This window comes from Nicotiana tomentosiformis, chromosome 6 (genome assembly GCF_000390325.3).
Source record: "Nicotiana tomentosiformis chromosome 6, ASM39032v3, whole genome shotgun sequence".
In the NCBI taxonomy this organism is placed as follows: domain Eukaryota; kingdom Viridiplantae; phylum Streptophyta; class Magnoliopsida; order Solanales; family Solanaceae; genus Nicotiana; species Nicotiana tomentosiformis.
Genome location: NC_090817.1, coordinates 78,606,534 through 78,678,622, shown reverse-complemented (window position 1 = coordinate 78,678,622; position 72,089 = coordinate 78,606,534). Strand labels below are relative to the sequence as shown.

At 38.3% G+C, this 72,089-nt stretch overlaps 1 non-coding gene and 2 pseudogenes across 1 annotated transcript; 1 reads left to right on the top strand and 2 right to left on the bottom strand.

The window, feature by feature from the left end:
• Positions 1-18,545: 18,545 nt before the first annotated feature.
• On the bottom strand, positions 18,546-28,853 carry LOC138894258 (uncharacterized; annotated as a pseudogene).
• Positions 28,854-33,983: 5,130 nt separating this feature from the next.
• On the top strand, positions 33,984-34,099 carry LOC117281379 (U5 spliceosomal RNA). Its single transcript, XR_004512005.1, has one exon. It is a non-coding gene; the product is annotated as a U5 spliceosomal RNA (small nuclear RNA).
• An 11,542-nt stretch (positions 34,100-45,641) lies between these two features.
• On the bottom strand, positions 45,642-46,671 carry LOC104090423 (uncharacterized; annotated as a pseudogene).
• Between the last annotated feature and the right edge of the window lie 25,418 nt (positions 46,672-72,089).

Sequence of the window (72,089 nt, the reverse complement as noted above, 5' to 3'; positions counted from 1 at the left end):
CCTTCCACGAACCGACGATAATAATCTGCTAAACCCAGAAAACTCCTGATCTCAGTTGCCGAAGTGGGACGATGCCAATTCTGAACTGCCTCGATCTTTTTGAGATCAACTTTAATACCCTCGCCCGATAAAATATGCCCTAAAAATGCTACAGACTCTAGCCAAAATTCACATTTGAAGAACTTAGCATATAGCTTTTGTTCCCGCAATGTCTGAGTGGTGCTCCTCCTTACTGCGCGAGTAGATCAAAATGTCATCAATGAAGACACTGACAAACGAATCAATATATGGCCTGAATACCTTATTCATCAAATCCATAAACACAGTCTGGGCGTTAGTTAAACCGAAGGACATCACCAAAAACTCATAATGACCATATCTAGTCCGGAAAGCAGTCTCCGGGACATCAGAATCCCGAATCTTCAACTGATGGTACCCCGACCTCAAGTCGATCTTAGAGAACACCATAACACCCTGCAACTGGTCAAATAGATCATCAATACGCGGCAACGGGTACTTGTTCTTAATAGTGACTTTGTTTAATTGGCGATAATCAATACACATCCGCATTGTTCCATCATTCTTCTTCACAAATAATACCGGTGCACCCCAAGGCGATACACTCGGTCTGACGAACCCTTTGGCTAGTAACTCCTTAAGCTGTTCTTTCAATTCTTTCGGAGCCATGCGATATGGTGGGATAGATATAGGCTGGTTATCTGGAGCCAAGTCAATACAGAAATCAATATCACGATCAGGTGGCATGTCTGGAAGACCTAAAGGAAATATATCGGAGAACTCCCGAACTACATGCACTGAATCAATAATCGGAGTCTTTGTAGTAGTATCCCGAACATAGGCTAGATAAGCTAAACAACCCTTCTCAACCATATATTGAGCCTTCATAAAGGAAATAACCCGATTAGATGCACTAACAGACGAACCCTTCCACTTCAGCCTAGGCAATGCTGGAATAGCCAAGGTAACAGTCTTGGCATGGTAATCTAGGATGGCATGATATGGAGATAACCAGTCCATGCCCAGGATGATTTCAAAGTCGGTCATCTCAAGCAGTAGAAGATCCGCTCTAGTTTTATAACCACAGAATGTAATAATACAGGACTGGTAGATCTGATTCACAACACCGGAATTGCCCACAGGAGTGGACACATAAACAGAAGTACTCAAGGACTCATGAGAAATACCTAGAAATTTAGCAAATAGAGATGAGACATAGGAATATGTAGATCTTGAATCAAATAATACGGAGGAATCCTTGCCAAAGACAGAAATAATACCTGTAATCACGGCCTCTGAGGCCTCTGCATCTGGTCTGGCCGGAAAAGCATAGAACTAAGCTGGAGCGCCAACTGGCTAGCCTCCGCCTGGCTGACCTCCACCTCTAGGACGACCCCTACCCACCTGTCCTCCACCTCTTGGTGGTCGGACGACTGGTGGAGCAACTGGTGCGGTAATCATAGGCTGCTTACCCTACTGCACTGGTCTACCTCGAAGCCTGGGGCAAAATCTCCGCATATGATTGGGATCCCCGCACTAGTAACAACTCTTAGGTGCGATTAGCTGCTGACTAATAATCTGGCCCTAGTGACCTGAGTACTCACTGGAAGAACCCTGAATAGCCGGTGGGCGATAAAAACTCTCTGGTATAGCACTGAAATAAGGTCGCACTGGAGGACCCCGAGGAGGCGGTGGTATTGGATATGGGGGCCTGCTGGGTTGCCCTCTCACGAACTGTCTTCTGCCCCCAGACGGAGCACCTCTAAAATCTCCAGAATACCTAAACGGCTTATCTCTCATAACCTGCTCTCGGCTACGCTGACGCACACCCTCAATACTCCAGGCTATCTCTATGACTAGCTCATATAAAGTACCCATCTCAACCTCTCGAGCCATAGTGGCCTGAATGCCAGTATGTAAACCCGCAACAAACCTCCACACTCTCTCTGCCTCAGTAGAGAGTATCATAAGTGCATGGCGAGATAACTCAGAGAATGTCGCCTCGTAATCGGTCACTGACATCTGACCCTGTTGGAGCTGCTCAAACTGAAACCGCAACTCTTCCCTCTGGGAGGGTGGAATATACCTGTCCAGGAAGATACGGGTGAACCTATCCCAAGTCATGGGAGGAGAATCTGCTGGTCAGCCAAGAAGATAAGACTTCCACCATCTACGAGCTCTGCCCTCTAGCTGAAAAGTAGCAAAGTCTACCACATGAGACTCCAATATCCTCATGTTATGCAGTCTGTCCCTGCACCGAGCAATGAAGTCTTGGGGATCCTCATGTCGCTCACCCCCAAAGACAGGAGGATGTAGTCTAGTCCATCTGTCCAATAGTTTCTGCGGATCGGCAACTGCAACTGTCCTGGGCTTAGGTGTAGCGGCTGCTACTGGCTAGGCTCCACCCATGAGTAGTGCACCCTGGGTCTGATATATAGCAACTGACTGCCCATGAGCCTGTGCGGTCGGAGTCTGTGCTCCCCCGCCCGCATGAGATGTGGCTGGGTCTGCCGGAAATAAACCGGCCTGGGTCATAGTGTCCATGAACCGCAACATACGACCCATGACATCATGGAATCCCGGTGCTGACGTGAAATCCACCAAAGCTGGCTCTACCACAGGCACCTCACCCTGTTCCTCAACAATGGGATTCTCTGCTGGACCCATTTGCGGCATAACTGGAACAGTCCTGGGATGTCCTCGTCCTCTACCACGGGCTTGAGCCCTCCCTCGGCCTCTAACAACTGGGGGAGTAGCTCTTCCCTGGTCTGAAGCCTCGTTAGAGCGCGTTCTCACCATCTGTGAGATAATAAGAGAAAGATGTTTAGTGCTATATCAATTGCACGATGGAATATGAAGAAAGGTAGTTTCCTAACACCCTATAGCCTCTCGAAGATAAGTAGAGACGTTTCCGTACCAATCCGCAAGAATCTATTAGGCCTCCTCATAACTTTTGATACCTACATGAACCAAGTGCTCTGATACCATGTTGTCACGACCCAATTTTACTTATAGGTCGTGATGGCGCCCAACACTACAGCTAGGCAAGCTAACTAGTAATTTAAACACATATTCAATTATTTTAAAATTAACCGAGTAATAAAACTCATCTTGCAGGAATTTAGACAATATGAAAAGATCTAGTAATTTAAAATTCAGGAACAGGATTAAATCCAAAAATAAATTCTTCTAGTGTATGTGCCAAGACCTGGTATCACAAGTGTATGAGCATCTAGTAGATTATACAAAGATTCTAAATACTATCTAAAATAAAATAGATAGAATAAAAATTTCAGGAAGAGGCACTGATTGCTGCAGAATGGCTCAGAAGGGCAGCTCACCACTAAGCCTCTGGATATTATGGGTGCGCGCCGATAGGTCCAACTATAGCATCTGTCTTAGGTCCTGCACAAAAAGTGTAGCAAGTGTAGCATGCGTACGTAAACAACATGTACCCAGTAAGTATCAAGCCTAATCTCGAAGAGGTAAAGACGAGATGACCGACTTTGACACTCACTAAGGGTCAATAATAATAAATAAAATAAAAATAAAAATATTTAAATCAACATGATTCAGAGAGTTAACAATCATTTTATTTAACCAGCAAAAATAAGTAAATTCCTTCAAATGTAACGATATCCAATCTATTAATTAAATTCACAAGCTGCAATTTAAAATATCAAGGTATCGTGTAATTATTATTATTATTAGGTACGATTTCTTCTGAGGTCCTATGACCCGATCCGGAGTGTCATGTACACTGCCGAGGGATGTGCGGCGCGATCCATAGATGTATCTATACTGTCGAGAACGTTCGGCCCGCTCCACAAGAAAGGAGGACATTTTCTTATGTACCTCCGGAATGAGAATATATTTATTATAAGATTAATACGAGAGGAAGCACATTTCTTTTAATAATTAAATAATTTATACAGAAAAATTAAGTATATTAGATTTCCATCTCATTATATTTCCTTAACAATTCACAATATGTTTCAAATAATTTAATTAAATAAAGAATATAATTTACACACGTAATTCATGATTTGAGTCCTAAACTACCCGGACTTTAGCATAAATAGTAGCTACGTACGGACTCTCATCACCTCGTGCATACGTAGCCCCCACATTTAGAAATAATTATTAATTTAAATCATCTATGGGGTAAATTTCCCCTCACAAGATTAGACAAGAGACTTACCTTGTCTCAAAGTCCGCTTTTCAATCAAAAATGTCGCGTAAAAACCTCAATTCGATGCCGAAAAATCTGAAACTATCCAAAAGTTATATAAAATAATTAATACATGTTCAATAATTTGAAATTAGACTATTAAATAAATTACCCTATCAAAAATGATAAAATTCCTAAAATTCACCCCGGGTCCATGTGCCCGGATTCCGAAAACTTTCGCAGGAAAATGTTGCCCATAATATCAAGAACTCAAATATATAATTTCTATCAAATTTCAGAACCATTTTCGTAGTTAAAATCTCATTTTTATAAAAATCTAGATTTTTCATCTAAACCCATAATTTCTAAGATTTACCAGTTATAATCTATATATAATCTATGTATTTAACTCAAAGTGTGTAGGATTAACTTACCTTCAAGTTGCTAGTTGAAATCCCCTCTCAAAAACTCTGAAATCGCTCGAAAATGGAGAAAAATGGGCTAAAAATTGTCCGAGCCCTGATTTTTAAACATTCTTCCAAGCAGTGGTTTCGCACCTGCGGAAAATCCTCGCAGGTGCGAGTTTCACTTGACTGCCCCCCTCTCGCATCTGCGCGCATTGCCTCGCACCTGCACGTTCGCAGGTGCCCAAAAACATCTGCATCTGCGGTCGATTGCCCCCTTCCCTTTCCGCCTCTGCGTACAAAAACTCGCATCTGCGAGGGTCGCACCTGCGGCTGTCCAAGCGCAGGTGCGAACATACCAGAAGCAGAAAACTTCAGTTCTTCCTCCAAATTCCAAAATTAGTCTGATCCTCGTCCGGTTAACACTCGGGGTCCCCGGGGATCGCCCAAACATACCAACAAGTTTGAAATCATAAAACGGACTCACTCGAACTTTCGGAATGTGTAAAACAATATCAAATCTAAGAATCATACCCCAAACCAAATTGATTCAACTTAGAAATTTTAAAATTTTCAAACTTACTCCGAACGCACCAAAATATACTTATACAACTCGGAATGATACCAAATTTTGCGTGCAAGTCTTAAATCACCATACAGAACTATTCCCAAACACACACTTTCAAACGGACCTCGATTACTCCAAAACCTATTCCAAACCAAATTTAAAGAACTTTAAACCTTCAAATAGTTGATTTTCACTATTAAGCGTTAAAAGGCTCCCGGATTATCCAAAATCCGATTCGAACATACGCCCAAGTCCGAAATTATCATACGAACCTATTGGAACCGTCAAATCCCGATTCCGGGGTCGTTTTCTCAAAATATTGACCGAAGTCAAACTTGACCTTTTAAAGCCAAACTAAGGAATCAATTGTTCCGATTTCGACCCGATCACTTCCAAATTATGAACCCACCATCCCCGCAAGTCATAAATTAATAAAAGCACATGCGGGAAGTTTTATTTAGGGAAACAGGATTCTAAAAGTTAAAATAACCGGTTAGGTCATTACAATTGAAGTTTGAAAGATGATGCAACGAGAAGTATTTTCCTTTTTCAAAGTTTATGGTATAAAGAATTACGAAAAATTAGGAAATCTGGTGAAGGAATAATTACTATGCATACAAAAAAAGGGCTAATTATTTAATGCGAAATATCTTATAAGTCAAAATATTATTTACTAAAATAAGAGAGTGAAAAATAATAATAAAAAAGAATACGAAGAATAGAGTAAATACCGTAAATCACAAAGATCTTCGCTTGGGTTAGTGCTAGCATAAGAAGGGAAAATAAATTTCCTTTTGTAAGCCAATTATCTCTTTCTAAGATATTAAAAAATTTCATGGAAAAAGTGCACTAGAAAATTTGGATCAAATGGTTTTATGGGCCTTTTACGGCTTACGTAATTGGCATTACGTAAATCGATCGAATTTAAACGGCTTGTTATTTGAAAAGAAAGAGCATGGAGTATCATTTATTAATCATTATTTTTAATTAACATTTAATAATTATTATTTTTTGTAATAAAACACTCGAGTATACACATAATTGACGCCAACAACAATGGAGAAGATGACAGAGTTAAGTTATTTTATTACTTTTAATTATTTAAAGTTTGTTTAGAACCAGGACCCAAAAAGTTATTGGTCATAATAAGGTATATAATTTTTTTGAATTTTTTTTAACATCTTCACTTTTTCTTCTAAATTTTCTTAAATTAAATTGATAATAAAAATTTACAATCACTCAAATAATCTCTAATTTAAAATTATAAATTCAAATATAGTTTAATTAAATATTTAAATTGTATCATTTAGGAACTAATAAATGATTAAATTACTATGATAACAATGTATGTCAAATAAAGTATACTTAAAAACCTTCTAAATGGCACAAGGATAATATTACCACTAAAAATTAGGAGAGAAACATTAAATAGTTGTATATTTAAACACGAACTGCTCATATAGTCGTTGGGCGCGGGCGCGGGCTTTGCCCGAGCATAACCGCACTAGTATAATCAATATAGGATAAGGAACACTTACCCCAATATTTTTCCATAAAAATCGCCCAAGAATCGCCTTACCCGAGCTCAAAATCGTGAATAATGAAAAATGAGACAAAATCCCATTTCCAGAACTTAAGTTCTGCTGTCCTGGGATTTCTTCTTCGCGAACGCGAGCCTGGTCTCGCGAACGCGAAGACCAATTTCACCCCAGGCCGTTTTTTTCCTTCACAAACGCGAGGCCTCGATCGCGAACGCGAAGCTTTTCCCTCGACCCTTTGCGAACGCGAGGCCTCGATCGCGAACGCGAAGCTTTGTCCTCGACCCTTCGCGAACGCGTGTCCCCGGTTGCGAACCCGAAGCACCAAACAGGCCAGCCCAATTTTCCTCTTTGCGAACGCGAGACACCCCTCGCGAACGTGATGAAGGAAACAAGATACAGGCATCAGAAAATTCCAGCAGCCGTTTAAGTCCAAAATTTAACCCGTTAACCATCCGAAACTCACCCGAGGCCCCAGGACCTCAACGAAATACACCAACAAGTCCTAAAACATCATACGAACTTAGTCGAAACTTCAAATCACATCAAACGACGCTAAAACCACGAATCATACCACAGTTCGAGCTTAAGGAACTTAAGTATTCTCAACTTCTATATTCGATGCCAAAACCTATCAAATCAAGTCCGATTGACCTCAAATTTTGCACACAAGTCATAAATGACATAACAGACCTATTCAAATTTTTAAAATCGGATTCCGACCCCGATATTAAAAAGTCAACTCCCCGGTTAAACTTCCAAACTTAAATTTCTCTTTTAGCCATTTCAAGCATAATGTTAACTACGAACCTCCAAATAATTTTTCGGACATGCTCCTAAATTCAAAGTCACCATACAGAGCTATTAGAATCATCAGAATACTGATCCGGGTCAGTTTGTTCAAAATATTGACCGACGTAAACTAAATGAATTTTTGAAGCTCCATTTCACATTTTAATCCATTTTTCACATAAAAACTTTTCAAAAAATATACGGGCAGTGCACGCAAGTCGAGAATAGCTGAATGGTGCTATTTGAGGGTTTAGAATACCGAAATAATTATTAAATTTAAAGATGACCTTTCGGGTCATCACATTAAGACTTCAAAATAAACTAAAATTATTATTAAATCTTTCCTTATTTGAACTATGTAAAAAGTCCTAATATGTAGGACTTTAAAATTCATTAAGATTTGACCTTATATAAATTTATACTTCCTTATGTTAATATAACTATAACACCTTCTATATTAATATTTTAATACTTAATACTTGAAATCAACTTTTATATAAAAGAATTTATTAGTTTTGAAATTTAGGGACAACTAAATTATGTACGAAATTAAAAAGAAATATCCCTGAAATTTTAGGTGAATAAAGAAATGTTTGAAAAATATGTCCACAATTTTAGCTAAATAAAGAAGTCAACTAATGATAGGATTTGAATGCAAATGATTCTCGGATTCTATTATCTTTTTTTTTTTATATAGAAATTCCAGGAATGTATTATTTATCTTTTTTTATTATGAAAATTGTTGGGATTTTAAGCTTGTGTAGCTTAAAGAGGATGAATGAGAAATGGAGGGAAAATAAAATATTTGAGTTTCCCTCCTTGGCAAAGGGACAATGTCCCATATTGGAGGAAGAAAAGACTTTTAATAGGTATATATATAATTACTCTTCTTCTAGCTCTTAAAGAGTTAAGAAGAAGGCAAGCCTCGCGCCACCGTCGTCGCTCGCTCGGCTCGGCTTCGACTTCGGTCAAAGATTGATTGATTAATCTTTTTGGGCAAAGTTCCTTTCAATTAATTAATTAATTAATTAAATAATTAACAAAAAATTCAATCCAGAATAACCCATGACCCGCGACCCGGTCCGGTCAGGCCCGTTTTCTTTCCCGGATTATTTTAAATTCGTTTTCCCGCAATATTTCAAACAACCTGTTCCAACAGCCATGGCTGTTTCTGAAAGGTTGCAAATCTTTTCAGAAACAATGCCAGCAACTCTATAAATATACTTTGAATTTCAGAATCTTTTCTTACGAAATTTTCTGATCTTCTTCTTCTCTTGCACAAAATTTTCAGTGTATTTTACAGCCTTCGAGTGGCTCGTTGTTCACCGGCGTTTTTGGTACCAACACTCCGGTGAGTTAAATCGTTCTATCCTGGGAGGATATATTCCAGCACCTCGGGTACTTGAGGGGAATAATTTCCTTAAGGACACACTGTGTATTCAGTGGGCTCGATTTATTCCTATACCATCTTTTCAGAATTTATTTTGTTAAACAAGTATTACTAACTTTCTGTTTTGTTTATATATTTCAGAAAGTTTAATGGTTTAATTATTTATTACAGCAATACAAATTTATAACAATCTTAAGGAAATTATTTTATTATATTGTGTATTTTATTTGTGGAGATTAAAACCTGTGTGGTTTTCTACTCCTTCTGAATTTTACTATTCTGATTTGAAGATATAAAAACTTCATTAGAATATTGAAATTCAGAAAACGATTTGAAGAACATAAAAACTTCATCATTTTCTGTAAAACAGTATATAAAAACTTCAATTTTATTTATTATACATATTGTTTGTTATTAATAATAGTATTGTTTACTGTTCTGGTTATGCCATTAATTGAACTCTTCTGTTGTTTACAATGAGAAATGGCAATTGATAACGAAAATTCTTCTGTGACTGTTGCGGCAACGGCGATAGCCTCGTCAAGCCGGACTGCTGTTCCACCGGCAGAGAAACCAGGAAAATTTTTCTGAGCCAACTTCAAAGGATGGCAGCAAAAGGGTGTTCTTCTAGCTTACCACACTTGGTATGCAGAAATCCACTGGTGAAGAACCTCTAGTTCCTGCTGCGGACATACCGGACAACGAGAAATTCATGATTGTTGAGGCATGGAAGCAGGCAGATTTTCTTTGCAAAGGCTATATCTTAAGCGCTTTAGAGGATGACTTGTACAATGTGTACAGTGCGATGAATACTTTGAAAGAATTATGGGACGCACTTGAGAAGAAGTACAAGACTGAAGATGCATGCTTGAAGAAGTTCGTGGTTGCCAAGTTTTTAGACTATAAAATAATAGACAACAAAACTGTTGGAACCCAAGTTCAGGAGCTTTAACTTATTTTTCATGACCTTATTGCTGAAGGTATGGTCATGAATGAAGCATTTCAAGTGGCTGCAATGATTGAAAAATTGCCTCCTTCGTGGAGAGATTTCAAGAACTATCTTAAGCACAAGCGTAAAGAAATGAAGTTGGAAGATCTTGTGATTCGTCTCAAGATTGAGGAAGACAACAAAACAACCGAGAAGAAGTCTCGTGGAAATTCAACGATCATGGGAGCTAATATCGTTGATGAGACTGCTCCAATAAGTAAGAAGAGAAAGAGATCTTCTGGACAGACTAAGGAGCAGAACAAAAAGAAATTTAAGGGCAGCTGCTACAATTGTGGAAAAATCGGTCACAAAGCCCCTGATTGTCGTCTCCCGAAAAAGGATAAGAAGAAGGGACATGCCAACATAGTGGAGAAGAATAATGACATTGATGATATGTGTGCAATGCTTTCGGAATGCAACCTAGTTGGAAATCCGAACGAGTGGTGGATTGACTCTGGAGCCACTCGACATGTTTGTGCTGTCAAGGAAGCATTTGCGACTTACTCTACTGCTGGTCCCGAAGAAGAGCTTTCCATGAGAAATACTGCAACAACCAAAATTGAAGGTTATGGGAAGATATTCCTGAAGATGACTTCCGGCAAGATGTTAACGCTCAACAACGTTCTTTATGCTCCTACTATTAGGAAGAATTTAGTTTCTACTTCTTTACTTGTTAAGAATGGATTCAAATGTGTATTTGTTTCTGATAAAGTTATTGTAAGCAAGAATGAAATGTATGTTGGAAAGGGCTACCTCACAGAGGGACTCTTCAAACTAAATGTAATGGTTGTTGACAATATGAATAAAATTTCAGCTTCTTCTTATTTATTGGAGTCAAATGATTTATGGCATATTCGTTTAGGACATGTCAATTACAAAACCTTGCGGAAGTTAATTAATTTAGAAGTATTGTTTAAATTCGAGTGTAATAAATCAAAATATCAAATATGTGTTGAGTCTAAGTTTGTAAAACATCCTTATAAGTCTATTGAAAGGAATTCAAATCCTTTAGACTTAGTTCATACTGACATTTGTGATATGAAGTCGACACCATCTCGAGGTGGAAAAAAGTATTTTATTACTTTTATTGACGATTGGACTCGATATTGTTATGTTTATTTGCTTAATAGTAACGATGAAGCAATTGAAGCATTTAAGAAATACAAGAATGAAGAGGAGAATCAATTGAATAAAAAGATTAAAATTAATAGAAGTGATAGGGGTGGAGAATATGAATCTCCGTTTGCAGAAATATGTTCGAAATATGGAATTATCCATCAAACTACTGCACCTTACACACCTCAATCCAATGGAATTGCGGAAAGAAAAAATCGGGCATTAAAGAAAATAATGAATTCTTTATTAATAAGTTGCGGATTACCGCAGAGTTTATGGGGCGAAGCTATCCTTACAGCTAACCGAATACTCAACAGAGTACCCCACATCAAAACGCAATCTATTCCATATGAAAAATGGAAAGGAAGAAAACCCAACTTGAAATATTTCAAAGTGTGAGGGTGTCTAGCAAAGGTACAAGTTCCTTTACCTAAAAGGGTTAAAATCGGACCAAAAACTGTTGATTGCGTTTTCATTGGATATGCTACAAACAGTAAAGCATGTCGGTTTTTAGTTCATAAATCCGATAATCCCGAAATTCACGTTAATACGGTAATGGAATCAGATAATGCTGAATTCTTTGAAAGCATCTATCCGTATAAAGCTGAATGTGAGTCGTTAAGTGAAAGACCTAAACGACCTCGGGAAGAACCAAAGGAAAATACTCCAAGTATAGAAGATCCAAGGCGTAGCAAACGTCAAAGAACATCTACTTCCTTTGGACCAGATTTTGTGACATTCTTGCTTGAAAATGAGCCTCAAACTTTTAAAGCAGCTATGTCATCTTCTGATTCAGCGTTTTGGAAAGAGGCAGTCAATAGTGAGATTCAATCAATTTTGGATAACCATACATGGGAATTGGTAGATCTTCCTCCGGGAAATAAGCCTTTAGGTTCGAAATGGATCTTTAAACGGAAAGTGAAAGCTGATGGCACTATTGACAAATATAAGGCAAGACTTGTTGTCAAAGGTTATAGACAAAAGGAAGGCCTTGATTACTTTGACACTTACTTGCCAGTAACGAGGATAACATCTATTAGGGTGTTAGTGGCATTAGCGGCCGTGTATGGTCTTGAAATCCATCAAATGGATGTTAAAACAACTTTCTTAAATGGAGAATTAGAGGAAGATATTTACATGGAACAACCTGAGGGTTTTGTGGTTCCTGGTAAAGAAACGAAAGTGTTCAAACTTGTTAAGTCGCTTTATGGACTTAAACAAGCACCCAAACAATGACATACCAAATTTGACCAAACAATGTTGGCAAGTGGGTTTAAAATTAACGACTGCGACAAATGTGTTTACATTAAAAATACTACAGGTCATGAAGTCATTGTTTGTTTATATGTTGATGACATGTTGATAATGAGCAAAACCATGGTAGATATAAATGCTACTAAGCGCATGTTGGCTAGCAAATTCGATATGAAAGACTTAGGAGTTGCTGATGTGATCTTAGGAATCAGAATTCACAAGACTCCACAAGGTATAGCATTATCACAGTCTCACTACATTGAAAAAGTACTTGACAAGTTCAAGTATTTGGATTTCAAAATTGCCAAGACTCCAATTGACGTGAGTTATGCACTTCAAAAGAATGAAGGTGAAAGTAACTCACAACTGGACTGTGCAAGAGTATTGGGAAGTTTGATGTATATCATGAATTGTACGCGACCAGATATAGCATGTGCTATTAGTAAACTGAGTCGGTTTACAAGTAATCCCAATCACATATATTGAATGGCAATGAAACGAGTTTTGGGGTATCTCAAACATACCCAAAATTACGCTTTGCATTATAACAAATATCTCTCCGTGATCGAGGGATATAGTGATGCAAATTGGATCACTGGATCATCTGAAGTTAAATCCACGAGTGGATATGTTTTCATAATTGGGGGTGGAGCAGTGTCTTGGAAATCATCCAAACAAACGTGCATCGCCCGTTCTACAATGGAATCTAAATTCATAGCTTTAGATAAGGCCAGTGAAGAAGCTGAATGGATTCGGAATTTTTTGGAAGATATTCCATTTTGGCCCAAACCTTTGGCACCTATTTGTATACATTGTGATAGTCAATCGGCAATAGGCAGGGCAGGGAGCGTTATGTATAACGGAAAATCTCGTCATATACGACGGAGACACAATACCGTTAGATAACTACTCTCTAGTGGTGTTATCACAATTGACTACGTAAAGTCAAGAGATAACGTATCAGATCTACTTACAAAAGGCCTATCTAGAGAAGCAGTTGAAAGATCATCAAAGGGAATGGGGTTAAAGTCTAGGACAAGTCATCATGGCAGTAACTCTACCTAGCAAACTGGAGATCCTACGAGCTAGGTTCAAAGAGATCAAACAAAGTTATGAATGACGGTTCAACATTGTCAAATAACTCAACCCATTCTCGTGATGAAGACAATGTTCAGAACTCGAGGAAAAGCATTAAGGCTTTTTGATGAGTCAACAAAGCTTAAAGGTTTTTTTAATGATTTGCTAAGTCTGGCAGGATATGACCAGATAGTGTGTCTATAGGATTACACGTTTAGATATCACCTATGTGAGTGTGAAGTGTAAGCCGCTTCAAGGGGAATGAAAGTAAAGTCCCATTCTCTAAGCACTCATGAAACCAGGCGGAGTTCATGGCTAAAACGAACACAATCGTGAGAACCATAGATGGTTAAGAATTGATTGTGTGACTTATGTTGTCTAGGTATACAACAAAGCTCGACGGTTCAAAGATATCAAATCTATCGATTGACTGAGTATATCCGATATAAGTTCACTACGAAAAGTTCAAAGGAAAACCTACTTATCCAGATGCAATTAATTCTTGCATGTAAAACATACACGCGTCCATGCATTCCTTTATTTTATAGTCATTCCCCATTCATGTGGAGGATTGTTGGGATTTTAAGCTTGTGTAGCTTAAAGAGGGTGAATGAGAAATGGAGGGAAAATAAAATATTTGAGTTTTTCTCCTTGGCAAAGGGACATTGTCCCATATTGGAGGAAGAAAAGGATTTTGATGGGTATATATTTAATTGCTCTTCTTCTAGCTCTTAAAGAGTTAAGAAGAAGGCAAGCCTCGCGCCGTCGTCGTCGTCGCTCGCTCGGCTTCGGTTTCGGATTCGGATTTGGTCAAAGATCGATTGATTGATTAGTCTTTTTGGACAAAATTTCTTTTAATTATTTATTTAATTAATTAAATAATAAACGAAAAATTCAATCCGGAATAATTCATGACGCGCGACCCGATCCGGTCAGGCCCGTTTTCTTTTCCGGATTATTTTAAATCCGTTTTTTCGCAATATTTCAAACAACCTGTTCCAACAGCCATGTCTGTTTCTGAAAGGTTGCAAACCTTTTCAGAAACAATGCCAGCAACTCTATAAATATACTTTGAATCCCAGAATCTTTCCTTACGAAATTTTTTGATCTTCTTCTTCTTCTGCACAAAAATATTCCAGTATTTTTTTACAGCCTTCGAGTGGCTCGCTATTCACCGGCGTTTTTGGTACCAACATTCCGGTGAGTTAAATCGTTCTATCCTGGGAGGATATATTCCAGCACCTCGGGTTCTTTAGGGGAATAATTTCCTTAAGGACACATTGTGTATTCAGTGGGCTCGATTTATTCCTATACTGTTTTTTCAGAATTTATTTTGTTAAACAAGTATTACTAACTTTCTGTTTTATTTATATATTTCAGAAAGTTTAATTGTTTATTACAGTAATACAGATTTATAACAAAAAATCTATTAGAAAATTAAAGTATCTTTTATCTTTAGCTATTACATGATATTGTTGCTTTTTTACACCTAATTGCATGATTTTAAAGCACAACCTAAATTTTTGTTTTGATCAATATTTTCATAGTTACATAAAAAGTTTCTTTCCAATAATTTGATTAATTAATATTCTCACGGATGAGCGGTTTAACATCACTTTTCTAACACTACTTAATCGCAATAATTTAAATTTAATATAAAAATATGCATGCAAATTGTGTACATATTAATTTTTTAACTGATTTAACAAAATAACTCTTTGAATCAACCAATTTGTTAAAGAATATAAAGAATCAAATTCAATTTTTTTACAACTTCATCATATAAGTAATTGCAAAACTTTTGGTGTGCATAAATATATTTCTATAAGAAGAGCATTGAATGTTAAAGGAATAAAACAATAGAGCAACATTAATTACAATATAGTATTGAGAGTTGGTTACACGTGCAAAACGCGTACCCTAACACTAGTATATTTAAAATAATAGAATTGATTTGGTTTGGTAAATAAAAAAATCAAACCAACTCGATCTATGTACACAGTACACCTCTATTTGTAGTATTACTACTCTATCTGTTTTAATTTATGTTAGGTATAGAGTTTAAAAATAAAAATAAAATTTTGTATTATGCCATCTTAAACCTATTATAATATTTATGTGCCTATAAAAGTTTCACAAAACCTAGAAGGAATTAATAGCACAAAAGAAGTGAATCTTGATGACTTCTTTTTTTCTTCGTCATCATTGGGGGGGGGGGGGGGATTAGCACTATAAGTATGTTGACATATACATATACACACAACCCATGTCTTCTCCGCTACGGGCCCAACCCAATGGGTGACAAGCTGATATTAGCATCATAACAATACTACATTTTTGCTTTAAGTAGAATAGCCAGCCACTTTATGTAACTATAAATACTCAGGACTCTTCTAGAAAGAGGTTACAGATTCATTTTCAACAAAGATCAGATATTTTCTCTCGTCTCTCTCTCTCCCCTTAGTAGATTAGGGCATTTACACCATGAAAATCCTTGTTAGCTCCTCAGGAGATTCCCATATACTGCATACTTACTTTGGAACTACGAGGAATTTATTCGGGAGATCCCCCTGTACTGCATATTTACTTTGGGACTACGAGAACGGTTCCTCGGGAGATCCTCCCTGTACTGCATCTTTACATTTGGGACTATGAGGCGGTACCTCGGGAGTGCCCCTGCTGTGTACCTCTATTTATTGTGCTGATATTTTCTGAAACTTCTTATTGTTTAAATTCTCAATCATTTCAAAATATTATTATATCCTCTGCCTTACTTTTCTTTTAAACCAATAGGGCCCTGACCTAACCTCGTCACTACTCTACCGAGGTTAGGCTTGGCTATTATTGGGTACCGTTGTGGCGTACTTATACTACACTCTGCACATTATTATGTGTAGATCCAGGTTCTTCCCACCAGACCAGATACCAGTGAGCCGGACCGTACGTGGAGATTTCTAGATATATCTGCCAGCGTCTGCAGACCTCGGTGTCCCCTTCTATCCTTATTATATTGTATTTCTTATCTTCTTTAGACTCTGATATATAGAGACACTTAGTATTTGCTCTTAGAAGCTTGTGACTTATTTTCACCGGATTTTGGGAATCGTAATTATTGAATGACATTTTTCTAATATTTATATATCATGTGTTGAGATGGGAGTTCAGTTTATTACTCATTGATTCCGCAATTTTTAGGCTTACCTAGTCTTAAAGACTAGGTGTCATCACGATACCCTACGGAGGGGAAAAATACGGTCGTGACACGAGGCTTCAACGATTATTCATTTCATCTAAAACATCTACTGATATGAGATGGCATGAGGAAGGTCGCACTAAAGACGGGGTAATGCGGCATCCTGTTGATAGTATTGCTCGGAGAAAATTTGATGAATCTCATCAAGATTTTTCTCAAGATCCTCGAAATGTTAGACTCGGATAGGCTGCAGATGGATTCAATCTATTCAAGTCTATGTCTATCTCACATAGCACATAGCCAGTTATCTTGGTTCCATATAACTTTCCACCATGCATGACGCAATCATACATGATATTATCAATGATTATTGATGGAACTCATGCACCGGACAATGGTATTGATGTCTATCTACAACCGTTAATTGATAAGTTAAAATAATTGTGTGTTGGTGTTGACACTTATGATGCATCAAAGAATCATATGTTTCAAATGTGTGCTTCATTGCTTTGGACAATCAGTGATTTTCCAGTGCTAGGTAACTTATCTGGGTATGGTGTGAAAACTAGATATGCTTGTCCATGTTATCTGACTAAGACCAAATTTCTGAGATTGAAATATGGGCGAAAATATTGCTTCAAGTCGCACAGGCGTTGGTTAACCCATGGGCACAAGTTTCGAAAAGATAAAGTTTCGCTTGATGGTTTTAAGGAGTTAGAGGCAGCACCTAAATATTTATCAAGTATTGAAGTTCTTAAGCAATTGAAAGGTATTAAAAGTAAATTCGGAAAACATCCATCGACCAAATCCAAGAAAAGAAAATGGATGAATTATGATCATGTTCACGATGCCATGTTGCAATATTTATGGAAGAAAAATATTTTGAGTTAGACTACTGGAAAGACAATATGATTCGTCATAATCTTGATACAATGCATATTGAAAAGAATGTATTTGACAATATATTCTGGACATTAAAAAATGTTGACGAAAAAGGAAAAGACAATCTAAATTCCCGTTTGAATTTACAAGAGATGGGGATTCGAAAGGCTTTGCACCCTAAAAAAAAGAGCTAATGGAAAATACTATCTACCTCTGACATGTTTCACTATGAGCAATGCACAAAAAGACACGCTCTTACAAGTTTTAAGAGATGTGAAAGTACCCGATGGAAATGCTTCAAATATATCATGTTTTGTTGATCTTAAGCAACGCACTGTGCATGGATTGGAGAGTCGTGTCTGCCATATTTTAATGCAACAACTCCTTCCTATTGCTTTGTGAGGTCTCCTTCCAATGAATGTCCTTAAGCGAATGATCGAATTAAGTAATATTTTTAGGGGCATTTGTTCAACAGTTATGAACATAGGTTAATTAGAAAAGCTCCAAGATCGAGTTGCAATAATAACTCTTAGTCATTTGGAGAGAATATTTCCTCCATCTTTTTTTAATATCATGGAACATCTAGTCATCCATTTAGCTGAAGAAGCAAAGATTGGTGGACCTCCACAATACCGTTCAATGTGGACATTTGAAAGGTACCATCTCTAGAGTATAAGATAGTGTGAGAGGACATGTTGAGCAATTTATACCCTTTCTTGCCACAAGGTAGCCAAGAAAAGTGTAAGAAATTGGTCTAGACTGAAACTTATCCATACCAGGCTTAGGAGAGGTGGCAAAGCAAAGGCAACCAAAGGATCTAAGGTGATCATAATGAGCGGAATAACCATGCAATTTCTCATAAGGTGAGATGTTGTTAAGAACAGTAGAAGGAAACTTATTAATGAGGTATGTGGCTATAAGAACACAATCGCCTCAAAATAAGGTAGGTAAGTTAGATTGGAATAACAAAGCTCTGAAGGTTTCTAAGAGATGTCTGTATTTTTTTCACAACACCATTTTGTTGTGGAGTATGAGGAATAGTTGTCTGATGTAGGATGCCTTGAGAAGTAAAGAAGGATCTGGATTCAAGACTGGAACCTAGTTCAAATGTATTATCAGGATCTGAAAGTCTTGACTGAGGAGTGAAAATGAGTCTACACCATAGAGGTGAAGGCCTTAAGGATAGATAAGGCATTACTCTTGCTAGAAAGGAGGTGAGTCCAAGTGACCCTAGTATAGTCATCAACTAAAGTGAGGAAGTATCTAAAGCCATTGTAGGTGACAGTATTGTAAGGTCCCCAGATATCAATGTGGACCAGCTGAAAAGGGACAGAGGAATGTGTAGTGCTATCAGAAAATTACAACATTTGCTGTCTAGCCATAGGGAAAATAGGGCATAAAAATATTATTTAAGGGGAATCTTTGAGGAAATAAATGGAATGGATTTCATTCTATTGAAAGGCATATGACCAATTCTCTGATGCCAAAACAAATATGTCTTATTAATATCAACGGATGGATTACATGGGGGACTAATGGGAAGGGGATTGTTGACAAAATTAAATGCAGGACAAACAGTAGGAACATAAGTTGAAACATTACATGAAACATTAAATAGAAGAGAAGAAACTAGAGGACTATCATCAAGATGAAGGAAATACAATCTATTGTCAACCTTACCAATTCCTAGTGGCCTCTTCAGAGAAGGGCCATGTAAGAAACAATGGAAAGTAGTGAGAACTACAATACAATGAAGTTGTAAAAGAAGCTGATAGATTAAAATTAAGTTGAACTAAAATGATAGAACAAGAAGAATATTATGTAAGACAATATCATACCTAAGGTGTAAAGACCCAATGAAAACAATTTTTACAAAAAATTTTCACCATTAACATGGTACCAGAGCAGGATACGAACTCCTCTCGTCGTTTATCTTCATCCGATTATACCTGTCAAGCTGGTCTCTTACAGTTTTGGGTTTTCTTAAAAACCCTAGCTTCAATTTGGGGGTTTTCTTCAGGAGGCAAAATGTAGTCTCAACTGTGATCTTCGGTGGTTTCGTGACAGTCTGCTAGTGGTGTTCATTTGCCTTCAATTGGTAGTCAACTTTCTCCCCGACATTTTGGTCTGATTTGAAGGCATTATCTTTTTCGGGTAGTAAAAAAGGGCGTTACTTTCTTCTCTAATTTTTAATTGTGTACTTTGATTTTGTGGTAATTTTTACTGTGGTTGAGAATATTTAGGTGTACAATGGGTGATGAACATGTGAATTCATCTACTGAGTCTGAAGATTTCACTATATTCACTCTAGATCCCTCACATCCTCTCTATGTTCATCCTTCAGACAACCCTGACACTCGCCTAATATCTCCTTCTTTTGATGGTACTAGATTTGTTGCCTGGCGTAAAAGCATGTTAGCTTCCCTTTCTACCAAAAATAAACTGACACTAATTAATGGTCGTCAATCCAAACCTTCTAATAGTTCACCTTATTATCCATAATGGTAAAGGTGTAATGATATGGTGGTCGCTTGGATGACATTGCTACAAGTGTTCTAGGTTATGACACTGCTAAAGAAATTTGATTGGACATAAATGAGAGGTTTGATCAGTCCAATGGTTCTAAGTTCATTCAAATTCAAAGGGAAATTGGACTATTTCCCAGGGTACCTTAGACATAGCCTCTTATTTCACCAAGTTCCGTAGTCTTTGGGATGAGCTTGAGACTGCTTGTAGGACATGTACGTCCTACATGTTCAAGTGGTACTCTACCCAAATTCCTTGATGAAATGAAACTATTCTGATTTTTGGCTGGTATGAATGAGCCCTACAACACCATCAAGAGCAACATCCTTATGATTTCACCACTTCCATCAGTTAGTAAAGCATATTTCGTGTTATAACATGATGAGAGACAAAGGGAAACCTCTCAAGATCCAGGATTTTCTAATGATTTTGTTTCCTTCTGTGCCTCCTCTACTCCCTCAACCTATCCAATGATGCTTCTATCAAGTTGTCTGTTGACATGGGTGCCCATTGACTGATCCCAACACATATAGGAGAATTGTTGGCAAGCTCAACTTTCCCCAACATACAAGATCTGATATCTCCTTCTCAGTCCAGACTCTGAGCCAAGTCATTGAGGCTCCTCAAGTCCCACATATGCTTGCTTCCCTTCATGTTTTGAGGTACCTCTCCAATACACCTAGTTTGGGGATTCTTCCATCCCCTTCTGCTTGGCAAGAGGCCATATAGAAACCTTTTAAGCTTACAAACTAAGGGAGAACAAGAAGAAATAACAGGAGAAACCTACAGACCAAGTGGAACTTTCATGTAGATTTTCTCATGGAGATCACCATGAAGGAAGGCATTATTAACATCAAGTTGATAAATTGTCAGATACTTTTTGACTGCAAGAGAGAGAAAGCATTTGATAGTGGTAAACTTGACAACTGGGGAGAATATATCATTGTAGTTAATGTCCTCTTTTTGAGTGTTACCCCTAATGATCAGCCTTACCTTGTACCTTTCAACAGAACCATCAGACCTCTGTTTAATTTTGTACACCCACTTGCAAGGGATGGGCTTCTTGTTAGGGGGAAGAGGGACAATCTCCCAAGTGTTATTAGCCTCTAGTGCTTGGAATTCCTTTAGAATGGCCTCTTACCAAGCAGGATTAGAAACAACATGTTGATAGTGCTGAGGCTCATTTAGGTACAAGGCAGTAATAGAGATTTTAGAATCAACGGAAGCAGGGGCAGAGCAGACATAGTCTGCTAAATGATGAGGAGGGTGTGGCACCCTAAGGGGATTTCTAAGAGGAGGAACAAATGGAGGATGAGAAACAAATGATCTATTTAAAATAGTACTTTATTGAATTGAATAAATTAAATAAATAATTATTCCATAAATAATAAAACACAATACTATGTCTAAACTATATGGTTAATAGTATATCCCAACAATCTCCCACTTAGACACATAACCATGCGTCCACAACTCTAATACCCATTCCTTCTACATGCTTGTCAAAAATCTTCTGTGGCAAGCTCTTTGTAAACGGGTCTGCCAAATTGTCTTCTGGCGCAATCTTCAACACTCTTGCATCACCTCTCTGAGTTATTTCCCGAATTAAGTGATATTTATGCTCAATATGCTTACTCCTTTTATGGCTTCTTGGTTCCTTCGAGTTTGCAACTGCACCACTATTGTCACAATAAAGTACAATCGGTGCTTGAACCGAAGGAACTACATTAAGCTCTTTTAGAAAGTTTTCGAGCCAAACAACCTCTTTAACTGCCTTAGATGCAACCACATATTCGGCTTCCATGGTGGAATCAGCAACACATGATTGCTTGATACTCCTCCAACTTATGGCTCCACCTCCTAAGGTAAAAACATATCCTGAGGTAGATTTTCTAGAATCTCTATCTGACTGAAAATCTGAATCAGTATAGCCAATTGATACAAGATCACCTGAGTGATAAACCAATATATAATCTCTAGTCCTTTTCAAGTACTTGATTATATGTTTAACGACAGTCCAGTGTTCTCGTCCGGGTTAGACTGAAATCTACTAACCATACCATCAACAAAGCAGATATCAGGTCTAGTACATAACATAACATACATGAGACTCCCTACAGCAGAAGCATAAGGGACCGCCTTTATTTTTTCTATCTCATCAGTCATTTTTGGGGACTGATCTTTTGACAGAGAGATTCCATGTCTAAAAGGGAGAAAGCCTTTCTTGGAATCTTGCATGCTAAACCTGGTGAGAATAGTATCAATATAAAGTGCTTGGGATAAGCCTAATATCCTTCGCTTGCGATCTCGCATAAGCTTGATCCCAAGGATATGTGTCGCTTGTCCTTTAGTTATGTAGTAGACAATTTAGTGTATGGAGTCTTAGCTCATGCACAGAAGATTAAATTGTCAGTTCTCATAATTAATAAACTATCTTCACAATCGAAGATATTATTGGGCAAAATATCTTGACAATTGTAGCACAAGATTATAGTATAATTTGTCTTGATTATGGGAGTGGTTTTACTCCGATTTCTTGTGCTAGTATACTTGGTGTATATTGAACGGACCAAGTAGAGAAAAGATATTTTTGTACTGAATATATATAAAATATTTTCTCTAATTTATTGAATGAGCTTATACTCCTAATCTTGATATAATTATTATGATCAATGTGATTTGTTTATTGTTTTGATTTATCAAAAGGTACAACTCTATTCAGAGTTAGTGTATGCCTAATAGATTGGACAATAACGAATAGCATTTGTGAAATAATAATTAGTTGATAGAATCCATAACTCAGTTATGAGTTTGATAATACCCCTTTATGTAAGCTTATAAGTTTTCATGTGAAAACCCGACCGGTTGATTTTGTATCTGTCACATGAAATAGTTTAAGCGGAATTATAAAGGATTTAGTTAGTTGATTAAGTTAAATTATCAGTAATTTAATTTAATTAACTGGTATTTGGGATCTTAACATGGGAGTTAAAATAAGTGTTAGTGAATTTTCAAAATTCATATTGAGGAGTTCAATTGCAGTTTTTAGTGTAATAAACTGTAATTAATTATAGTGGGAATTAATTCATGCAAACTTTTGAATTAATACTATAATTAGTAATCTCTTATTATTTATGTGGTCCCTGCTATGCCTAGTAAAAATCTGGATTGACTTGGGTAAAAAGTGACTTGGGAGAAAAGTCATTCGGTAGAGTTAGAGTAGGATTCTACTTGCACAAGCAGAATCCTATACGTTTTTGGAGCCCTAATTTTGGCTGAAAAACGTGTCTACTAAAGGAAAATATTTTTCACTCAATAACTCACTTTTTAGAGTTGTATTGTTCTTGCCCACTCGAAGCAATTTCGTTCAAGGTCTTACTAGGATCATAGCAGAAGACTGCAGCCCTGGATTCTTGCTTTGTGGAGGACCTGTGCAACGATTTCAAGAGGTTAGTGGTTTCTAATCTCGTAATTGTATCATTGTCTAGTTTACATGTATTTGATGTCAGGATTGTATGCTTGCTTCCGCTGCGCATGTTCTAACAACAAGTACACTAATTTATATTCAGAAATTTGAGATCCTTTTTAGGAAAGTCCGTTTCACTTTTATTCATAATCTATTTGGAGTCTGATATCTAGCTCCACTTCCCAATTCTATGGGGTCATCAGTACTAAACTGTGAAACCTTCAATTGGTACTTCAACTAAGCAAGTCCTCGTACTCTTCTTCTTTCCTTCATTTTCTTCATGCCAATCTTTCTCCTACTTGCTTTCCTTTACTTCCATTTTGTCGTTAGAAGAAATAGTCAACGTTTGGTTGATGATGAAGAGTGAAGAGGCCAAATTAGACTGTATAGGGGAAAATATTACATGACTCGTGGCCGCTTAAAGGTAGAAAACGTGGAATGGAGATGGACATGGCCGCCGAACATAGCTATTCCACTTGTCACCGGAAGGAATAACGATCATAAAAAGAGTATTAAATGCTTTGCGCCCGGTAACGTTTAATACAAAATATTTTGCAGCATTAAGGATGATGGCCCGTTATAAAAAATTTGGCATTTATGCCTAACGTTGCATCTTCATCAACGGCCCTCATAATTGACATTAAAGAAGTGCATGATCCTAGGACCTCCTTTCCTAGGCATAGTTATAAATACTGAGCTTTGTATCATTGTAAGGACACAAATTTTCTGGCTAACTTACACTACATTCTATACAGTATTTTAATATAATTTTATTCTCGCTTTTGATCTCATTATTGTTATGCCCGGAAATCCTGTTCCCACACTCATCAGCTCTGTCATTCCATCTACATTCTAAGGCTAAGTATTTTATATTTCATCGGTTATTTCATTATCTTTTGAATAAAATTAATTCACTTATCTAGAAACCACGAATAAATTCAATTGTACCGTTTTATGGGTAAACAGTTTGGCGCCCATCATGGGGCCTAGACAGCCGTGCGATTAAATTGATCCTTGTCTTTTTTACTAACGTGTATTGATTACTTTGTCCTAGCAAAAAATCACCAAAAATGGAGGATAACAATGTTAACGACACGTGCAGCATTGAAATGCAAGGGGAACAACCTCATTTTGAGGATTCAATCAGTGACACTCGCAATGAGGGGAACGATGCAACACCGGTACATGACAGACGGTACCCTCGATAGGTTCGAGAGGCAACTCCTGACGATGCTGATGAGGAGCATGTAGCGAATGCAGTAAGGGTCCTACAAAAGCAACATGCAATCATTCTAGACTATATCACGCGACAGGATCAGGTTATGACAGAACTAAAGCAGGCACTATCGGATGCCTCAAATAATGCAAACAAGCGAGATCCAGTTTCTCATCATGATCTCGCAAACCAGACGATGCAAAGAGTTGATAATGATACTCCTAGGGGCGAAGTTGGCTCTGACGGGGCCGGGGGGAGTAGATCCGACCTCAACAACGAGAACGATCCGTTTAAGGATGAACTTTTGCGGTTCATGAAGGAAGTAAACGCCCGCATGGATCAAATCCTGGGCGCACCACCAGTACTAAAAGGCCCAAACTCGAAAAAGTATATTCAATTACCCTATAAATCGAGCGCAGCCCCATGATTAATCCCGAAGCGGTTCAAAATGCTTGAAGTGCCAAAGTATGATGGATCTTGAGATCCACAGGAGCACATTACCACCTACAAAACAGTAGTGAAAGGAAATGATTTGTCTCCTCAAGAAATTGAGTCCGTGTTGCTGAAAAAATTTGGTGAGACTCTCACGAGGGGAGCTTTAACGTGGTATTCATTATTTCCCGAGCATTCCATAGATTCCTTTGAGATGCTCGCGGATTCGTTCATCAAAGCTCATGCTGGTGCCAGAAAGGTACAAACCCGAAATGCCGACATATTCAGGATCGCGCAGGGAGAATCCAAATTATTACGAGAGTTCGTTACCTGGTTCTAGAAGGAAAGGATGTTACTACCGGCAGTCCCAGATGAATGGGCAGCTGAAGCGTTCATCAAAGGTTTAAATCCAAGTCTTTCATATCAAAACGCGAGGATAACCATTCCTTTACTGAATTCAACATGCTCACATTATTTCCTATGAGCAAAATATCATCCATGTACAAAACCAAAAATATAACTTTATCTCCATCCCACTTCTTATAGACACAAGACTCATTTTTACATTGATCAAAACCGGAGGTTTTAATCGATGTGTCAAAACAAGTATTCCATGCTCTAGAAGCTTGTTTCTATCCATAAATGAATTTCTTTAATTTACACAACATGTACTCATTGCCACATTTTATGAAACCAAATGGTTGTGCCATATAGATTCACTCATCAAGACTTCCATATCTCATAATTGTAATGAGCAGCAATGGATAAGAGAATCCTAATGGATTTAATCATGGCTACTTGCGAAAAAGTTTTCTCATAATCGATCCCTTCTTTTTGAGTAAACCCTTTTGCAACAAGCCTAACTTTAAAAGTTTACACTTTTCCATCCACTCCTCTCTTTTTCTTATAGATCCATCTACAACCAATGGATTTGACTCTAGTAGGTGGTTCTACAAGATCCAAGACTAGATTGGAGTGCATGGACTCCATTTCAAATTTCATAGCAGCAACCCATTTATCAGCATCTGTATCCTGTAGTGCTTCGTCGTAATTAAAAGGTTCTGTATTAGGCTCTTCAGAGATGCTATCATAAGATTCTCCCAAGAAAGCAGACCAGAGAGGTTTTTAATAATTCTTTGACTACGACTAGTCACTACAGGTGCAGTCTGATTTTGTTGTTGAATCACAACATCATTTTCTAGAACTGAAGCCTCAATGTTATCCTCCACACTTTGCGGTGCTAGGATATCATTAACTTCTTCCTGGAGTGCAGGCTGCAGAACAATTTCAGTTGCTCAACAATCTGAGGTTGCTCAACATTACTCCCACTACTTTGGGGTAGTGAGATGTCAGACAATTGCTCTTGTACATTCTACTGCCTATTGACATTTCTCCCACTATAATAATGCAGTGGTATGTCAACACTGGCTTCCGGGATACGTTCCAGAGATGAGTCATTAGTTACTCCATTACTTAATTCCTGTAAAAATAGTTTACTTCTAGAAATATGGTTCATTAAATAGTCCTCTTCTAAAAATCTGGTATTTGTCGTAACAATTACCTTCTTTTATTTGCGAAAATAGAATAAACTGCCTTTAGTTCCTTTTGGATATCCAATAAAAATGCATACTTCTGTCCTTGATTCCAATTTATCCGCTTTTCCTTTCAGCATATGTGCTGGACAACCCCAAACCCGAATGTGTCGTAAACTTGGCTTGCGCCCAGTCCACAATTATGCTGGAGTTGAAGGTACTGACTTTGAAGGAACCAAATTTAGAATGTAATTTGCTGTTTCTAAAGCATATCCCCAAAAGAAAGAAGGCAAATCGGAATAACTTAACATTGATCTAACCATTTCCATAAGGTATATATTTCTTCTTTTTGCCACACCATTTTGTTGTGGTATTCCTGGAGCAGATAATTGAGATATAATTCCACAATCTGATAAGTATTTAATGAATTTCGCAGAAAGGTATTCACCACCACGATCAGATCGCAATGTTTTGATATATTTATCATGTTGTTTCTCCGTTTCCGTCTTAAATTCTTTGAATTTGTCAAAGCATTCAGACTTACGGCACAACAAATAAATATATTCATATTTTGATTAATCATCTGTGAAAGTCACAAAATAGTCAAAACCACCTCTTACTTGTATATTCATAGGGCCACACAAATCAGAGCGAATTAATTCTAACTTATCGCTGGCTCTATTTCCTTTTGAGGGAAAATGTCTCTTGATCATTTTACCTTCTAAACAAGATTCACATGTTGGCAGTGCCTCCACTTTCAATGAACTCAAAGGTCCATCAGAGACCAATCTCGAAATCCTATTTAGATTTATATGACCTAGACATAAGTGCCATAAATAAGTTTGGCTCAATTCAAAAATACGTTTTTCTTTATGTGGAAGATTAATGTTATTTAATTCTTTTGGTTATTGTAGTACATGAGGAGATATATCAAGAATAAAAAGGTCATGTACTCTAGCAGCAGTGTAGATAAAACGTTTATTAAACTTAATAACAACAAAGTTATTAGCAAAATAAACATTATAACCAGCATCCATTATTTTCGAAAACCGAAATCAAATTCCTTCTAATAGAAGGTACATAGAGAACATCTTTCAAAACTAAAACTCTATCACTACTAAATGAAACTCTAATGTTGCCTAATGCTAAAGCTGGTGCTGGCTCACCATTGGCTTGGAAAATGCAAATTTCATTCTCACTTAACCGTCGCATTTCCTAAAACCCCTGCAAAGTAGTGCAGATATGATTAGTGGCTCCTGAATCTACACACCAAAACATGATAGAGACAGCCGTTAAACAAGTTTCAACGATATTTAAATTTGAATTACCTTGCTTATTCAACTTTTTCAGATAGGCAGGGCATTGCTTTTTGTGATGCCCAGATTTCTTGCAATGATAGCACTTTCCTTTAGGTTTTTTCACACCAGCCGCACCTCCAGGTGCCAAAATCTTTTGAGTCTTCTTCTTTTTCTTACCGCCTTTCGACTTCGAAACCGAAGCTTTCTCAACATTCAGTGCCACAACTGGAGCTTGCTGTTTGATGATAGATTCTGCCGCTTGCAGCTCATTCAACAATTTTGCTTGTGACAAATCCATTTTGTTCATATTATAGTTCAAGCGAAATTGTTAAAAACTGTCAGGCAGATTCTGCAGGACCATCTCAACTTGAGATTCCTTATCAATCACTGCTCCAAGGACCTCCAGTTCATTCAGAAGACCCATCATCGTCAGAATATGGTCCCTGACCGATGATCCTTCAGCTATCTTGGTGTTCAAAAGGGCTTTCATGGCTGTTTGCTTAGCCGCACTATTTTGCTCACCGAACATTTCTTTGATACTTTCGAGCATGTCATAAGAAGACCTCATAGACTGATGCTGATGTTGCAAAACATTTGCCATAAAGGCAAGAATGTAACATCGCGCTATCTCATCATCCTTGACCCATTTGTCATAGGCTTTAACCTGATCATCAGTAGCATCTTCATCAGGTTTTTTTGGGCACTCCTCAGTGATTACAAATTTGTAACCTTCAGCAGTTAGGACAATATCAAGGTTCCTTTTTCAGTCAACATAATTCGGTTCTTCTAACTTGTTTTGGTTCAAAATTGAGGTAAGTGGGTTGAATGAAGACATGGTTAATCTGAGAGATATTCACATTAAATTGATCATTAGTTATGTATTTAGAATAATTAAATACAAAACAACACATTACACATATAACCATGCTCATTGAACAGTTAGATTCGTTAGGAAAACTTAACTATTCATGCAAAATATATGAGTTATGTAAGATATTTACCCCATAAATTAAAACAGGACTAACCCAGATGGAGAGTAAACTGTTAATTTAAGATAGGTAAATATCACTTTTATAAACTCCAGTTTTCATTGAATCAACATGTAACTCAGTTGGAGAGTTAATACAAGTAATCAAATAACTAGAGGCAAAACTACAGTAATCATCTATAATGAACTTATCCGATGTGGAAAAAGACCTATGTCAACATATAAATTTATTATATTACTGTAAAACATGATTGAAAACCATGGGAATTGAACCCTACCATCATTTTTTTCTTAAAAAACATTTATTAATTTTTTTTTCTTTTCAGAAAAATAGAAAAATGGACAAAACCCCATTTAAACGACCCCGGACCCATCGAAACCCATCTCGCTGGGTCGTTTTCGATGAACCTACCAAATTTGAGGTCAATCGAAGTTTGACAGAATTTTAGAATTCCAAATTCATGACCTATTCGTAGAATTCTGTTTTTGGCATTTTTTAGGATTTTGATTATTTTGACTCGTTAAATCACATAATATACCTATTTATGTTAATTCATAATTTCAGAACTCAAAACAATAATATTATTACAGTGTTATATAAAAAAAACTACTTTCGAATAAAATTGTAAAAAACAGAATATTTTTCACCCGTTCAAAACGTCACTCTTCAAAATTCCGTATGTTAATCCATAATTTCAGAACTAATAGCATTCAAAACAGTCACGTATTTGTTAAAATAACACTGTGATTATGGACAAAAACGTAACTAAAACAGATTGTCAATATAGCACCACTGTTTATGTATATATTAATCTATAATAACAGAATTAATAGTACTCTAAAAACAGTTACGTTTTTATTAAAACAACACTCTTAATTAACAAAAACGTAATAAAAGAGATTGTCATTAAATATAACACCTTTGTTTATGCATATGTATATTAATTCATAATTTCAGAATTAAAATACTAATAAAACCAGTCACGTTTTTGACATAGAATAATCATACCAAATATGTATCATTAAACAACACGTTTAATATTACTTTATTCATGCTGTATTACATTATCTAGTTAGATGTAAGACGTCATCTGATACAAATTGTTAGAACATGCGCAGCGGAAGCAAGCATACAATCCAGGCATCAAATACATGTAAACTAGACAATGATACAATTACGAGATTAGAAACCACTAACCTCTTGAAATCGTTGCACAGGTCCTCCACAAAGCAAGAATCCAGGGCTGCAGTCTTCTGCTATGGTCCTAGTAAGACCTTGAACGAAATTGCTTCGAGTGGGCAAGAACAATACAACTCTAAAAAGTGAGTTATTGGGTGAAAACTATCTTCCTTTAGTAGACACATTTTTCAGCCAAAATTAGGGCTCCAAAAACATGTAGGATTCTGCTTATGCAAGTAGAATCCTACTATAACTCTACCAGATAACTTTTCTCCCAAGTCACTTTTTACCCAAGTCAGTCCAGGTTTTTACTAGGCATAACAAGGACCACATAAATAATAAGAGGCTACTAATTATAGTATTAATTCAAAATTTTGCATGAATTAATTCTCACTATAATTAATTACAGTTTATTCCACTAAAAAACTGCAATTGAACTCCTCAATATGAATTTCAAAAATTCACTAACACTTATTTTAACTCCCCATGTTAAGATCCTAAATACCAGTTAATTAAATTAAATCACTGACAATTTAACTTAATCAACTAATTAAATCCTTTATAATTCTGTCTAAATTATTGTATGTGACAGATACAAAATCTACCGGCCGAGTTTTCACATGAAAACTTATTAGCTTACATAAAGGGGTATCACCAAACACATAACCGAGTCATGGATTCTATCAATTAATTATTATTTCACAAATGCTATTCGTTATTGTCCAATCTATTAGGCATACACTAACTCTGAATAAAGTTGAACCTTTTGATAAATCAAAACAATAAACAAATCACATTGATTATAATAATTATATCAAGATTAGGAGTATAAGCTCATTCAATAAATTAGAGAAAATATTTTATATATATTCAGTACAAAAACATCTTTTCTCTACTTGGTCCGTTCAATATATACCAAGTATACTAGCACAAGAAGTCAGAGTAAAATCACTACCATAATCAAGACAAATTATACTATAATCTTGTGCTACAATCGTCAAGATATTTTGCCTAATAATATCTTCGATTGTGAACATAGTTTATTAATTATGAGAACTGATAATTTAATCTTGTGTGAATGAGTTAAGACTCCATACACTAAATTGTGTACTACATAACTAAAGGACACACATGTAACAAATGATCTATTTAAAATAATACTTTATTGAATTGAATAAATTAAATAAATAATTATTTTATAAATAATAAAACACAATACTATATCTAAACCGCATGGTTAATAGTATATCCCAACACTTGTGACCAAATGCTGATCCAACTATAACTTCGTGAATTCGGCGGAACCCAATATTTCAGGGTCAAAGTTCCTAAATATGTGTAAAAGAAGTGAAGATAGACGTAGATGTACATTTTAAAACATATATACTCAATTAATATACTTCAATATTCAAAATCCATCAACTTGTCACAGAAAGAAATCAACTGCGTCACGCAAGGAAAACGATGGCTATGCCTATTTCTTTCCATTTTCAGGAATTAAGCCAAAGTCAGGTAATTTATAAGTAGTCAACTTGTTTCCTTTGTTTTGTGTAACTCCTATGTAAACTCTTGGCTCTAGTAAAGAGAAAGAATCCCTCCCTACCCTACTCTACCCTACCCTACCTTTATCTCTTTTTACCGGAACACAATTGGTCTTTGCTCAAGTTCTAGTGCAAACGCAACTATAGACGATTGGAAGATTTATTTATTATTTGTATATATACTAAGTAAGTAATATCTACCCAATCAGGTCACATACATAACGATTACATATAAATTAATATGATAAGAAATTGAGAACTTGATAAAAATATTAATAGCCTATTGTCACATGTTACAACTACATCGAAAATGTAAAATAATTACTCTATACTATCAATTTGTTTATAATTTAAATCATTCTAAATATCAAGCTGGTTGACTACTGATTTTTGCCCCGGATCAAATTCATGAATCCTAGCCTTGTGCCACATAGGATGGTTTCCTATTTTCATGTTGCTACCAACTGTTCGTTCATAAGCATCGCGACATTAATCTAATGATAATTATTGCTGATATTTAGTGGCATTTGGAAGTGAACAACATGCAAAAATAAATTGGGGGAAAATGTTTATGACTTTTTATTATTTCCAAGTGTACATTTTCAAGTTCATTTATTCTCGAATGCCTGCATTTATTTTTCAAACAGGAAAAAAATAACTTGCTGCCAATTCATGGTTGAAAAATTAACCTTGAAAAAAAAATGATATAATTAAGTAGAAATAATAAAAATAGGTCCAACCGCAAGACCTGCGGCGCATGAAGTATTTTAGGTTCCTAGGTAAAAGTAATTAGAATTAGTCCTTGTGTGGCAACCTTCAGTTTTTTTTTTTTAATTTTTATTTTTGTAGTTTTCCTCCACTTTGATCCCCTTTGTTAGAGCTTATGCTCCTTTGGTGACTCGGACCCACAATCCTGAGGTTGTAGGTAGGAGGTACTGACCATCGGAGCAACCACTCTTGTCTCCTTCAACTTATAGATTACTTTAATTTCATTTAATTTGTAAAAGGTGATGAAAATTGAAATCCTTGAGAGTATACTGTAATATTATTGTCAAACATGTTGGAAGTCTCTAAAAGTACAGAGTATCGTATAATGAAGCTCTTTTAAAACAACAAAATAGAGTCATACATATTAATAGGAAAAATAGAGTATAGTTTTAAATGGAATAATTAACGAGCAATCTCAAGGTTTTTTGATCATTAGAGGTGTTTGTCGGTCGATACGGTACGGTATTTAGATATTTCGGTTTGGTATTTTCGGTATTCGGTTTCGTAAAATACTATACCAATATCGTACCTAATTAAATCGGTATGATTCGGTTTTTGTTCTTTCGGTTTCAGTTTATTCGGTTCGGTAACTTCAGTTTATTCGGTTTGAATACTAACTAGTGCATAGAGTCATAGATGGTAATATTCTTAATTAAAGTACTCAAAAGTACAAACCTTAAAACGTTTGTTGACATAAGTTTTGTCCAAAACTAGCATATATCAACCTAGAGATACACATCTTAGAGAAATGTCTTGTTGATTGCTTAGAGTTAATTGATTAACTTAGAGAATAAAAGAAAGTAAAATTTTAAATTTCTTATACTTATGTTATAATTAATAAAATATGTATTGTGTAATATAATATATATTTCGGTATGATATCGATATTTCGATATTTTATTTTAAAATACCAAATACCATATTGAATACCAAATTTTTTGATTTCGATACAATAATTCGGTATTTACCAAATTATGCACAGCTCTACTCTAATGAGCATGAGAAGGGTTCATGGCCAAAATATCATTGCCCTCAGAACATTGGGAATAGCAGCTGTGCTTCTAAAAGACCTGGGCTTTCGCAAGGCCCTAACAGAAGCCCATATCAGCAGGGTCCATGAATTGAGAAAAAATGACACTGTATAGTCGCTGTAAAAATAACAGCCAAAAAATGTATAAATTTTTTTTTATATATATATATATATATATATACACACACATTATGTATGTTATATGCAAAAATTATACAAATTTTATATATTTTTTTGGCTACCAGATGTAAATAGTTTCTGGTGCAGGCTAAAAGTGATAATACCTCATGAATTAACCCAAATAGTTGTTTACTTAATCGCTTAAACTAAAAATAGCTAGTGGAGATATAATATATGTATAATTTATGTATTATATATATATATATATATATATATATATATATATATATATATATATATAATTGTGTATAATCAATGTATATGATTAGAAAAAATAAACAATGAATATGACCAGCTATTTGTGTAAAAATCTCATTGTTAAGGTTAATTGTGAAACGTGAGGAATCATTAGAATCCCACACGGAAGGGCAGGTGAAGCTGAGAGCGGCTGGAACGAATATAATGAGGTCGTTAACATTGCAGCAAATCTCACGCAGCCACGCGATGAGCACAAAGAGAACTAATCTTTCGCCTTTTACTAAAGAATACCGTGTGCGAGTTGCAAATAGTGGCATATGCCATTTTTTGGAGGGTTCCTCTTATTTGAGGTTCCCCAACAATGCAAGTTATAATTCTCTTGTTGCAACTTTTGAAACATGCACAGTATAGTAGCATTAGTTTTAATTTCTTTGGCAACACTGTCAATCTAAATTAGTACAGCATATTTTATGCATGATGTTTTAGATTTTAACAACAAAATTAAACATGCCAAACGATTTTGTGAGCCAGTTTTTAATTTGGTTCAATTTGTTTCTTTGAACATTGATCAAGATTAAAGATAACCGAAACCATGTCTTTTTCGTTCTTCTTTTGGAGTTTAATTCCTCCGCCAAAATGAAAACTCAGATACACGACAATTTTTTTAAGTTATACAGCATTCTCTTCAAATAATATGTGCGTCGTATAAAAGTTGAGAGCTGGCTGAAGATTCTCTAAAGATAAGATGCTTGAGTATCGATATTACTCTATAAATACAATACAAGTTGAAAGCCGAGAACATAACAAAAAAAATCTCAAACCAGACAAAAATAAGATATTGCAATGGATCATATAAAGCTGAACGTACAAATAAGAATCAACGCCAGCGGAAAATGAAACAAAGGAAAACCAGTAAAATTAAGGGCAAATTAAATAGTAAACTGAAACACCGAATCCCATTATATCTAATGACTATTTCTCCGCTTTTACATGGCTCAGGAAAACACTTGTGAGAATGGTGTATACGGTAAAAACCGGCTAGTCCTTCGTACGAACTGGTTTAAATGGTAATACATTGGATCGGAGAAGCATCTTCATAGTATCATGTTGAGGTTCGAAGTCAGGTCACCACGCTTTGAGCCCGAAGGACCGATCAATGTCGAGCTCGATGTTATTATCACGCTCGAATCCAAGTCAAACTATGATGCAAAGAAAAGTTATCGAGCTTATGATTCAGAGACCGACCAACACTGACCCCGAATCAATACAAGGATCCGAGTCAGAATCGAGCTCGAGTCAAGATCGAGAGCTCGAGTCAAGACCGAAAACTCGAGTCAATATCGAGCTCATAGACAAGAGCCGTTGCAATCCCACTAGAGGAGAGAATCCTGGCAGGAATTATGAAAAAACTAATTTATCATGGGTTATTCACTATGTATTTTTAATTATATCTAAAAGTAGAATCCTCCACTATAAAGAGGATGGCTACATTTCTGTAAATGGACAATTTCTTTGTTTACATTGTAACTCAAGCACCATATACTCCTATATCGAAGAGTTATTCTTTTAAACTTCATACGATTCATCTTGCTTAGTCCTAAAAATCATCTTCTTTCCAACCTTGTTTATTTTGCATTCTTTGCAATCCGTATTTGATATTTCTATTTATCCTTACGATTTGTATTAAGCTATACCACATATCTTTAGAACTACGTACAAATTCAACTCTATCCATTTTTCGGGTAAACATTTTGGCGCCCACCGTGGGGCTAAGGATAACAGTGGTTATTTGATACGAATCTACAAAAACACACCGTTTTGCGCTTGTTTCCGGAAGTATCTTGGATTTGGGATTAACAATGACTAACTATCAATCAAATGGCCTTACCTATCGACAACGAAGCTGGTCTTCAAGATGAGAACAACAACTTGACACCCAGTACCGAAAGACCGCTTGTCAACGCCGTTGGAGCTTGAATCGAAGTGTCGATAGACATTAATTCGCATGTGGCCATTGAGGCGAACCTACATTATGAACCTGAAAATAGTATTCATGGTGGTACTCGATCTGCAGCTCGAGATACCCATAACGTCGAGGAAAACGGCGTCAGCTTGCGTATGATTTTCGAAATGTTGCAAGCTCAACAGGCAGCAATAGCTCAGTTGCAGAGTCAAACCCAGATACCGAGTAGGCCGGAGCCCAGTCAACTCCGAGAAATCGCCCATACAACGGAACCAGCTATAGTGAAATCAAATGAGCAGGAGTCGGGGACTAACCCCAAAATTGCTAAGATGTTCGAAGAACTGACCAAACGAATAGAATCGGGAGAAAGGAGGATCGAAGCAAACGACAAAAAAGTGAAAACATACAACTCCAGGGTTGATCAGATCCGGGGGGCACCACCAATATTGAAGGGCTTAGATTCCAAAAAATTCATACAAAAGCCTTTCCCCCCAAGCGCGACTCCTAAACCGATCCCAAAGAAGTTTCGCATGCCCGAGATTCCTAAATATAACAGAACTACCGACCCCAACGAACATGTCACCTCATACACATGTGCCATCAAAGGGAACGATCTAGAGGACGATGAGATTGAATCCGTATTATTGAAGAAATTCGGTGAAACCATGTCAAAGGGAGCAATGATATGGTATCATAATTTGCCATCTAATTCTATCGATTCTTTTGCTATGCTTGCGGATTCCTTCGTAAAAGCACACGCCGAGGCCATAAAAGTCGAAACCAGGAAGTCGGACCTGTTCAACGTAAGACAAAAGGATAACGAGATGCTAAGGGAGTTCGTGTCTCGTTTTCAAATGGAACGAATGGATCTAACTCCAGTCACAAACGATTGTGTTGTTCAGGCTTTCAGTTAAGGTTTGAACGAACGAAGTTCGACGGCGGTTGAAGCATAACCTGATCGAGTACCCAGCTATCACTTGGGCCGACGTGCACAATCGGTACCAATCAAAAATTAGAGTCGAAGATGATCAGTTGGCGTCTAAACCTGCTGCTCGAAGGGATATCAATCGAGAACAAGGTCCGATCAGGGATCGATACCGACCATATAACGGAAACCACAGAATCAATGAATCGAGACGTAACCCCGGACAAAGCAACAAAAGAAGCGATCAAGGTCAAGGGTCTCGGGGGTTGATGAACAAAAGTGGGTTCGAGAGGCCTACCGGATCTAAGGAAGCGCCTCGGTTATCAGAGTATAACTTCAGCATTGATGCATCCGCCATCGTGTCGACTATCTGACACATCAAAGACACTAAATGGCCTCGACCCATGCAGACCGATCCTGCCCAGAGGAATCCCAATCAAATGTGCAAATATCATGGCACCCATGGCCACAGAACGGAAGATTGCAGGCAACTAAGAGAGGAGGTAGCCCGGTTATTCAATAAAGAGCACCTTCGAGAATTTTTAAGCGACAGGGCGAAGAACCATTTCAAAAACAGGGATTTCGGCAAACAAAACGAATAAGAAGAACCACAGCACGTCATCCACATGATCATAGGCGGCGTCGAAACCCCTCAAAGGCTGGTGCTTAAACACACTAAGACATCGATTATGAGAGAAAAGTGATCTCAAACTCAGGATTACGCACCCATAGGAACTTTGTCCTTTAATGATGAAGATGCAGAAGGAGTCATACAACCTCATAGCGATGCACTGGTAATATCCGTACTTATGAATAAAACTAAAGTTAAGAGTGTGTTAATTGATCCATGTAGCTCGGCCAACATCATTAGATCAAAGGTTGTAGAACAGCTCGGTCTACAGGACCAGGTCATGCCCGCAACCCTGGTTCTAAACGGATTCAATATGGCATGTGAAACCACCAAAGACGAGATAATTCTGCCGATAAACGTGGCCGGGACCATCAAGAAAACGAAGTTCCACATAATCGAAGGTGACATGTGGTACAACGCCCTTTTTGGAAGGCCATGGATTCATAACATAAGAGCTGTACCTTTGACCCTACACCAGGTTCTTAAATTTCCAACATCAAGGGGAGTCAAAACAGTGCACGAAGAACAACCGGCCACAAGAGAAATATTTGCCGTCAAGGAAGCGAATCCGATATCCTCGCTTTCGCCAATAAAGGGAACGGACTCAAAAGGGGAACAAGATGCCAGATAGCAATTACGGACATCAACTTTAACCCAACCAGAAAATTAGAAAATCGATGAAGATGATGATCAAACGATCCCTCGATCCTTCATGCTTTCCGATGATTCCAATGCTACCCAATCAACGATTGAAGAGTTAGAGCAAGTCATACTAATCGAGCATTTTCCCGAACAAAAGGTTTACCTGGGAATGAGACTAACCCCTGAACTCAGGAAAAGGCTTATTCAATTTCTTATCGATAACGTAGATTGTTTTGCTTGGTCCCATTTAGATATAACAGGGATCCCACCGGATATAACGAAGCATCGGCTAAGCCTGGACCCTAGGTTCAAACCGATAAAGCAAAAGAGAAGACCCCAATCCGAGGTAAAGCACGCATTCATAAAGGATGAGGTAACTAAAATTCTTAGAATAGGGTCCATTCGGGAGGTGAATTATCCCGAATGGTTAGCCAATGTAGTTGTAGTCCCTAAAAAGGGAACAAACTTAGAATGTTTGTATATTACAAGGATTTAAACAAGGCATGCCCCAAAGATTCTTTTCCACTGCCTAACATCGATCGCATGATCGATGCCATGGCCGGCCACGAAATTCTTACTTTTCTCGATGCCTATTTCGGGCATAATCAAATCCAAATGAACCCGAAAGACCAGGAAAAGACTTCATTTGTCACCAAGTATGGAACATATCGTTATAATGTGATGCCCTTCGGGCTAAAAAATGCATGAGCTATTTACCAACGCCTAGTAAATAAATTGTTCGAGGAACAAATAGGTAAATCAATAGAAGTTTATATTGATGACATGCTAGTTAAGTCCCTGCGCGCAGAGGACCATTTGGCTCATTTGCAGGAAACATTCAAGATTTTAAGGAAATACAACATGAAGCTCAACCCCGAGAAATGTGCTTTCGGAGTCGGTTCGGGCAAGTTCCTCGGCTTCATGGTATCAAATCGGGGGATCGCGATTAACCCCGATAAAATCAAGGCCATCGAAGACATCACCATCGTGGACAGTGTAAAAGCCGTGCAGAGGCTAACGAGACGAATTGCTGCCTTAGGCCAATTCATTTCAAGGTCATCAGATCGAAGTCACAAATTTTTCTCTCTACTCAAAAAGAAGAACGATTTCTCTTGGACCCCGGAATACCAACAGGCATTGGAGGAATTAAAGCGATATCTATCGAGCCCACCACTGCTTCATACTCCAAAAACAAACGAAAAACTTTGTACTTGGCAGTATCGAAAATCGCGGTAAGTGGTGTCCTAGTTCGAGAAGAGCAAGGTACGCAATTTTCTGTTTATTATGTAAGTCGAACCTTAGGAGATGCAGAAACTAGATATCCACACTTAGAAAAATTGGCACTTGCACTGATAAGCGCCTCTAGAAAGTTAAGACCGTACTTTTAATGTCACCCCATATGCGTATTGACCACTTACCCACTTCGTAATATTTTGCACAAGCCCGAACTATCAGGCCGATTGGCCAAATGGGCCGTCGAACTCAGTGGGTACGATATCGAATATCAACCCCGTACGGCCATCAAGTCTCAAATTTTAGTAGACTTCGTGACCGATTTCACGCCGACCCTCGTACCCGAAATTGAAAAAGAATTCTTATTGAAATCGGGTACATCATCGGGGGTATAGACCCTTTTTACGGACGGGGCTTCGAACGTGAAGGGGTCCGGGCTAGGCATCGTTTTAAAGCCGCCCACGGGTAACACCATTAGGCAATCTATCAAAACTACTAGGTTGACTAACAACGAGGCCGAGTACGAGGCCATGATTGCAGGTCTCGAGCTAGCTAAAAGCTTGGGAGCAGAAGTCATTGAAGCCAAATGTGACTCTTTACTGGTGGTAAATCAAGTAAACAAAACCTTCGAAGTTGGAGAGGATAGAATGCAAAGGTATTTGGACAAACTGCAGGTCACTTTGCACCATTTCAAAGAATGGACTTTACAGCATATTCCACGAGAACAGAACAGTGAGGCCGATGCACTTGCAAATTTGGGATCATCAGTCGAGGAATGCGAGATAAGCTCGGGGACTGTCGTTCAACTCTCGAGATCCGTGATCGAAGAAGGTCATACCGAGATAAATTCTACAAGCTTAACCTGGGATTGGAGAAATAAATATATTGAATACTTAAAGAATGGAAAGCTCCCATCGGACCCTAAAAATTCGAGGGCCCTACGAACCAAAGCTGCTCGATTTACATTGACTGCAGATGGAACATTATACTGAAGGATATTCTACAGACCATTGGCAGTATGCTTAGGTCCAGGAGACACCGACTACGTCCTACGTGAGGTGCACGAGGGCACTTGTGGAAATCACTCCGGTGCCGATTCATTAGTCCGAAAAATAATCAGGGCATGATATTATTGGATCGATATGGACAAAGATGCAAAGGAGTTTGTTCGAAAATGTGACAAATATCAAAGGTTTGCACCAATGATCCATCAGCCCGGAGAGCGACTTCACTCAGTCCTATCCCCATGGCCATTCATGAAATGGAGAATGGATATCGTCGGCCCTCTGTCATCGGCCCCAGGTAAAGCTAAATTTATTTTATTTATGACTGACTATTTCTCTAAATGGGTTGAAGCACATGCGTTCGTGAAATTAAGAGAGAAAGAGGTTATAGACTTTATGTGGGATCATATCGTATGTCGATACGGGATACCCGCTGAAATAGTGTGTGACAATGGGAAACAGTTTGTCTGCAGCAAAGTGACGAAATTCCTCAAAAACCACAAAATAAAAAGGATATTATCAACACCGTATCACCCTAGTGGGAACGGACAGGCCGAATCAACGAACAAAACTATCATTCAAAACCTAAAGAAAAGGCTGAACGACGCTAAGGGAAAGTGGAGAGAAATCCTACCTGAAGTTTTTTGGGCATATCGAACAACATCAAAATCTAGTACGGGGGCAACCCCGTTCTCCTTATTATATGGCTCTGAAGCCTTGATTTTAGTCGAAGTCGGGGAACCCAGTGCCAGGTTTTGATGTACAACAGAAAAGTCAAATAACGAGGCTATGAACATTAGCCTCAAATTATCGGATGAGAAACGAGAAGCTGCTCTCGTCCAATTGGCCGCCTAAAAGCAGCGAATCAAAAGATACTATAATCAAAGAACCAAGCTTTGCCATTTTAAACTCAGGGACTTAGTGCTAAGGAAAGTCACCCTCAGTACCCGAAATCCAAACGAAGGAAACCTAGGACCGAACTGGGAAGGACCGTATCAGGTTCTCGAAAACATCGGAAAAGGATCATACCAGCTCGGTATTATAAACGGCAAACAACTATCAAACAATTGGAATGTGTCGCACCTGAAACAAGAATACTGCTAAGGTACGACCCTCCCATATTCGTTTATATTTCGAAACTAACCCCTGCAGGAGTCCGATCAGGAGCTAGGATGGATCCTTCAATACGAAACCCTAGGTATGAAAGCACGCGTTGCACTCTTTTTCCCTTAGACCGGTTTTATCCCAAATGGGTTTTTCGGCAAGATTTCTAATGAGGCTACCATTGATCGTGCTAACTTAGAAATAATTCGACAGTATCCGAAGCCTCTTTACATTCGACTTCGAATACTGGGAGGGCATTAGCCCCTCAAATATATCAAGTTCTATGCAAGAAAGTTACTTCATAATAACAGGGTTCCGATAGGAAATATTGTAAGAGCCAAATGGTCAAAACGAACCATGCTCATGTAGTTGGCCCGAGCCCTGACACAAAATATGGACACATGTATAATGCCTTGCAAAGAAAACTTTTTTCTTTACCGATATCTTATATCCAAGAAAGATTCCTCTATTTCGAGATTTATTATGCAAACAGGCTTAAAGTAAATCAACTAGTTCGAGCAACACTCATTTAACTATAAAGCCCAAGGGCTACACCAACTTCGAGTTTGAAATCATTCACTCGACTATTAAGCCTACGAGCTATCTTACTTCGAGTTCGAAATCACTCACTCGACCATTAAGCCTACGGGCTATATTACTTCGAGTTCGAAATTACTCACTCGACTATTAAGCCTACGGGTTACATTACTTCGAGTTCGAAATCACTTACTCGACTATTAAGCCTACGGGCTACATTACTTCGAGTTTGAAATCGCTCACTCGACTACTAAGCCTACGGGCTACATTACTTCGAGTTCGAAATCACTAAGCCTACGGGCTACATTATTTCGAGTTCGAAAATGCTTACTCGGATATAAAGGCTACGAAGTCCGAATTCGATCAAATTGCTTAAAGCCTTTTTTGCAGGTATATTTTGTCATCCAAATTAAAAAATATTCAAGATGGTTACATATTTGTGTGCTATAGGGGGCAGAATGATGCATGGGATGGGCGTGGTGGTGTTGTATGTTACACAAGAAGTACATTTCTGCTAGAAAACATTTCAATCTTGATAAATGTATAGGTATTCACGTATAAATTCATATCATAAAATTTATGACTCGTTAATTCATGAGTAATATCTTACATCAAGTTAATTGTATTAGACTCTAGCCAGATAGAGCTTAAATGTGTAGAAATCAACATATTAACTCGTATGAAGCGCAATGATGATAGATCATTGGACGAGAAGTCTACATGTGCAGTTGTAAGATTTCTTATGCATTAAATCCTTCAAATTCTATGGGTTTATTATTCTTAAAATCAGTAAAGTTATTAAAGGTTTCATATTTCTCTTTCAATTTTCCTGTACTACTTTTTGTTCTTCTTTTGCCAGTGCTAGCTTACTTACCAACAACCAACCTTTTGAAGTATTAATGAATAGCAACAAATATTTTTGACAAGTTTATGATGTTAGTTTCTAGATAGAAAATATAAGGATGATTGTTGCAACTTTGAAATTAGTTAAGGGATGTTTTTTGTTTACTATAATAATAGAAAGATATACCTTAGGTTTGGTCATAGTTTAAAGGATTTTTTTGCCGAAAACTCTCCCCTTACATGTCCAACTGAATAAAATGATCTTTTTACTGTGCTACTACTAGTTTCTGAGGGACTAACATCAGTAATTTGCCTCTGCTGCTGTATAATCTCTTGAATTACTAAGTAAAGTTGTCCTTCACCGAATCCATTGAAATGATTTTCTTATAAGCTGATTTGAAAATTCATCATCTTCTTCCTCATGTTAATGCACTCATTTCCCATACTTGTAACATGGAACTGTACAAATTATATCAAAAAGATGAAATTAACAATACTCACACTGTTACCAACAGAACATGTATACCTATGGCAGACAAGTATTGTTTATATGAAATTGTAGCATCTTGAATTCTTGTCAGACATTAGCTTTTTATTATTTTCTACAATGTTACATCTAAGTTGTATTCTAATACAACAAGTTTCATTTGACACATTAGCTAACTCTTTTATCTTCTTTTTGTCATCCTTTGTTCTTTCTTAGACAAAATATTTTGATTGTATTCCAATACTATAACTTGATGTAGGGAGCTTCGACTTAAGAACGATTTGTCTTATTAAAAATTACACTTCAATATCTTCAACCATGATGAATTTGGTACCCTACTTCGCATATTAGCCTTATTTTTCACATTGTTTTGATAATTCACAATATATTTAGATGTGTAGACTCACGATGTTTTATACATTACATTCCATCTTTTGACACATTTTTTTTCCAGGTCATTTGTTTGAAAATTTCGCATGTGGAAGATTTCCATATGATGAAGAGTTGCCGAAAATATTTGAAGATATTATTTGATAGGATTAGTTATATCAGTTCAATCAATATAAGTTTATTTTAAAAGTTGTGATTTTAATATTATGGATTAATACTACTTTTGTTTAGATTCAATGTTATATACTTTATTTTATGAATTAATACTAATATGTTTTCTAGCATTTGACTACCTTTGTTTCCACCAAGAGGCATTGTTTTACTATTAGCGACATTTAGTTCAATTTACTTGCCATTAAAATAGACTCTAAAGGGTCAAAACAAGATATTTACATGAAAGATAAAGTAGTCATTCTAATTGCCACAAAAATTAGCCGTTAAAACTACTGACTTATAGAGGCAATTTAACTAAATTTATCGGCTATAAAAATGGACGTTAAAAGAGCATAATTAGTTTGTTATGGATTGAATTTACCAGCCAAAATTATTGCCACAAACAATTGTCGGTAAAACTAATGATCTTTAGTGACAATAAATTATGCCCTTTACCAGCTTTTGTGAGAATGACCGCCAAAGGCTTTGCCGACCCCTGCATTGCCGGCTAAATGCCATTTGCCGATAAAGGATATAACGGCTATTGTTATTGCCGCTAAAGGCATTTTCAGTGCCGTTAAAGCTACTTTTTGTAGTAGCGGGTGTGGTTATTTCCATCATATCAGATAGAGGCCCTTAGTTTACTTCGAATTTCTGGAGGGCAGTATAGAGTGAGTTGGGTACCCGAGTAGAGCTCAACACATCTTTTCATCCGCAGACCGACGGGCAGTCGGAGCGAACAGTTCAGATCTTGGAGGGTATGCTCAAAGCATGTGTCATTGCCTTCGGAGGTCAGTAGGATAGATTCTTGCCCTTGGCCGAGTTTGCTTACAACAACAGCTATCAGTCCAACATCGAGATCGCTCTATTTGAGGCTTTATATGGTCGACAATGTCGTTCGCCCATCAGATGGTTTGATCCCGGCGAGGCTAAGTTATACGGCACCGATTTAGTGAAAGATTCCTTGAAAAAAGTAAAGTTGATTCAGGAGCGATTTCGCACAGCACAGTCCAGACAGAAGAGTTACACGGATCAGAAGGCGTGTGATTTATCATTTATGTTGGGCGAGAAGGTTCTCTTGAAAGTTTCGCCGATGAAGGGAATCATGAGGTTCGGGAAGAAGGGCAAGCTGAGCCCAAGGTTTATTGGCCCATTTGAGGTGTTGAGGTGAGTTTGGGAGGTTTCTTATGAGCTTGCTTTGCCTTCCAATTTATTGGGAGTTCATCCGGTCTTGCATGTGTCTATGCTTCAGAGGTATCATGCCGACATGTCGAACGTGCTAGATTACATCACGGTTCAGCTAGATGAGAGTTTGGGTTATGAAGAGGAGCCGGTTACTATTGTTGACAGTCAGGTTCACTATTTGAGGTCCAAGAAGATTGCTGCGGCCTGCGGTGAAGGTCCAGTGGAGGGGTCAACTAGTTGAGGAAGCGACTTGGGAGGCAGAGGAGGACATGAGGAGCAGATATCCGCACCTTATCAGCACTGCAGGTATGATTCTAGACCCTTTTGAGGACGAATGTTTGTTTAAGATGTGGAGAATGTAATGACCCGATCGGTCGTTTTACTTTCTAGATCCCCGTTCCCCTAACTAAGACTCCCCGTATATGCTTTTACTGTTTTATGACCTGCGGGGATGGTTGGTTTAGGTTTGGAAGGGTTTGGGTTGAAATCGGAACACTTAGTTCCGTAATAGTAGCCTATAATGGTAAATTTGACTTGAGTCAATGTTTTGAGTAAATGACCTCGGAACCGGAATTTGACGGTCCCAATAGAGTTGTATGATGATTTTGAACTTGGGCGTGTGTTCGGATGACCCGAGAGCGTTTCGGCGCTTAATATTGGAAGTTGGCGCATTGAAAGTTTTTCGAGTTCTAGATGTTATTTCAGTGTTTCGATCGTGCGAGCGAGTCCGTATGATATTTTTAGACTTGAGTATCGATATTACTCTATAAATACAATACAAGTTGAAAGCCGAGAACATAACAAAAAAAATCTCAAACCAGACAAAAATAAGATATTGCAATGGATCATATAAAGCTGAACGTACAAATAAGAATCAACGCCAGCGGAAAATGAAACAAAGGAAAACCAGTAAAATTAAGGGCAAATTAAATAGTAAACTGAAACACCGAATCCCATTATATCTAATGACTATTTCTCCGCTTTTACATGGCTCAGGAAAACACTTGTGAGAACGGTTTTAGATTCGAAAGATGCTTTCAGCAACTTCAGCGCCTGCAAAGTGATGGAGTAGGAGTTTATTAAGTAAGAACAAATTTCATCAAACAAAAAATGGCATAACGAAGAAAGAAGCAATATTTAATTTAATTGAGTACCTCTTCCACTCCTATATTTACTACTTTTTCCTGCAGCACACCTGCGTCCTTGACATTAAGCTTGTCAAAACTGGTAATACTAGATATGGCGGAAGTTGGCTTAACCACCAAGTCATCCATCACCATGAAGGTCACCGCCTCCTTCACAAGCCCCCCTTTGGCGGCCGCAGCTCCCTTCACTATGGGTGGAGCAACATACTTCAAATATGCTGACATATGGGTCCCACAATTTGGACAGATTGCATTAGGGTCATCGGTTGCGTAGGAGGAGCTGCAACTGTAACTACGTTTATATAAAGTTTTTTGTGTCGGAACGTCGTCACTAAGCAATAGAAGAGGAATTGAAGAGATCCCAACAGGGGAGTTGGGTTTTAAAAGGATGTTCTTGCCTTCCTTAGACTGAATGTAGGTGTCATTCAGATTTTCTATGCTGCCGTAGAGGTTAGGCAAACATCCGTTCATCCCTTTTTCCTTAAGAAGCCTGACAACACTGCCCACAGGCAATGAGAGGATGTGAAAGAGGAAATCAACGCAATCCTTTTCAGCCTCGGCAAATACAACTTTCGGGCCTTGGTGTCAATCAAAAGCTTCAAGCTCAATTTGGTTTCAGAAGTAGTAGTCATTTTGGTTGGCTGCTAATTGCCGAATTCTTAAATAATTTTCTAACGCACCCAGGAATTTCTCTCATGTGTTTTGGACGTAGAAGACCTATGCTTAAATAGTTGCAATTTGCTTATCATCATATTTCTGACACAGAAGTCTAACAGTTATCAATTGCATGTAGACAAGACGGTACGCTGCATCTAAACAGTCATATATACCTCAAAACGTACGACAGTTACTTGCGGAATTGCAATAGAGTTCTTATAATTGCCCCCAACAAATAAAAAGTTAATCGTTTTCTTTGTGTCTTATGGTTCTAGCATGGATCCATAATTAATGTACTACTTAAAGATATATTAATCACTTTAGGCACTAATAATAGGGACATAGAAAATTAACATGGATAGGTGCATACATAATTGCTTATTAGGTAGCTAGTACTATTAATTAACTTTTGAAAAACAGTATGTACAATACTACATGTTGCAAACTTGCAATCTTGATTGGATTTTAATTTCGGGTGCCACATGCAGTTCTAGGGTACTTCTAGGCTCAATACCAAAATAGTGTTTTGGCAAGCTTAGAAACAATACTCCAATCCATCAACATTAGGGATTTATCATTTATGGTGGGCGAGAAGGTTCTCTTGAAAGTCTCGCCGATGAAGGGAATCATGAGGTTCGGGAAGAAGGGCAAGTTGAGCCCAAGGTTCATAGGCCCATTTGAGGCGTTGAGACGAGTTGGGGAGGTTGATTATGAGCTTGATTTGCCTCCCAGTCTATCTGGAGTTCATCCAGTTTTCCACGTGTCTATGCTCCGAAGGTATCATGCAGACATGTCGCATGTGTTAGATTTCAGCACAGTTCAGCTAGATGAGAGCCTGGTTTATAAGGAGGAGCCAGTTGCAATTGTTGACAGGCAGGTTCGCCAACTGTGGACCAAGAAGATTTATGCGGTAAAAGTTTAGTGGAGGGGTCAATCAGTCGAGGAGGCGACTTGGGAGGACGAGGAGGACATGCAGAGCAGATATCCACACTTATTTAGCACTCCAGGTATGATTCTAGACCCATTCGAGGACGAACGTTTGCTTAAGAGATGAAGAATGTAATGACCCGGCGGTTCATTTCGCTTTCTGGATCCCCGTTCCCCTAAATAAGACTCCCCGTATATTCTTTTACTGTTTTACGACTTGCGGGGATGGTTAGTTCGGTTTGGAAGACTTCAGGTTGAAATCAGAACACTTAGTTCCTTGTTATTAGCTTTAAAGGGTTAAGTTTGACTTGGGTCAACATTTCTAGTAAACGACCTCGGAATCGTGATTTGATGATTCCAATAGGTTCGTATGATGATTTTTGACTTGGACGTACGTTCGGATCGGGTTTTGGATGACCGGGAGTATTTCGGTCCCTAGAGTTGAAAGTTGGGTTATTGAAGGTTTTACAGTTCTTTTAATTTAGTTTGGAGTAGATCTTGGTGCTATCGAGGTCCGTTCGGGATTCCGAGCCTGGAAATAGTTCTTTATGGTGATTTAAGACTTGCACGCAAAATTTGGTGTCATTCCTAATAGTTTAAGTATGATTCGGTGCGCTCAGAGTAAGTTAGAAACTATTGAAGTTTATAAGTTGATTCTATTGGTTTTGGGTCGCGATGCTTAGTTTTAATATTGTTTTCCGCATTCCGAGAGTGCGAGCGAGTCAGTTTTATGTTTACAAACTTATTGGCATGTTTGGACGGGGCCTCGGGCTCCCCGGTTGCCATTCGGACGATGCGCAAAAGTTGTTTGGCCTTGGATGAACAGCTGAAGCATCAAGCTTGTGGTGCAATCACACCTACGGAGGCCCATCCGCAGGTGCGAGCTAGCAGCTGTAGAAGCGGCCCAGTGTGAGCAGCCCAGAAATCGCAGATGCGGGACATGGTGCGCACCTGCGAACGCACACGTGTAATGGAAACAACCGCAGAAGCGGCCAAAGCCACAGGTGCGACACGCGTGTCGTAGCAGCGGTCCCGCAGAAGAGGGCATGTGGTCCGTAGATGCGGAAGGGGCCAACTAAGGGAGAGCCATATCTGCGAGGCTTTCTACGCAGAAGCGGAGCCGCATATGCGGTCATGGAGCTGTAAAAGCGGAAGTCCTCAAGGCAGTGAGGTTCATTTAATACAGGACTTGGCCATTTTTGACTCATTTATTTCACTTATTGGGCGATTTTGGAGCTTCTTAGAGAGGGAATTTCACCTAGCTATTGGAGGTAAGTGATTTCTATACTATGTAAGTTAAATATATCGATTACGGATAGATTTTAACATGTAAAATTATGAAAATTATAGGTTTAGATGAAAAACCTAGGTTTTGATAAACAATGGGATTTAACCATGAAAATGGTTATGGAATTTGGTAAAAATTATATATTTGAGTTCATGAGGTTATGGGTAACAATTATCTTCGAACATTTCCGAAATCTGGGTACGTGGGCCCAGGGGAGAATTTTTGGAATCTTCCAATAGGGGTTTGGTAATTACTCTAATAGTTAGAATACAAACTTTCGAACATGTATTGATTAATTTATATAACATTTGACTAGTTTCGGATTGTGCGGCACCGAGTGAAGGCTTTAGAGTGAATTTGAGGCCGGAAAGTGAGATTTGAGATAAGGTAAGTCTCTTGCCAAACCTTGTAAGAGGGAATTTACCTCATATGTGATTTAAATTAATATTTTCCTCTAATTGTGGGGGCTACGTACGCACGAGGTGACGAGAGTCCGTGCGTAGCTACTAATTATGCTTATGTCCGGATAATTTAGGACCCAAATCATGAAATACTTGTAATGTTTACACCCTACTTGTTAATTAAAGTTCCTAAATTATATTAGAACTTGATAAAGGAATTGTAAAAGACCGAATTTCACTTACTTGAGTTTTGGCGGGTTACTTGACCGTTAATAGAAATTGTGCTTCTTTGTGTATTAGCCTTGTAATAACTTTTAAATCGGATGTTCATAAAGTATCCTCTCTTCTTGTGGAACGGGCTGAACTCCTCGGCAGTGGATAGAAGCATCTATGGTTCGTGCCGTACGACCCTCGGCAGTGTACGCATTATTCTGGATCGGGCCATACGACCTCGGCATAATCGTGCGTGATAATACTCGGAGCTTAATTATATTTGATATTATTTTATGGCCCGAGAGGTTAAAATTTTTTGTGTGACAGAAATTGACTTGGGATTTACCATTTGTGAAAGAATTATTTATTTCTTGCTGGTTATTGAGAGATTATTATTATTTACATAAACCATTCTCATTTAGAATTTCTGTATTTTTATTGTTAGCCCATAGTAAGTGTCGATGTCGACCCCTCGTCACTACTTTTTCGAGGTTAGACTAGATATTTACTGAGTGCATGTTGTTTATGTACTCACACTACACTTCTGCACTAATCGTGCAGGATCTGAGGCAGGTGCATCTAGCGGTCATATCGACGCGCACCCCCGTTATCCCGAGGCCTAGTGGTGAGTTGCTTCCTGAGCCGTTCTGCATCACCTAGAGTCTCTCTTTTGTATCTATTTTTCTGTCTACTTTATTTCAGACAGTAATTGGAGTGTTGTATATTCTACTAGTTGCTTATACACTTGTGACACCAGGTCTTGACACACACACTAGTAGACTTTATGATTTTGGAGTACTTATATCACTATATTTGCCACTCAATTGTCTTCGTTTTATTTATTAAATTTTCTACTCCTTAATTAGATATCACTATGGAGTGCAATCGTAGATATATAATTGCCTCTGTTTTATTTATAATATACTGCTACTTTCTGCTGTAAATGATGATAGGCAGGAGGTATGCTTAAAAATTAGGATAGTCTTGTTTAATTGTATTCGGCTCTGTTATGTTTAACTAGATCTCTGAGCCATATGTTTTTTATTTTAATGAATTCTTGTTCTTTAAGTTATACAGTTGCAATGGTTGTTATGGTGTTGTAGTTACATGTCTTCTTTCTTCACAGTTACTAAAAACGACTCATCATTTTAGGTACAGACTATATAATCATAGTGTCGTGAACCTAAATTACTAATAGATGATTGGAACCCACGACTCAGAAAGACAATTACTATGCTTCAGTTCCATATAGAAGAAAACAAACATGTGGAAAATTTATGTTAGAGAATACTTGCACCTGATTGAGCATTCACTTGTTCAACGGTTCAAAGATTTGTGCATGATCCCAAGCATCCAAGTACGCTCTATTTATGATAATAATACCTCTTTTATATCGTGTCTCAATATTGGACTAAAACATGCTGATAAATACATATTCAGGATTGACATTAGATGTTTAGTTGTTAAAACTTAAATCCAATCTTTAAGTGCATTCTTTTATAGTGTGAAAATTTGTATTTACTTTGCAAATGACCATTTTTATACTCCTATTAATTAAGCATGTTAATGATATTTTCTGCAGGTATATTTTATCATCCAAATTAAAAACTACTCAAGATGGTTATATATTTGTGTGCTATTGGGGGCAGAATGATGCATGGGATGGGCGTGGTGGCGTTGTATGTTACACAAGAAGTACATTTCTGCTAGAAAATATTTCAATCTTGATAAATGTATAGGTATTCACGTGTAAATCCATATCATAAAATTTACGACTCGTTAATTCACGAGTAATATCTTACATCAAGTTAATTGTATTAGACTCTAGCCAAATAGAGCTTAAATGTGTAGAAATCAACATATTAACTCGTATGAAGCGCAATGATGATAGATCATTGGACGAGAAGTCTACATGTGCAGTTGTAAGATTTCTTATGCATTAAATCCTTCAAATTCTATGGGTTTATTATTCGTAAAATCAGTAAAGTTATTAAAGGTTTCATATTTCTCTTTCAATTTTCCTGTACTACTTTTTGTTCTTCTTTTTGCCACTGCCAGCTTACTGCTTGACCAACATACAACCTTTTGAAGTATTAATGAATAGCAACAAATATTTTTGACAAGTTTATGATGTTAGTTTCTAGATAGAAAATATAAGGATGATTGTTGCAACTTTGAAATTAGTTAAGGGATGTTTTTTGTTTACTATAATAATAGAAGGATATACCTTAGGTTTGGTCATAGTTTAAAGGAATTTTAGCTGAAAACTCTCCCCTTACATGTCCAACTGAATAAAATGATCTTTTTACTGTGCTACTGCTAGTTTCTGAGGGACTAACATCGGTAATTTCTGCTGCTATATAATCTCTTGAATTACTAAGTAAAGTTGTCCTTCACCGAATCCCTTGAAATGATTTTCTTATAAGCTGATTTGCAAATTCATCATCTTCTTCCTCATGTTAATGCACTCATTTCCCATACTTGTAACATGGAACTATACAAATTATATCAAAAAGATGAAATTAACAATACTCACACTGTTACCAACAGAATATGTATACCTATGGCAGACAAGTATTGTTTATATGAAATTGTAGCATCTTGAATTCTTGTCAGACATTAGCTTTTTATTATTTTCTACAATGTTACATCTAAGTTGTATTCTAATACAACAAGTTTCATTTGCCACATTAGCTAACTCTTTTATCTTCTTTTTGTCATCCTTTATTCTTTCTTAGACAAAATATTTTGGTTGTATTCCAATACTATAACTTGATGTAGGGAGCTTCAACTTAAGAACGATTTGTCTTATTAAAAATTATACTTCAATATCTTCAACCATGATGAATTTGGTACCCTAGTTCGCATATAGCCTCATTTTTCACATTGTTTTGATAATTCACAATATGTTTAGATGTGTAGACTCACGATGTTTTATACATTACATTCCATCTTTTGACACATTTTTTTCCGGGTCATTTGTTTGAAAATTTCGCATGTGGAAGATTTCAATATGATGAAGAGTTGCCGAAAATATTTGAAGATATTATTTGATAGGATTAGTTATATCAGTTCAATCAATATAAGTTTATTTTAAAAGTTGTAATATTAATATTTTGGATTAGTACTTCTTTTGTTTAGATTCATTGTTATATACTTTATTTTATGAATTAATACTAATATGTTTTCTAGCACTAGACTACCTTTGTTTCCACCAAGAGGCATTGTTTTACTATTAGCGACATTTAGTTCAATTTACTTGCCATTAAAATAGACTCTAAAGGGTCAAAATAAGATATTTACAGGAAGGATAAAGTAGTCATTCTAATTGCCACAAAAATTAGCCGTTAAAACTACTGACTTATAGAGGCAATTTAACTAAATTTATCGGCTATAAAAATGGACGTTAAAAGAGCATAATTAGTTTGTTATGGATTGAATTTACCAGCCAAAATTATTGCCACAAACAATTGTCGGTAAAACTAATGATCTTTAGCGGCAATAAATTATGCCCTTTACCAGCTTTTGTAAGAATGACCGCCAAAGACTTTTCCGACCCCCGCATTGCCGGCTAAATGCCATTTGCCGATAAAGGATATAACGGCTATTGTTATTGCCGCTAAAGGCATTTTTAGTGCCGTTAAAGCCCCTTTTTGTAGTAGTGGGTGTGCTTTTTTTCATCATATCAGATAGAGGCCCTTAGTTTACTTCGAATTTCTGGAGGGCAGTATAGAGTGAGTTGGGTACCCGAGTAGAGCTCAACACATCTTTTCATCCACAGACCGACGGGCAGTCGGAGCGGACAGTTCAGATTCTGGAGGATATGCTAAGAGCATGTGTCATTGCCTTCGGAGGTCAGTGGGATAGATTCTTGCCCTTGGACGAGTTTGCTTACAACAACAACTATCAGTCCAACATCAATATCGCTCCATTTGAGGCTTTATATGGTCGACGATGTCGTTCGCCCATCGGATGGTTTGAGCACGGCGAGGCAAATTTATATGGTACCGATTTAGTGAAAGATTCCTTGGGAAAGGTAAAGTTGATTAAGGAGCGATTTCACACAGCACAGTCTAGACAGTAGAGTTACGCGGATCAGAAGGCGCATGATTTATCATTTATGGTAGGCAAGAAGGTTCTCTTGAAAGTTTCGCCGATGAAGGAAATCATGAGGTTCGGGAAGAAGGGCAAGCTGAGCCCAAGGTTTATTGGCCCATTTGAGGTGTTGAGGTGAGTTGGAAAAGTTGCTTATGAGCTTGCTTTGCCTTCTATTTTATTGGGAGTTCATCCGGTTTTCCATGTGTCTATGCTTCGGAGGTATCATACCGACAGGTCGCACGTGCAAGATTACAGCACGGTTCAGCTAGATGAGAGTTTGGGTTATGAAGAGGAGCCGGCTACCATTGTTGACAGTCAGGTTCACTAGTTGCGGTCCAAGAAGATTCCTGCGGCCTGCGAAGAAGGTCCAATGGATAGATCAACCAGTCGAGGAAACGACTTGGGAGGCCGAGGAGGACATGAGGAGTAGATATCTGCATCTTATCAGCATTGCAGGTATGATTCTAGACCCGTTCGAGGACGAACGTTTGTTTAAGATGTGGAGAATGTAATGACCCGATCGGTCGTTTTACTTTTTAGATCCCCGTTCCCCTAACTAAGACTCCCCGTATGTGCTTTTACTGTTTTATGACCTGCGGGGATGGTTGATTTAGGTTTGGAAGGGTTCGGGTTGAAATCGGAACACTTAGTTCCTTAATAGTAGCCTATAATGGTCAATTTGACTTGAGTCAATGTTTTGAGTAAATGATCTCAGAACCGGGATTTGACGGTCCCAATAGGGTTGTATGATGATTTTGAACTTGGGCGTGTGTTCGGATGACCCGAGAGCATTTCAGCGCTTAATATTGGAAGTTGGTGCATTGAAGGTTTTTCAAGTTCTAGATGTTATTTCGGTTTTTTGATCATGCAAGCGAGTCCGTATGATATTTTTAGACTTGTGTGGATGTTTGGTGTAGAGCCCCGAGGGCTTGAGTGAGTTTAGACACATTCGGAGGAGTGGAAGAACTTCAGTTTTTTTGGTTTTTTTGTTGGTGCCTCAGGTATCACAAATGCGAGATTCTGTTCGCATTTGCAATCCTCACATATGCGACGTGGGCTTCGCAATTGCGATGAAGCCTGGGCGAGGCAGGACTCGCATGTGCGAGCTTTTCCTTCGCTTTAGCCCCACTTCGCATTTGCGAAGCTCTTGGTCACAAATGCGACCTTGGCAGAAATGATCAGACTTCACAATTTTGATGCTTTTGTCGCAATTGCGACCATCGCATTTGCAAACAATATGTCGTAAATGCGACATCTGCGACTGGTGCAAGGGCTTTTATTACGGGACGTAGACCTTTTCCCTCACATTTTCATTTAGTCTTGGGAGATTTTGAGAGCACTTTGGAGGGGGGTTCTCATCAACATCCTAAGGTAAGTAACTCCCACCCATTTTCAAGGTAATTATGCGGATTTTAGGTAGATTAAACATGGAAAAATTGTGAAAACTTGTGAGATTTGAGAAAAACCTAAATTTATGATAAAAATGGGATTTGACCATGAAATTAGTTATGGAATTAAGTAAAAATTATATATTTGAGTTCGTGAGGCTATGGGTAATATTTATCTTTAAATATTTTCGAAATCCGGACACGTGGGCCCCAGGACGAATTTTAAGAATCTTCTAATTTGGGTTGGGTTATGACTCTAGAAGCTAAATTATGAACTTTTGAGTATATATTGATTAAGTTATATAACATTTGACTAGTTTCGGATTGTTCGGAATCGACTTGGGGCTTTTAGAGCGGATTAGTGGACCAGAAGTGAGCTTGGGAACAAGGTAAGTCTCTTGTCTAACCTTGTAAGAGGGAATTCATCCGCTTAGGCGTATTATTGTTATGTGTTACTTGTGTGGAGAGTTACGTACGTACGAGATAACGAGAGTCCGTGCGTAGCTATATTCCATGATATGTCCGGGTAGACTTACATTCACATCATGCTTTTAATTGTACTGTTGTAATTATCATACGTATTAATTGTTTTGATTAGAGCTTAGATTAGGAAACTAAATTTGCAATTATCGACTTAGCCTTCTTATTTCGGAGAATTTGGAGAATACTTAATAAACTATAATGACCCGACCGATCGTTTTGAGCTCTAGTACGTCGTTCGGTGGTTTGAGGCCGTGGTAGCTTTAGTTCATGTTTTATGACTTGTACGTGTGGTTGGAAATGAGTTTCGGAAGGAAAATTCTGAATTCGGAAGCTTTAAGTTGGACGAGTTGACTAAGGTTTGACTTTTAATTAAACTACCTCATAATCAGGATTTGAATATTCCAATAGGTTCGTATGACGATTTCGGACTTGGACGCATGTTCGGGTTGAGTATCGGCTGATCCGGAAGCATTTCAGCTCTAATTATGGGAAGTTGGTATTTTGGAAAGTTTAAGAATTCCTTAAGTTTGGTTTGAAGTGGACTTTGGTGTTATCGATGTCCGTTTGGGGTTCTGAGCCTTTGAATAGGTTCGTATCGTGATTTGTGACTTGAGCGTAAAGTTTAGTGTCATTCGGGAATGTTTAAGTACGAATCGGACGCGTTGTCGAAGTTTGAATATTTGAAAGTTTAAAGAAAGGTTTCAATCGTCGATTCGTAATTTTGATGTTGTTTTGTGTGATTTGAGGCCTCGAGCAGGTTCATGTTATATTTTGGGACTAGTTGGTGTGATTGGATGGGATCCCGAGGGCCTCGGGTGTGTTTCGAGATTAGTTCGTACCATTTCTCTATATTGTGCAGCTGCTGGTGTCACGCCTCAAAACCGAGGAGCGTGACCGGTGCTCAACCGAGTGAACCCGACCGAGCAAGCCCGTTAGATTTCATTCTACCCAAACTTATCCACGAATGGAGATAATACATATTTTCATTAATTAGACAAAATGGTGTTCACGTCTACAATACCAATTCATTTCCAATAGCTTCATCATTTTTAATGTCTCAAATGGACAAGTAATACAACTACAACATAACATATTTTGTCTTTCCCAACACCAATACACAACCCACACTATGTCTACGGAGCCTCTATGGATAAAGAAGAGTACAATGATATTGCCGGCAATAAGGCCCTGGCTATACCTCAAACGGAATACACAAGGTACAAAAGATACATGACCCCGGAATGAAGTGGGGCTCACCAAGTTATCTGGGAAGAAGGTGCACTGCTATCACTGATCAATGTCTCATACTGTGGAACCACCTGCATCCATTGAAAGATGCAGCGCCCCCGGCAAAAGGGACGTTAGTACTGTCGAATAGCACTAGTATGTATAACTAAACACCCTCTCAATAGAATGACAAATAATACAACAAGATTATCATGATATCAAAGGAAACTTTAATCAACATCAAACCTTAATTTAGGATCAAGACACTGTTCAAATAGATTTCCATATCTCATATTGGGAGATTTTTAATATCGATATACCATTGTCCACAATATCATTATTCACAATAGCATTATTCACAATACCATTATTCACAAAACCAGTACCCCCGTACTCTTAGCACGGAGTCCGATCATGACCCGATCGGCTAGGCTATCTCATTAGAGACATCAATCACAATTTCTCTCAATATCAATACCACCGTCTTTAACACGACGTCCGATCACGACCCGATCGGCTAGGCCGTCTTATTTGAAGACATCAATCAAAATCTCAATTTCAATTACAATTTCGAGCACAATCACCACTATGTGTGCGGCATGGTGTCCGATCACGACCCGATCGGCTAGGCTGTCTTATTCGAGACATCAACCCTTTTATATCAATCAATCTTATCCCAATTAAGAGGAATAATTTTATTACATCAATCTCATCCCAAATAAGGGGAATAATTCACAAAAATAACACAGGTACAAATGTATTTACCTCATCATCTTCCACATTGTATAAATCTCCACTAGTATTTTCAACCAATAATAACAACAATATTTACTTGGCTCTTTTGGCCATTCACAAGATTCTTTATTCAAGGCACGGTGACCATATTTGTTATTCCATATTTTTATTTCTTCTCTTTCATGTATCATCATCATAAATATCAACATACATATAATATTTCGGAAATCACAACTTTAAGATCATTTGAAATGACCAATTTAAGCACTATAGATTTCTTTCCGAGAAGTGGAGTAAAACGATTGGCAATTGATGGGCAAGTTTAAATCATCAGCAAATAACACACCATTTATTCTTGACACATTTCCCCCCACGAGGGGCAATACATAATTTCCACTCATGAATATGTAAGAATGCAAAACACATTGGAAATACTCACAAAGCATAGTATTTGTTAAAACAACCACTTATGGCATGACTTGAGTACGAAATCTTTTAGGCAATTCTATTTTCGAAGTCATTTTAAAACATTTGAGTCAAGACTCATTTCATAACCTTTCTCACATCATTTCATTTCATTGGCACTAATGGCCATAATTATAAGATCATTCTTGGCACGTTGGCCATATTCAGTGTTTCATGCTCACCTTCTCAATTTCAAATATCATTATTATCATCAACAACAAATACAATTCAAATCAAGGTGTGTAGTACACATGTGAGCAATTTAGAGTCTAAGGCACATAGAGATATTTCACAAAATTTGGTATATTAGCCTTCATTTGAACTTGACTTAAAGTCGAAACATTATTAATGCACAACCCATATTTTAACACATCCTCAATTGGTAACATAACATGAATAAAGCATTTGGGATGCTTGTTGAACATATATCTTTCAACCCAATCTTACTTGGAATAGCCAGTTTCATAATGAATCACTCGGGACTTACATAATTTACATGAATATCGTGGGATTCAATTCTAAGAGAAGAGTTTAGCCAACATACCTTGATGGATCTCTTTAGTGATATTAAAACCACAACTACTCTTACAACTTCAATCTACATCAACATAATTCAATGGGACCAATATTAGTAACAAATTCCATAATTTAGGCCATTTAGGCATTTTATCAAACACCTAGTAGGCATGAATCTCTACATCTCTTAACCATAGAATTAGTTCATCCAACTACTACCATTTACCAACAATTTATCCCCCCATCATTCTTAAACAATCCATAACTCCAAACATCACATACATGACCATCCATCCACCCTCAACTAACAAAATTCCATCAAGTAATCACCTTTCAATCTCTACAATGGTTATGTATTTAACTTGGGAACTTATGACTTTCAATCACCATACCATAAGTTCCAATACTTAATTCATACTCATATTCTCATAATATATCCATACATGTAAGTCTAAGGGTGTAGGATTACCTTTTGGAAGAAATCTTGCAAAAACCCTCCTTTGAGTTCTTGAAGAAATTTCTTGAAGATCTATGTATTTTATGGATGATTGAGTTGGTTTTGGGGTGGAATTGATGGAATGAAACATCAAATTAGTAGGTATTACTCACCTTGAAGATGGGGGGAGTTGGAGGTCTTAAGAGAGTGGAGGAAAACCCCAAAGTTCGGTCAAGAAAAATGGGATAAAATGAACCCCGAAAGAGTATATAGCATTTCGGGCGTCATAGGCAGCGTGGGGCACTACCTGTGGCCCAATTTCCATAACCTCAAAAATCCCAGCGCCAGGGCTAGCGCCCACGCTACCCTGGGCGCTGGCGATGGGAAATCATTTCTATTTCGCCCGAAAATGGGCATAACTCTCTCATACGATGTCCGAATTCGATGATTCTTTTTGCTACTGCTCCGTAATGTCAATACGGATCTAATGCTTAAATAAAAACTGAATTTGGATCTCATTTGCTAAATGTGATACCACATATACGTGAAGCAACGACATCGTTGAAACACTATTGATGTCAAAATAATGCGGTTCCACTCCATAGGTCTCCTTTGATACTCGACTATGTTATTCCTGAATACCGTTGTCGAACTTTAAAATATTAAATCATTAGAAAATTTTAACGGGGCCTTATATTCTTCCCCGTATAAGATCATTCGTCCTCGAATAAAGAGTAGTGTCCGTCCCAAATACTTAACATAATTTATCTCTTTTCTCACATACCTCAAGTCCCCAAATTGACTAACTCTCAAATTGTTTTTCAGAAATTTCGGCAGAGTCTCCCCTGTATTTGGGCCTAACCACCTGCCAGAGTAACACCAAAACCACCCTAACATCACTTCCATAACTCGACAAAGCATAGTAATATATATCAATAACATTAATCTCAATATTACATACATCATACTCTTAGTTTGGCCTATTTCCTTCAAGATTTCATAAGGCCTAATGTGACTACACATACTTTACCTTCCTTAACAATTCACCCAATATATTCATAAAGAAAATCTTTAGAATAGCCCGTTCACTTTCTTCAACTCTAAATCCCTACGCCAAACACCCAAACTAAACCTTTGGAGACCTCCAATAATCACTCTAAGATGTGCTAGCTTGAATATGACCATAAAACTTCATATCCATTATATTTGATCACTGGATGATGATGCTTCTTTGATATGTTTGAGCCTTCAACCCCCATTGGTTTCTATAATTATGAACAACGAGGTTCAAGATTGGCTAAAATAATTCAAAATCCATCAAGGTACTGAGCACAGCATTTCAGGAGGTTATATCCTAAGAAACATGAAGGTTACTACCAATAGTGCTGAAATTGTTAATCATTGTGATGACATCATTGATTCGACACATGAGGCATAGAGTTGCCTAGAGGCATAAATGATCATCTTGCCATATTTCATCATTAGTGGAACATCTATATCAGATTTCTCTTTCATATGACCTCATAGGAATTGAGTTCTACAAAATATTCCTTGATACAGTTACAATCTTATTAGTACTTGCAACTTGTCTTTTGTTTTTTTCAAATTTCCCAACAAAAGACATTACTAGGTCAGTTTTCTTATGGGACCATCTGTTTCAAATGAATAACATCGACTAGCTTGCGCGCACACCCTGATAACATCAACCTGCATGGCATTGCCTCAATATGTGAAGTAACATCATTCTCATACCTTTCTTAGCCACCCTCTTTTCTCCTTATAAGTCTTATAGGATTTTAATAAACCACTCTACTTCCCTCGTGAAAATTTTCACGATCCCTCTTTACTGCGAAATACTTCCCAAAACACATATCAACACCCTTCATATATATATATATATATATATATATATATATATTTACTTCAACAAAATCATTGGCCCGAACATGGCCTTTTCTAAAACTTGAGATCCTCCTAAATTCTTCAACGACGCCTTCTTGTTCTCCTTATAAGTGTAGGACTTAGTCCACCTGATTCCATCCTTGATGAGTAACTCACCTTATTCCCAGTATTATAGTCACCAATAGTGTTTCCTGGTATTGCAGCGTAAGAGCTATCATGTTAAACATGTTTGGTTCGTAACAAGTGTTCATCCTCTCTTAATCTGTTTCGAACATTTTCCCTTTGGTCTAGACAATATGTTGGTACTATATTTCCTTTATGACTAGAGCATTCACTCCCATCCCATTTTGCTCTTAATTCATAGTTGACAACTTTATTGTTCCACACACGTGTTTGCCTCCTATGAATTCGTAGTATCATTGTGCTTGGTTTGTTGAGTTTATCACACTACCACTTCATCACCAGTAGTCTCACTTTCCAATGTAATATGTAGACATGAACTCCCTCTATATCATTTAGTGGATATTCAGTGTTACTCAAGTTGACTGCATTACAGTTGATCTTGTATATCTTCTATTAACACTTGTGCTCTACGCGAGTCCATCATTCTGATACGAACTATTTTGCGATAACCATCTTGTTCATTCTTTTCCAATTCTTCTCACCTCATTCTTCCTAGTTAGTGAATAACCATGCGTTCTTCCATATATTACGTGGTCTTTTCCCTTAGTTGGGAATTCATCATGCTCGCCTCTCGAGACTTGTTGGGATATCCGTGGGAAAGTGTGTTCATTCGTGTATCACTTATTACTTCCTTTCTTGTAAGATTCGTAAGAGACTCTCCATCAAGTCCCGATGCACTCTTGGGTTATTATAACATCACATTTATCTCTCCCACTCGTTCTGTCATTCTTAAAGACTTGGAATTTTTTTAGCTAAATCGCAAATCCGTGATTAACTCATTCTAAGAACTCGCAAGCCTTTCACATTTGACCTGTAGTTCTTCCTTGGGTTCCATTGTCCCTGACTTTCTAACAAGTATAAAAACCTTTTTGCAAACCTTACTCTTAGTTTCTAGTATTGTTGACCATGTCATGTCTATTGTCACGTACGAAGAATTTACATTTCTTAACCTTCCACATTATTTTCGTACTAGTGGTTTATCATCTGCATATCCTCTCAGAGAATCATACTACACATGTCTTCAACTAAATATCCAAACATCATAGTTACATGACCCAACTCTCATTTTATTGAACTTAAGTAGCCTCACCATGGCCCTTCCCTCCCCACTTGGGGTAAATATTTCACATTTTGACACAACTTTTGAATTTAGCAATTTGAGGAACACAAATCCCACATCTCTAGTCCTCCTGTATATGATTGACTATTAGGGAGATTTAAGTCCCCATGGTATTAACCTCATATGTCCTCTACTCTTATTCAGCCACATAGGCTTGGGATCCAAATCCCTCGTGTCAATATCCTTTTTGGAGTGTAACACCACTTCACACATTCTTGGGATTTTTATAATATTCATAGTGCTAGGGTCTTCTCATTGTGGGTTCAATTGACTCTCCTTTCGTAACTTTTTGTCTCCCGTGAGAGACCTACACATTTATCATTACTCTCCAAGCTATGCTTTTCATATATCACGTGCCTATGTAACAAATTTACATCTTAGAATCATACACATGGTTCCCACACTATCCACATATACTAGTTAAGCTTAGGTCTCATTTATCACGCCAATGCTTCTTTGGAGGTGGGTAATCACTTCTAGCACTCTTCTCATATAAAGTATGCTCATGGTACTATATACTTGTCTTATATGGCCATACCATTCATTCAATATGATACATGTGCCATCTGTTTAATATTCAGGCCTTTACTCATTCGTCATGTCACATGACAACATTACTGGGAATAAAACAAAAGAGCATTTAAACTTACTTTGATCCTCAACACACAAGTCGGAGGAAGAACAGTTTCATAACCAGTTTCATCGCACGATTCAGAATATCAAAGAAGGGTATTATTCCTAAATGTCCAAGTAGCCTCCAACCTATAGATGTGGTCGACAACACACCGGTAAGAAGGACTCTACTAGACACGGCTCCGAGACATCCTAGGACACTTTAAAACCTTAGGCTCTGATACCAAGTTTGTCATGCCCCAAAACCGAGGAGCACGACTGACGCTCAACCGAGTGAACCTAACCGAGCAAGCCTGTTAGATTTCATTCTACCCAAACTCATCCACGAATGGAGATAATACATATTTTCATTAATTAGACAAAATGGTGTTCACGTCTACAATACCAATTCATTTCCAATAGCTTCATCATTTTTAATGTCTCGAATGGACAAGTAATACAACTACAACATAACATATTTTGTCTTTCCAAGCACCAATACAAAACCCACACTATTTTAAAGAAGAGTTCAATGATAATGCCGGCAACAAGGCCCCGGCTATACCTCAAACGGAATACACAAGGTACAAAAGATACATGACCCCGGAATGAAGTGGGGCTCACCAAGTCAGCTGGGAAGAAGGTGCACTGCTATCACTGATCAATGTCTCCAGCTGTGGAACCACCTGCATCCATTGAAAGATGCAGTGCCCCCGGCAAAAAGGACGCTAGTACTGTCGAATAGCACTAGTATGTATAACTAAACACCCTCTCAATAGAATGACAAATAATACAACAAGATTATTATGATATCAAAGGAAACGTTAATCAACATCAAACCTTAATTTAGGATCAAGACACTGTTCAAATAGATTTCCATATCTCACATTAGGAGATTTTTAATATCGATATACCATTGTACACAATGCCATTATTCACAATAGCATTATTCACAATATCATTATTCACAAAACCAGTACCCCCGTACTCTTAGCACGGAGTCCGATCACGACCCGATCTGCTAGGCTATCTCATTAGAGACATCAACCACAATTTCTCTTAATATCAATACCACCGTCTTTAACACGATGTCCGATCATGACCCGATCGGCTAGGCTATCCATTAGGGACATCAACTACAATTACCATCAATACTAATACCACCGTAAATTTAGTACGGAGTCCGATCACGACCCGATCGGCTAGGCCATCTTATTTGAAGACATCAACCAAAATCTCAATTTCAATTACAATTTCCAGCACAATCACCACCATGTGTGCGGTATGGTGTCCGATCACGATCCGATCGGCTAGGCTGTCTTATTCGAGACATCAACCCTTTTATGTCAATCAATCTTATCCCAATTAAGAGGAATAATTTTATCACATCAATATCATCCCAAATAAGGGGAATAATTCACAAAAATAACACAGGTACAAATGTATTTACCTCATCATCTTCCACATTGTATAAATCTCCACTAGTATTTTCAACCAATAATAACAACAATATTTCCTTGGCTCTTTTGGCCATTCACAAGATTCTTTATTCAAGACACGGTGGCTATATTTGTTATTCCACACTTTTATTTCTTCTTTTTCATGTATCATCATCATAAATATCAACATACATATAATATTCCGGAAATCACAACTTTAAGATCATTTTAAATGACCAATTTAAGCACTATAGATTTCTTTCCGAGAAGTGGAGTAAAATGATTGGCAATTGATGCGCAAGTTTAAATCATCAGCAAATAACACACCATTTATTCTTGACACATTTTCCCCCACAAGGGGCAATACACAATTTCCACTCACGAATATGTAAGAATGCAGAACACATTGGAAATACTCACAAAGCATAGTATTTGTTAAAACAGCCACTTATGGCATGACTTGAGTACGAAAGCTTTTAGGCAATTCTATTTTCGAAGTCATTTTAAAACATTTGAGTCGAGACTCATTTCATAATCTTTCTCACATCATTTTATTTCATTGGCACTAATGGCTATAATTATAAGATCATTCTTGGCACGTTGGCCATATTCAGTGTTTCATGCTCACCTTATCAATGTCAAATATCATTATCATCATCAACAACAAATACAATTCAAATCAAGGTGTGTAGTACACATGTGAGCAATTTAGAGTCCAAGGCACATAGAGATATTTCACAAAATTTGGCATATTAGCCTTCATTTGAACTTGACTTAAAGGTGAAACATTACCTCAATTGGTAACATAACATGAATAAAGCATTTGGGATGCTTGTTGAACATATATCTTTCAACCCAATCTTACTTGAAATAGCCAGTTTCATAATGAATCACTCGGGACTTACATAATTTACATGAATATCATGGGATTCAATTCTAAGAGAAGAGTTTAGCCAACATACCTTGATGGAGCTCTTTAGTGATATTAAAACCACCAACTACTCTTACACTTCAATCTACATCAACATAATTCAATGGGACCAATATTAGTAACAAATTCCATAATTTAGGCCATTTAGGCATTTTATCAAACACCTAGTAGGCATGAATCTTACATCTCTTAACCATAGAATTAGTTCATCCAACTACTACTATTTACCAACAATTTATCCCACCATCATTCTTAAACAATCCATAACTCCAAACATCACATACATGACCAACCATCCACCCTCAACTAACAAAATTCCATCAAGTAATCACCTTCCAATCTCTACAATGGTTATGTATTTAACTTGGGAACTTATTGCTTTCAATCACCATACCATAAGTTCCAATACTTAATTCATACTCATATTCTCATAATATATCCATACATGTAAGTCTAAGGGTGTAGGATTACCTTTTGAAAGAAATCTTGCAAAAACCCTCCTTTGAGTTCTTGAAGAAATTTCTTGAAGATCTATGTATTTTATGGATGATTGAGTTAGTTTTGGGGTGGAATTGATGGAATGAAACACCAAATTCGTAGGGATTACTCACCTTGAAGATGGGGGGAGTTGGAGGTCTTGAGAGAGTGGAGGAAAACCCCAAAGTCCGGTCAAGAAAAATGGGATAAAATGAACCCCGAATGAGTATATAGTGTTTCGGGCGTCACAGGCAGTGTGGGGCGCTACCTGTGGCCCAATTTCCAGAGCCTCAAAAATTCCAGTTCCAGGGCTAGCGCCCCATGCTACCTTGGGCGCTGGCGATGGGAAATCGTTTCTATTTCACCTGAAAATGGGCATAACTCTCTCATACGATGTCCGAATTCGATGATTCTTTTTGCTACGGCTCCATAATTTTAATACGGATATAATGCTTAAATAAAATCTGAATTTGGAGCTCGTTTGCTAAATGTGATACCACATATACGCGAAGCAACGGTGTCGTTGAAACACTATTGATGTCAAAATAATGCGGTTCCACCCCATAGGTCTCCTTTGATACTCGAATATGTTATTTCCGAATACTGTTGTCACACTTTAAAATATTAAATCATTAGGAAATTTTAACGAGGCCTTACAGCTGGTTTCTGGTGTGTTTGGTATGCATTGCGATCACAAGGATAGGAATGCGACCGCAAAAGGTTAAGTTGACTGATTGCATTTTTGGTTCATCGCGATTGTGCAGAGGGAGCCGCGATCGCGGAGATAAAGCAGGTTGTTCTTTGCGTTCACTTGGGCAGAGCCGTGAATGCAATGGGTTGTAGAGGAAGGACTGTTTGGGAGAGTTGAGCTATGCGATCGTGGAAGGCTCATGTGATCGCGGAAGGTTCACGCGATCGCGGAAGAGGAATCTTTGGAGGCTAAGTTTGGTCTACGTATTCGCGTTAATGGACTCGCGTTCGCGGAATCCTGAGCTGGCTATGCTTCGCAATCGCATGTAAGACCTAGCGTTCGCACAGAGTAAATTCATGGGCAAGTCCGGTTGACCTTCACAATCGCGTGAAGTTTTCTGCGATCGCGAAGAAGGGAGTTGCTGGGTAGTGAGCTTTTATTTTTGGACTTAGCCCATTTCTCTCACATTTTCATTTGGTTGGGTGATTTTTGGAGATCTTGGAGGGAATATTTTCATCATCTATGTCAAGGTAAGTAATTCCCCCATATTGTGAGTTAAATACATGGATTATATATGGATTTAAACATGGAAATTAGTAGAAATTTGGAATTTTTGTAGAAAACCTAGAAATTGATATTTTTAAATTTTCACCATGAAATTGGACATGGAATTAGGAATAAATTATATATTTGAGTTCGTGGTATTATGAGTAAAGTTTATCTTCGAAGTTTTTTGGAATTCAGGCACATGGGCCCGAGGGTTGACTTTATTGACTTTTCGAGCGGAGTTGTGGATTGTTATAAATTGATTAATTATGAGTATTATAGTACATTTTTATTGGCTAACACATTATTTGACTAGTTTCGGACAGATGGCATTGCTTTGAGGAGCTAGAGAGGCGTTGGAGCCGGTTATGGAACTTCAGAGTGAGGTAAGTCTCCTATCTAACCCTGTGAGGGGGAATTTACCCTGTAGGTGTTATTCTTGTTGTATGCTACATGTTGTGGGAGCTGCGCACGTACGAAGTGACGAGTTTCCGTGTGTATGCTAGAATTCTTGATTATGTCCGGGTAGACTGAGGTTCACCCCATGCTTTAATTGTACCCTTTGAGTTATCCTTCCTGCATAATTCCTTTATTTCACGTTGCGAACTGAGACTAGTGTCACACCTCGCATTTTGGGGGTTCTGATTTGGTGAGAAAAGTGTTCTTCTGATTCTCTGGTGTAGACATGTCTACTGGAGAGTCTTGGGCTTTTTAATTTTAAGTATATATAAGGGGGATAGAGGTATTGAATCTCAACCTGCCTCCCCCGTGTGTGCTGCCACCAAGCCGTAACAAATGAGCCACCTTGAGGAGGAACCTCAAGGGCCTGCCTAGATGACTCAAAGGAGTGTCATAGGTATCCATACGAGTTAGGGGACTCTATGGACGCCACGACACCTCAGGGCTAGTGTTGGGCACCCAACGGGCATTGTAGGCTTGATATGTGGGACGAGTATGCCCTGCGGGAATGGTGGATGAAGACCTCAGTGGCGATTGGATACTTGAAGCACCTATCGTAGGGGCCTCATGTTTTGACTTGTGAGCATGGCTTGGGTTCAGCTATGCGAGCAAGGGTCCGTTGGCCTAGACGTGCAGTTGTGGGGCGACACTTCACTATGCGGGATGGAAGTATGTTGCGAGGGATATGTTTGAACATGCCATAAGACAACCATGGGCATGATACGAAAGACGCACATGACAAAGGCTAAGGACTAAAGGTTAACTTACTCGGGCGAAACACAAGGTGGGTGCAGATGCACGAGGCTAGTGTCATGCTTGAGGATTGGACTGTGCATGCGAGAGCGATGCTCGGTTCTAGGCGAGGGACAGACATGTCCTGAGCCAACCCCGGCTGCGCGCATGGATGAGATCCAGCAAGATGATAAGCGCCGCAGGTAGTCGAGGCCATGAGCCTAGACACCAGACTGGCGGCACAGTTGAAGCAAGCCTCTTAGGCAAGCTTTATCACAGGCATAGGATCATGCTAGAAAACTTGGGAAAAGGATAGGCTGGCCTATAGCGAGGGGTGACTACAGGCGCCTCACGGTCTATTCGGTGCCGCTGATGTACATAAGAAAGTCGGCCCGTGATATGTGGTATCAGAGCTATTTAAGGCCATACTATGCCATGACATATGATATCAAGGAAAGAGTTGAGATGGCGAGTGCATTTTGGACGTCAGTACGGAGATCATATCGAAGCAGAGATTGATGTTCATATGCAACCAAACATCAAGAACCCGGTACTACTGGTCAAAAAGGGATTGGTCGCATGAGTTATGGCCAGAATTGCTTTGTCAGCCATGAACTACGACCATCAGAATCAGACCACTTCACAGTCGTTGTTTTTGCCATCTTCTGTGTTTTGGAAGGTGATTTTGTGGCATCCTAGTTTGATTGAGATATCGTTAGGGATGTCTTTCGGGCAGCCGGTGCTGTTTTTAGATTGATTCTATTGTGGCATGTTTGGCTTGCAAAAAGAGCCATTGGGCGATGTTGTTAGGATAGTTCCACAAGAAAGGACAAACGCTTAGCAGAAGCTCAATTGTCCTTGATTGTGATGATCCGGTAGTGTATCAGAAACTCTGTTAGCAGTGGGTTAGCAGCTTTGCTAAGCAAGGCATGTGCATAAAGAATGTCGTATGCAAGTCTGAGAGCATTCCTTGCATGGTTTAAAAACCATTTGGACCAAGAGGGTTCAATAGCATTGGAAGCTCGTCAGGTTGCGGCATTTTGGTCATGTTAAGCAGCCCGTTGGAGCTGTTGGTCGTTTTAAAAGAAGGAAATGGGTGACCCCAGTTTCTTTCAAAAGTCTGGGCTTCCGTCGAAGGTGATAATATGCCGATAAGTCAGGTGGTCAGGAAAAGACTATGTTTGCCGGGTCGTCCAGCCATATTGCAAAGAGTGTGAGTCGTGGACAATAAACTTTGGGCATGATTGTGCGGAGAACTTGACGAGGATGCGAGCAACGCATCCGTTGAGTGTCTTTCCTACGGGATAGACTTGTGAGCTTCCCGAGGGCATTGAGAAGGGACCTTCTAGAGAGATGGGGAGGCCTAGTGCTGATATGCCAAGGTGAGGAGACGAGTTCGAAGGAAATATCAAAGCTTCAGAATTGGGCGGATTTCCAAGTTGGAAAGTGTCATTCTAGAAAGGGGTACGTCGAATGATCAGGGACTACGAAGTTGGGGCCAAGTGCGAAGCACACTGAATCGAGAAACCATTATAGCAGAACCAAGAGAGATCTTGTCTATTGGGTGAGTACAGAAGTACTACCGGGAGCATTGGGTACTGGTTGAGGAAGTGACAGTTGGAAAACAAAGAGCTTTGTTCGTGAATGTGGCGTTGCTATCACTTTGAGAATGTAGTACTCACCAAGAGTACGTCCCAAGAGCTTGCTAAGTGCAAAAGGGTACGAAGCAGTTGAGTTGCCGAGGGTTCCATGTTGCAGTATGAATTTCCTAAGGCTGAGCTAGTATGCCAAGTGGGACATGAGCGTTAAGAAGTATCCTTCATATTGAGTGTGGGAGGATCCGCCTATGCAGAGGCATCTGGGGCTAAATTGTGAGTCCTGAAGCAAGCAAGTCTTCCAAGGTAACGAGAGTGAGAAAATGGCTACGGGAGCGATTGAGCTACGGGAGCTATGCCAGAGGGCGCGAAGAAGGCTTTGTGTGCTGTTGAGCCACGAGAGCATAGGCTACGCGGGTCGTTGAACTGTGGAAGCTGCGCTAAAGAGTACTATAATGTGCTTACCATTTAGGGAAGTGCTTCAGACGGATATGAAGGTCGTGAGGGTCATGGTGTGGTTGACTAGTGTGGGTCACCACAAAGTTAGACACCAGAGGGTGCAAGTGCGGAGGAACTTTCCAAGCAAACACCGAAAGGAGGTGAAGTGCAGAGGCACGCTTGGAAGATACTTGGGGGAGAAGTTCATGGGGCACGACTCCGTTTTGAGCAAGACTTCGAGGAAGTCCGACCCACAGAATTAAGAGAGCCGCGATATACATCCATGAGGGGACAGACTCCGGGTTTTCGTGGGCATTGCTGTGTCATCGGAGACTATGACAGGATGAGTGTGGGAGGATGTCACACACCACATTTTGGGGGTTCTGATTCGGTGAGAAAATGGTCCTTCTGATTCTCTGGTTTAGACATATCTACTGGGGAGTCTTGGGCTTTTTAATTTTAAGCATATATAAGAGGGGTAAAGGGATTGAAGCTTAACCTGACTCCCCCATGCGTGCTACCACCAAGCCGTACCAAATCAACCACCTTGAGAGGGAACCTTAAGGGCCTGCCTGGACAACTCAAAGGAGTGTCATAGTTATCCATACGAGTTAGGGGACTCTATGGGTGGCACGACGCCTCAGGGCTAGCATAGGGCACCCAACGGGCGTTGGAGGCTTGATATGTGGGACGAGTATGCCCTGTGGGATACCAAAATGGTGGATGAAGACCTCAATGCCGGTTGGATACTTAAAGCACCTATCATATGGGCCTCATGTTTTGACTTGTGAGCATGGCTTGGGTTCAGCTATGCGAGCAAGGGTCCATTGGCCTAGACGTGCAGTTGTGGGGCGACACTTCACTATGCGGGATAGAATTATGTTGTGAGGGCTATGTTTGAACATGCCATAAGACAACCATGGGCATGCTACGAAAGACGCACATGACAAAGGCCAAGGAATAAAGGTTGCGTTACTCGAGCGAAGCACAAGCTGGGTACGGATGCACGAGGCGATTGTCATGCTTAAGGATTGGACTGTGCATGTGAGAGCGATGCTCAGTTCTAGGTGAGGGACAGACACGTCCTGAGCCAACTCCGGGTGTGCGCATGGATGAGATCCAACAAGATGAGAAGCGCCACAGGTAGTTGAGGCCATGAGCCTAGACATCAGACGGGCGGCACAGTTGAAGCAAGCCTCCTAGGCAATCTTCACCACAGGCACATGATCATGCTAAAAAACCTGGGAAAAGTATAGGCTGGCCTGTAGCGAGGGGTGACTGCAGGCCCCGCACAGGCTATTCGGTGCCACTGATGTATGTAATAAAGTCGGATCGTGACACTAAGATAGTGTAGAGTGATAGACTCGCTATTGTAGAGATTTGACGAGCTACTTGATTTGTCACGAAATAGTTGTGTTTCCTTTACGAATTTCTCTCGCTTTATGAGTTTTCACCGAAAAGCTTCTTTAAATTTCAAAATTCACACGTATATTTGTGAGTGGGGTCAAGGGCCATTGGCCACGGTAGCGTCGTGCATAATATTTGACAAGAGCTCATCATATTCGTGAGCTTTCCTGATTTGAGTTGTGAGGATCTATCTGGTGGGGACCATTTTACATATATACTCCCGTCGAAGAGGTGACCGATAACTGAGAGCTTGTATTTACTATTCAGAGGAGGGTCGTACCACATACCTATATCTGTTTACACTATTTATTTACCATGACTCACACTTTCTTACTTTCTATTGCACTTGATATATTGGACCACTAGTCAGTGTCGATGTCGACCCCCTCGTCACTACTTCTCTAGGGTTATACTAGATACTTACTAGGTATGCGTTGATTTACGTACTCATGATACACTTCTGCACAAAATATACAGGATCTGACATGTTTATTTGGTAGACATCTGGGTGCATAGGCACAACTGTTGAGGAGACTTTATTGTGAGCTGCATTCCAGGCTACGTATCGCAGCCAACAGAGTCTCCGTCATTCTATTTACCTTATCTTGTCTTATTTACTTTCCAGACATATGTTGTATTATTATTGTACTCCTTAGTAAATGCTCATGCACTTGTGGCACCGAGTTTTGGGGATATTCTATTGATGCTTACGGATTCGCATGTCATTATCACCTT